The 71306-nt window shown below is 43.1% G+C and overlaps 1 protein-coding gene across 1 annotated transcript; it reads left to right on the top strand.

Moving 5' to 3' along the window:
• Window positions 1-11800: 11800 nt before the first annotated feature.
• On the top strand, window positions 11801-55318 carry LOC145404604 (prostaglandin E2 receptor EP4 subtype-like). Its single transcript, XM_080276122.1, has 11 exons — window positions 11801-11811; window positions 12000-12046; window positions 19893-20048; window positions 31415-31560; window positions 32232-32450; window positions 34014-34191; window positions 34890-35119; window positions 38400-38500; window positions 41269-41432; window positions 45185-45237; window positions 54752-55318. Exons 1-11 carry the CDS (start codon window positions 11801-11803, stop codon window positions 55316-55318), a joined length of 1872 nt encoding a protein of 623 aa, XP_080132248.1.
• Window positions 55319-71306: the final 15988 nt, after the last annotated feature.

Below are 71306 nucleotides of genomic sequence, written 5' to 3'. Positions count from 1 at the left end.
TACGAATTGCATACCGCAAGTAAGGTGTTACATCAGAAACAGGTAGTGAGTAGTCAGCTGGGGGCTGTTGAGAAGACGCAGCTTTAGCTAAAGTATCTGCCCTCTCATTGCCCACCACACCAACATGTGCAGGAACCCAACAGAAGTCTACACGGCGGCCACGGCGGCCAAGAAGAAAAAGCCACTCTAAAATTGATAAAACCAATGGATGGGATGCATTAAAAGACTCCAGTGCAGACAAAGCACTACGTGAGTCACTATAAATCACAAAAACGGATTGGCGGAGAGTAAAAATGATTTTAAGAGCGTACAAAATTGCAGTCAGTTCTGCTGTATACACTGAAGTAACGCCAGGAAAGCTACCGCCCCTACTAAAGGAAGGGAAGAAAACACCAAATCCTACTTCAGAATCAGTCTTAGACCCGTCAGTATAGACGGGGACAGAACCCTCATGAATGGAGGCATGTTCTAAAAAGAGAGAGAGGGACACCTGAGAGGGAAGCGAGCCCTTTTTTTCAACAACGGACCTACAGAATGTCACGCGAGGGAGTAGCCAAGGACCCACCCTTGGGATCCGATGTGGACAAATTGCCAGTCTCGGGAGAGAGAGGGCTAGCATAACAGACCGGACCCTGTAACCAAATGGCTTTGGGAAATTGGGACGGGTCTCAAAAACAGAAGATCGGGAATCCTGTGAGACAATGGCACAAGAAATTGAGTCTGGAATGCGGTGAAGACGATACCAACACCTCATCATTAGCAACTGGCGCCGCAAGTCCAAGGGGAGTACACCAGCATCTACCAACAAACTTGGAATTGGGGATGATCTGAATGCCCCGGTTGCCAGACGAACACCAGCAGGATGCACAAAATTTAACATCCGGAGGCGGGCATCTGTTGCAGAGGAGTAGATCTCACACCCATATTCAACTTTAGGAAGAATAAGAGACCTATGCAAGAGGAGGAGGGTCTGACGGTCAGCACCCCAAGAGGTATGAGCTAAAACCCTCAAAAGACTCAAAGCTTTAAGAAAAGCCACCTTAACAGAACGAATATGAGGAACCCAGGTTAATCTTCTATCAAACAGAAGACCCAGAAACCGCGTCTCTTCCACACAGGATATTCTTCTACCATAGAGATACAAGTCAGGGTCTGGGAGGACTCCTCGAAGACGACAAAAATGTATAGCCACTGTCTTTGCTGCAGAAAATTGGAAACCGCGTGCTTCTGCCCAGTCAGAAATTCTATGGAGAGCCAGCTGCAACTTCCTCTCTATCAGAGACATTCTAGACACAGTGAAAGAAATCGAGAGGTCATTGACATATAGTGATCCTCGTACACCATCAGGAAGTACACTGATGACGCTGTTAATGGCTACAGCGAACAGAGTAACACTAAGGATACTCCCCTGTGGTACTCCATCTTCTAGTGCTCGGGCATTAGAAAGCACTCCTCCCACTCGCACCCTTAAAATTCGGTTAGATAAAAACTGTTGAATAAAAACAGGTAAGCGCCCACGAAGACCAAACTCATGAAGAGAGAGTAAAATACCATGACGCCAGGCAGTGTCATATGCCTTTTCCAGATCAAAGAAGACCATGACCTGGTGTTGGTTAGTGGAAAAAGCCTCACAGACAGAAGATTCCAAGGACAGTAATGCATCAGAGGTAGATCGCATTTTTCAAAAACCATACTGGGCAGGGGATAAGAAGTTACCTCTCTCTAAAAACCACACAAGCCTAACATTGACCATCTTTTCCAAAACTTTACATATACAAGACGTCAAAGAAATAGGCCGATAATTCGTCGCCCGTAGGTGATCCTTACCTGGTTTGGGGATGGGGATAACTACAGCAACACCCCAACAAGCCAGAAACTCCCCAGAACACCAGATCTTATTAAAGAGTGAAAGCAAAAACAACAGGGACTCATCAGACAGGTGGCGTAAAAAGGCATAAGGAATATCATCAAAACCAGGAGAGGAATCATGGCACTGCGACAGAGCTGACTGGAGTTCAAAAATTGAAAATGGAACATTGTAAGGCTCTCCTCCAACAGAGGTAAAACTGAGACCACGAGATTCTAGGCGCCGACGGCGGCAAGCCAAAGGTGTATCTGCATCCTTCTTTGACACACTGGCAAAATGGTCAGCAAGCAATTCTGCAACAGCAAATGGATCAGCCACAGTTCCACCTGGTGCAGATAAAACAGGAGGGGATGGAACAGTAAATTTACCTGAAATTTTCTTTACCCGGTTCCACACCTGGGTGATGGAAGTCCTCGAATTGATGGAGGAAACATAACCCTTCCAGGATGAACGCCTGGCCTCCTTTAAGACCCGCCTCATATGAGCTCGTGCCCTCTGATACGCCACCAAATACTGAGGATCCCCACGGTGACGACGAAGTCGTGAGAAGGCGATTCGTTTGGCTCTCACTGCGGAACTACACTCCGAGTTCCACCAAGGAACTGGACGTTTAGGAAACTGACCCTTTGTTTTTGGAATAGATAATAGGGCTGCTGAATGCAGCACGGTATTGAAATATGACACAGCCTCCGTAAGACAGCCAAACTCATTGACAGAAAGGGAAATGGAACTTAATTCCCTGAAATATGGCCAGTCAGCCTTATCCAGAAGCCAGCGAGGAAGACGTGGCTGAGGTCCACCTGCACTAGCAGTTAAGAGTAACGGAAAATGGTCGCTGCCATACAGGTCTGGCAACACATCCCAGTTAAAATCTAAAAGAGCATCAGCTGAACATAAGGACAAATCAATGGCAGTAAAAGTTCCTGTCTAGCTATGGAAATAAGTCATTATATTGGAGTTTAAAATGCCTAACTCCTCATCTTCCACTAAAGAGGCCAGCATAACACCCCGAGAGTTGGCCTCACTGTTTCCCCATAGTGGATGGTGACCATTCATATCGCCTAGTAACAGAAAGGGAGAAGGAAGGCTATGAATAAGGCGTTCCAGATCCGCCCTTTCAACAGTTGCACTAGGAGGTAGATAAAGACTGCAAACTGTGTACTGCCGACGTAAAAACATCCGGACAGCAACTGCCTGCAAGGGACTGGAAATATCCAGATGACTAAATAGAATATCCTGGCGAAGGAAGATGGCAGCACCTCCATGACGACCTTGGCCCAGCACAGGATCAGAATAAAAAGCATTGTAGCCAGAAGGACCAGTAGGAGCAGTATCACCAACCATGGTCTCCTGGATACACATGCATATCGGAGTAAATTGAGAAACTAGATGACACAGTTCCTCATAGTTAGCATGTAAACCCCGACAATTCCACTGGATGATAGAACCCATAGTGGAGGGGAAAATTATTTAAGTGCATGACTGTACACCTCCTGACATGAGAGCGGGTTTGGAACGATGCTTAGGAAGGCCCTTGGTAAGAGACTGTCCAGCACCAGGAACCCGCGCTTTATGTTGAACATCCGCACTCTTCCTTTGAGGTAGAATAATCCGAGAATTGGACTTCCCAGTGTCAAAATTTTTGCGGGAATGTGGGGGCCCTGACGAGCCTCCAGAGAGGGGGACTGGCACTCGTGCTGAAAGGGGGACAGTCTTCTTTGGTATGCAGGTACGTCCACTAATGGGTTTGCCACGGGCAGCAGCATGGAGCCCAACAGGAGGGGAGGTGCTACTCTGGACCCTGCCCGGGGCCCCCAGTGAGCTGAGAGGTCGAGCAGGAGGGATTAGGGTCCTGGCCTCCGAACGTGGAGGGGAGAGGGCAGAATTGTCTGAGTTAACTGGAGGAGAAACAACCGGTACCACAGAGGAAGAAGTGACCGACTCACCTGACTTGTTGGAGGGACCGCAAGCTGCCTCAGTCAGATCAGAGCATGCTGTGCCATCAGAGGGACTGCAACCACTCGTGCATCCCTCAGGGCTGGGGTCCTGACAAGCAGGGGAGGGCTTATCCCCTGGCTTTAGAGAGGGTACCTTCATGTCTGAGGCCACAGCGAAACCATCCAACTCGGTATCAATGACCGGGACATCAGTATCTATGCCCAATACAATAGCACCGTCAGAGTGGCCACCCTGATCAGCATGGGAGGCTTTAGTTGGGGGAACATCTGTCAATGACTCAGTGGACTCACGAGTGCGTTTGTTGGAGGACCGTTTAGGGCTATGTACCTCAGCCTGTACAAGTTCGGATGGAATCACAGAGGTATTCTTGGGCATATTCTTGGAGGTACTAACTGAGGTGTCTTCTCCATCAGTAGTTTCCACCAAAGTTGCAAATTTATTGCTGACAGGCACCGAGAGAATCTGCATCCTATCAGACGTGTTGGAGGTTGACCGAGTACCCAGACTCTCACGTCGTTGAGAATTCTGTTCATCACCACCAGAATTGCGGCCTGACTGGACGGACCGTGATAGAACTGAAGCAAAGGAAACTCCAGGTCGTATATACATAGACATGACTCTGTGTTTAGCTTCCTTAAAGGTAATCCTTTCACGAGTCCGCAAAGACAAAACCTCACACTCAAATTTGTATTTGTCACAAGCTTTGGAGGTAGCTGCATGGCCACCTCCACAATTGACACAGGTCTCTGTACCAGAACAATCTATATCTTCATGGGAAATTCCACATGTAGCACATATCGCAGTAAGGCCCTGCAACAATCGTCGACAGTATTTGCTAACGTGGCCAAACTTTTGACAATGAAAACAGCGTCTTGGACTGGGTATATACAGCTTCACCTTTAAGGACAACCAGGCAACCTTAATGGAAGAGGGAAGCTGAGTGACCTCAAACGTTAACAAAATGGAGGGCGTGGGCAAAAGGACACCATCAATTTTCTTATGAAATCTTTCCACTTTGATGACTCCATGTACCTTCATTTCCTCAAGAAGCTTTGCTTCTGAGTACCTAAGCAGCTCTCTAGAGTAGATTACCCCACGAGATTGGTTGAATGTGGGATGCGGCAAGCATGTAACTGGAGCCCCAGATACCTCAGATAGAGAACAGAGTCTGTCTTTCTCCTCTGGGGAGGTAACCTCCACAAGCAGGCTCCCATCGTGCTGTCGCAAAATTTTTGGCTCCCTGCCACATGTCTTAACGATTGTTCTATGGACTTAAAAAATGTCCAGGTCTGCCACTTTGACACCCTCTACTGCCCGGATCACCAAATACCGAGCAAAGTGGGCTTGTTCATAAAAGCCTGGCAAGACCTCACGCGGGGATGTAATTGGGCCAGACTTTAAGTGGCCCAGATGTTCCTCATATTTATTGTTTATTTTGGTTTCCATTAAAAATTTAATAACTTCATTCCCCCACTCCTCCACCCACCACGGAGCCCAACAAGGGGAGGTCTTATGCCAGGGACAATGACACTGGCGACCCCAGAGGTAGCAGGGAAGTATACGCGGGTAACCACCGGGGAACCCGAACAAGGGTGACTCCAGGACGGTAGGAGCCACCAGGCCCCCCAGTGCCCACTTGACCCTAGCCAACGCATGACCAGCCGATTGACCTGGTCGGGCCCAACCAGGCCACCCGTCTTGCCAGAATAAGGGACCAAAGAGGTGTATTGCTAGCTGCAGGGCGCAGCATACACAGCGTCGCTCAACCTCCAGGACTCCCGTCTCCCAGCATTACGGGACGCCACGCACGGCAAACACGTGGGGAGGCAACTGTCCTGCCCTAGATGGCAAATGGGCATGGACTAACATCACCAGCAGGCCTCCTCCACCAGTGATGCAGGGGGCGCTTGGTCCACGTAGCTGACAAATACCGAACCCTACAAAGGTAGGCATGCCTCCAAAGTAGGTGGCACCGCCAACCATGCTTCAAGCCCCGCCACCACGTCAAGGTGACCCCCTGCAGCGGGGAAGGTGGTTATAAAATGCTTGTTTTCGAATGTTCAGTTGTATGAGCCATTCATCCTTGCGAGATTGAAATATTTGGTCATTCGCTAAATCATGACAATTGTTAAACACTTCCGAGGGATTTCCTTCCTTTAACACCTGGGAATATGGTTCACTCACATTTTGTTTAGTTATTGCTTCAATTGTTTCTATGTGATATTTTTCTTGTTGTTCCTTAATTTCCTCCAAAACAGTGTATATTTTTCTCAATATATGTATCATTTCAGACTCACGTGAACTTTCAAATTTAGTTATATCACTTGATCTGGAATCCATATTGAGAAAAAAGTAGTACACGTCTCCCCTTCACAAGAAAAAATAAACAGGCTTATAAGGTACGAAAATCTTCTTGTGGGGAAATATATGTATAAATATGTATGCACACTGATGCCTTTTATTAGAATATCGACAGCATGCACACAAACAGGAGACATGTACTAAAATTGTATATTGTGAACTAAAATCAAAGTTTAATTAAAATACATTCCTCTATTTTCATAGATTCTCAGTTAAAAATAGTGGCCCAGGAAGAGGTGTGCTTCCTACAAGTGACTGATAGCCACTGATATTTGGTATGAATTGTCCACTGTTGTTAGTTTCGTTTCGAGTTGTGTGAAGCTTCAGTTGCCCCATTTTCGTAATTCGGAAAAAGATTTGTTTTTTGAAGCTGTAATTGGGTCAGTGTCTCATAGATCTCTGTTCAGTAATGGTTTAAATTTGCTTATGGAATATTTTTCCTTTGATTTTCTTAATATAGGATCATCCTTTTTTACTTTATAGAAGGGCATAATATTGAAGTTTGGAGAACATTTTTTTGCACATTTAGCTATGTGGGTATTAACATATAAACCTTTATCGTGATTAATATGATCCCTATGTAGGTTAGTACGAAGCCTGAGATTTGAGGTCTCGCCTATATAAATCTCTTGGCATCCACCGCAGCGAATTACGTAAATGCAGTTTTGTGTCGAGCATCCCATGTTTTCGTTAATTTGGAATGTGTAGTTGACACTGGGAAAAGTGAATTGACTGCCTTCAATTATTTCCACGCAGAGTTTACATTTTTTGTCTTCACATTTCTTCACTTTGAAACTAGATATATTATTAAACCTAGCCCTTGTTAAAATTCTTTTTAGATTATTGGGTTGCCGCTTTGCTTTAATTAAGGAGACATCTTTATATATTTCATGTGTTTCAGGTGCTTTTTGAAGAACATTAATTGTACACGAGACTTCTTTCAAGTGATCATCATAATTTGGGTTATAGGTTGTTATATATGGTATTGTGTGTGTATCACTGGCTGTTTCTTTATTACTGGAGCTGCGAAGGTTGCCTATGGGTACTTGTTTAGATCTTTCTAGGCCATTTTTTATTATACTTTTGGGATATCCACGTTGTTGAAGAAAATCTTTCGGTTCACTTAATCTTATTTCTTTTAACTCAGGTTCTGAAACTATTGTGCATATCCTCCGTGCTAAATTAAATGGTATGTTATTTTTTATGTGTCTGAGGTGATTAGAACTATACTGTATAATAGATAATGTTTAGTATCAGTTTCCTTGTAATGAATGTCAGTAATTATTTTCTTATCTTGCTTAATGAGTTTTATGTCCAGGAAAGTGACTGTGTCTCCACTTGTGTCACATGTAAATTACGAAAATGGGGCAACTGAAGCTTCACACAACTCGAAATGAAACTAACAACAGTGGACAATTCATACCAAATATCAGTGGCTATCAATCACTTGTAGGAAGCACACCTCTTCCTGGGCCACTATTTTTAACTGAGGATCTATGAAAATAGAGAAATGCATCTTAATTAAACTTTGATTTTAGTTCACAATATTCAATTTTAGTACATGTCTCCTGTTTGTGTGCATGCTGTCGATACTCTAATAAAAGGCATCAGTGTGCATACATATATACCGGTATATATTCTGTAACCATAGTCCATTTCAAATTTGAAATATAGTATGGACAGGTGTAGAATGGTGAGTCACAGGTGTTGCTAAAGAAACCCCGCGAATGCCAAAATAAAGACGCCGAATTAGGGACAAAAGTTCGCCTACATATTGTTGGCTAATATTCCTAAGCTAACAAAGACTTGCTACGTTTCTCTGCCCAAAGATGATTTTTTCTGATGTGGTGCGTAAGGGAGGAAAGTGACAGACATGCCCTAAGCGTGAAGTAAACGTAGTAGAACAGCTGGTGAACTTTCTGCCCCTGATTATATCCTCAATATTGTAATGACAACTTTTTTCTTGTTTTCGAGAAGGGAAACACTTTTCGTCTGGTCTCTGTGAACCCGCTTTTTTCACTGGCTAATTTTAACTCGTTCCTAAAAATACCTTCAGAGTGACAAATATGAAACGTGCTATACGTGCAGTAAGAAAATATCAGTCATACTACTTGGCCTAAAACTGCCATCTCTCCCTCATCAATACTGAGTTGTAGCAAGAGTTTTATACTAGAATATGGTGCTAGTAACGAGGAAGTGCTATGGAAAGGATGTCGAGCTGTAGTACTGTCTCTTTCTGTCATCGAGTTACGTGGTATATGCTGCAAAAGCCCGAAATTCTGGGCCAAGTTAGTGTCAAAACAATACAGTGAACATGCTTTTTAACTTCTTGTAATATTAATTCCTGTTCCTGAAAGTACCTTGAGAATGGGAGATGAAAAATGTTTATGACAAAAATTATTGACTTTAGTTGTTTCACCTTAACTTGGCCTAGAGTTCTGTCCTTTTGCAGCTTGTGTCACGCAGCTCAGTGGCAGAAAACGACAGTATTACAACGCACCATCCTTTCCACAACGCTTCTTCGTGACTAGCACCAATTTCCACTGTTAATCTATTTTTACAACTCAGCTTTCAAGGTGTACAGATAGCAATTTTGATCCAAGTAAAAGTAGGAGCCTATAGTGATCTGTCATTATGGAGAGGGTAACAAGTCTCGCCTGAGCCATATCAGTGAACCTGCTTTTAACTCCTGCTTATTTTAACTCGTGCTGATAGAAAGACCTCTTAAGATGACAGATGGGGGAAAAAAATACCATGACAAAAATACGAACTAGTAATTTTCTTATTTTTAAAGCTGTGTTTATCTATTATTTATTGGTTGAGAGAGGAACCCTTTTCGTCTCATCCCCGTCAATGATTGTGCCTATACTCTAACTTGGCCTAAAACTGCCATATCTCCATCTTGAGTGCTGAGTTGTAAAAACATATTAACACTAGAATATGATTAGAGGCAGGAAGATGTGCAACACTGATGATGTAGCATTGTCCTTTCTTGCCCTTCAACTACGCGGAGAGGTTGCCACTAAACTAGAAAAAATTCAGAACAAAGCTGTTGGAATTTTTAATAACCCTGCAATTAAAAACAAACTACCTCCCCTACAGGTAAGAAGGAATGCTGCCTCCCTTGCATTATTTTACAGATACATTTACGGCAAATGCTCAGAAGCAGTTTCGTCCATTGTGCCACCTCTCCATGCCTTCCCTCGTGCCACATGGGCATCTGGTAGCGCTCATGACTGGAATGTCACACGGCCATATTGCAGAACTTCAGCCTATCAGAATTCTTTTATTCCCCGAACTGCATCTCTGGTGTATGGATTGTTTTTTTGTTTTTTTCATTTGTTTTTCCTTCCTCTGTTCTGTTATTTAAAAAAAAGTATGACAAATAAAGTTCCACTGATCACTATGAGACGCAATCTTTTCTCGCAATAGCAAGGTAGTGCTCCGCCGGAGAAGCATATGTTTTATCTAAACAATAATTACGTCGCATCATCGTGACACCCGTAGTCCTTTAGGCTTAGAGGGTTCCCAAACAATTTTTTACTTATCAACATTTTTCTCCATATGACACGTTCATGTTTTCTTGCAGTCTGTACGCCATGTCGATTGCAAAGATATGAACACCATGCAAGGGAACATCTAGGCACACTTTGTAATCATACATCACTAAGGAAAATGCACTAGGCCTCACAAAACCGGCAAAAATACTGCCAAATATCACAGCCCACCCCGACTTACATTCGTGTAGGGAAGTGTTAATGTCATCAGGGTTAAGATGAATTGTACCACATTATTTTGGGGTGGGATTCATAGGGTTGGGATTTACGGCCTGTTTTATGTCCCTATTGATGATGATGATGATGATTGATGGTAAGGAGACGAGATGAAACATAGAGACACCCGAGTTTTTATTTATATTTATTTTCAGACACTTTTTTTTTTTTTTTTTCGAAAGCTGGTGAAAACACTGGATTTTTTACAGTGCATACAACATGGGAGAGGGAGATTATGAGGAGCAATAGTGAGTTTTATTAACTTAAACATTACTGTATTATCCTCGTTGTTTTGTTACGGGGAGAGATGCTGACGAAGAACACACACACACACACACACACACACACACACACACACACACACACACACACACACACCTGCTCACTTTCACTTAAGTAAACACAGACATACTCTCACTACCTCTTTTTTCTCACGTACTGTACACACGCACTTACATACATAGCTTTCTTCGGTAATCACAAATTCATACATACATAAATACATACATACCTATTTATTTATTCATTCATTCATACATACTCGTACATACATTCACTCATTTACATACATACATACATACTTATTTATTCCTGCATACATAAATATTCATTCCTACATACATATACATACATATTCATTCCTACATACATACATTCATATATACTGTACATATTCATTCCTACATACATACATATTCATTCCTTCATACATACATACATACACACATATTCATTCCTACATACATACATGCTCGTACATACACACACACATGCACATATACACATACATATTCATTCCCGCATACATACATACATATGCTGTTTTCTTAGCACAAAAACAAAATTTCTCTCTCCCTCTCTCTCTCTCCCTCTCTCTAACAATGCCGACCAACAAAGAGAGTGAATTACTGTAGAGACAGCATGCAACCATCCACCATGCAACTGCTACTTCTGCATGACTATCCTTCAATGGTGTGTCAGGCAGTGTGGTGTAGTAATTATCAAATCCCACGAACAGTACCTTCTATTACTATCACTACCACTATCGCCGCCAGTACTATTACCACTCTCCCTAAACCTACCAGTACTATTACCACTACCCTAAACCCAATACCACTACCACTATTACTACCACTAACCCTATCGGTATCATTACCACTGCCACTACTTCTACCACTGCCACTGTCCCCGCCATTACCACTACTTACCACCACCGTTACTACCACTACCCCTACTCGTCGACGTTCACGAAGCCAGCCATCGACCTGACGTGCACCATCAAAGCCTCACACCCCAGCACCATCATACCGTACCGCGCCATTAACCCCTTCACCACCAGGACATTTTTTAACATTTCATTTTCTTACTACATCCAGATGATTTTTACACAATTTGGAGGAGACGCTTTGAGCTGGGGGGGGTGGGGGGGTTCGATACAGCCTTGGTTAATCCCTTCACTACGAGGGGGTTGGTTCTCTTGAGCAAAATAAAACAGTCTGACATTAGCTAAAGCAAGATAAAAAAACGGGTCCTCGGGATGAAGGGCTTTCTTCAATATGGTTTCGCTTCTTATATTTTACTCTTGCCTCCTCCAGACGATTTTATTCAGCTTTGGAGTAGATGGGTTAGCGTCTCCATCAAGGCCTTCGGCAAGATTGTGTACTTTTTCCCTATATTTCATTCTTGCTGCCGCCAGACGATTTTATTCAGCTCAGGAGAGAGACGCACCGCAGTGAGGAGGTTAATATCCCTCTAACTGTTGTGGGAGTACGTCTAACAAAACTGAGGTATGAAGCAGGTGTAGAATGAGACGGTGTAGTTGCGGAGTGGGTGTGAGGGCATGCCAGCTGTGTAAGTGTGTGTGACAGGTATGAAAATGGGCAGATATGGAGGTGTAGGGTGAGGCGGTGTAGCTTCGACGTGGGTAGGAAGAAGTGCCAGTGCAGGTGTGGAAAAGGTGTATGTAGACAGGATAGGTGTGGAGCAGGGGAAGGCTGAACATGTGTTGTACTGAAGTAGATGTAACTTTCCCAGTGCAGGTGTGGGAACAGGTATGGTGTGAAGCGAGAGGAACAAGTCAGCGCAAGTAAGTAAGTGTGTGTGTGTGTGTGTGTGTGTGTGTGTGTGTGTGTGTGTGTGTGTGTGTGTGTGTGTGTGTGTGTGTGTGTGTGTGTGTGTGTGTGTGTGTGTGTGTGTGTGTGTGTGTGTGTGTGTGTGTGTGTGTGTGTGTGTGTGTCTTCGCAAGCACAGGTTTGGAAAAACAGAGTTTTAACCCCTACAGATGTGTGACTGGTGTGGAAAATGCGTAACAGAGCTTTACAGGGTAGCAGGTGTGGAGGTGTGGGGGGACAGGTGTGAGGTGTGCAGTAGGTAGAGATTTAGCAAGTGTAGGTGTGGAAAAGGTGCAAATTATAGGGACTGCAGGTGTGGCAGATATGGAATTTTAGCTACAGCAAGTGTGGGGTGGGGTTTGGTTGAGTAAGTGTAGTGTGGTGTAGTGCGGGGTGGGGTTTGGTTGAGGTGTGGTGTGGGGTGCGGTAGAGTAGTTGTAATGTGTGGTGGGCAGGTGTGGTGAGGGATGGGGTGGGGCAGGTGTGAGGAAGGGTGAGGTAGGCATGATGGGGAAGGAGTGGGGTGTGATGATGTAAGAGTGGGGTGCGAAGGGGCAGGTGTGGGGTGGTGAGGAGGCGCAGGTGTGGGGTGTGGTAAGGCAAATGTGGGGTGTGATGAGGCAGGTGCGTGGTGGGTCAGGCGTAGGGGTGTGGGGCGTAGGTGTAAGGTGTATCGGCAGTAATGGAAGGGTTAGGGGGGTCGGGTGTCGAGAGGAAGCGACGCCCTAGGGACACCACAGCACCTGGTTACCGTAGAAATATGCAGACACTCTCTCTCTGTGGACACCGTGGAGAGAGAGAGAGAGAGAGTAATGGAGGAAGATTGCAGACCAAAAGACAGGATGTGGAAAACAACAAAGTAACTGATAATATGGCTCCAGTTTTACATGAACAAAATCAGCTCTGCATTATCTCACCCACGAATTTCTTATCAACATTTCCCACCACCTTTTTCTTCAATTAATAATGTGGGTTTTCTAGATGAAAAACTCTTCTAGAAATATTAAATTCGATATGGCACTGACCTTCTCAACTTCTGTGCTGCATACATTATCATATTATTTATTTACATGGAGTACAGTCCTTCATTTGACTGTATCCTTATCATTCAGTCCGATGACGTAAGTTAAAGCGTATTCTTGCTACTACCAGACGATTTCATTCAGCTTAGGGGATATTTTTGGAACTTCAGGGGTTAGATAATGCCTCAGTGCATCTCAAATATACAAGGGGCCTTTCCTAAAATCAATAAAAACCGTCTGCAAGTAGTAACTTAGAAAAAAAGTGTCACTGAATCCAAAGGGTTAAATGTCACACTGTTATAAACTGTTAAGACGGAAAAATATATACAGTCAGAAATGTCCCTTACATAGAAGTTTCAACAGTTTTTGCCCGACTTGGATCCACTCGAGGATCGCGCGTATTCAGATTATTTCCTGTTCTCGTTGCAGTTGAGACTCCAAAAGAATTTCATATGAGGCAAAGCTGCGAACACTGCTCATCGATAATCCATACTTGATAATCCCATTTCCGGCATGTCAGGGCACGCACCGACGTCACACACACACACACACACACACACACACACACACACACACACACACACACACACACACACACACAAAACGCGTTTATGTAGTTTTTATTTCATTCTTGCAATGTCCACACGATTCTAGTCAACTCTAGAAGGATGTCTTATAGTGAAGGGGTTCATGAAGGCTGCATCTAACGCCTCAAGGTCGAAAAGTCTCTCCTCAGTTAAGTATAAGACCCCGAATTTATGAAGAATTAGATCATATTAATTCGCCACAGGAACAAAAGCGTTAATGACGTCACCTGGTTTAATGACGTCACACGGCCACCACGGATTGTGTATGTGCTGGGTATGATGGAGTGTAGCGTGTCATTGGTATATCAGCTGAGTATGTCTGTGTATTCCGTAGCGCTTCATGGTCATATGTCGAAAGGTTGGCCAGAGTTCAGAAGCTAATCAAGGTTTCTGTGAACACTCAGGCTAATTCTAAAATGCTTGCACGCACTCAGTTTTATCTTACGAGGCTCTCAACCACTTACGCTGATTATTCACTGTCTAGACCTACTCTGAATTACTGCAATATGCTGGCAAGAAGAGAGTGAGACTAAATTCAGAAGGGGAAACTTTCGAAAATCATCAACCTAAGAATTTTTCAAACGGAATGAGGAGAGTCTGAGTAAAGCTCCTTTCTCTCTCTCTCTCTCTCTCTCTCTCTGCACCCAGTTTACTGTAAGTGCCAGGACACATGCAAGTCTAGAAATAGTAACACACACACACACACACACACACACACACACACACGTAACGCTACTGAAAGTGTTTAAAAAAATTGGCGATTTATAACCCCTGATAAATTGTCTTTCATGAAGTTTTAGTTTTAGATATAACTGCAAACCTCTCTCTCTCTCTCTCTCTCTCTCAATTCAACATCCTCTCACGATGCCACAAATTATAGGCTATGGTTCCGGGTAACTCCCCCCCCCCTCCCCTCTCTCTTTCTCTCTCTCTCTAAAATTAGGTGCACTGATAACCCCCTCCCCTAACTCGAAGCCACAACCATCCCCCTTGGAACCACACAGTCTCCCCCCCTACGGAAACCCTCGGACTTATATGTCCTTCCCCCCCAAGGAGCCACATAGGCCTAATCCCCCTACGGAGCCACATACTCCCTACGGAGCCACAAACCCCCCTACGGAGCCACAAACTCCCCTACGGAGCCACCTACCCACCCTCGGAGCCACGCACCCTTCCCCCTCAGGAGCCCCACACACCCCTCCCGAGCCATGATCCCCTCCCCTCCCCATTCGATCCACGACTCCCCCCTCCCTTCCACGAATCCCCCTCACCACCCCTCTTCCAAAGCAGCCTGGCCACTCTCCCACACTATCTGTACTGTGACCTCGCTTGTGCTTGTTTCATAACCTGGTGTGTGTGTGTGTGTGTGTGTGTGTGTGTGTGTGTGTGTGTGTGTGTGTGTGTGTGTGTGTGTGTGTGTGTGTGTGTTTAGGGGGTGTGGGGCACTGTAATGGGGTCGGAGGGGGAGAGTGCTGGAGGGAAAATAGAGTGTGGAGGGAATGGGTGTTGGGGAGAGGACAGGATGGGGAGTGTTGGCTGGGAGAGAGGGATGGACGGAGAGAATGTAGTGGGGAGTGTAGGGCTGAGAGGGAAGAAGAGCAGGTAAGGGAGCGAGAGGGGTAGAAGGGAAGAGGGTGGATGTGGATGAGGCGGGGGGAGGGGGAGTTGTAGTGGAAACAGGAAGGGGAGTGTTAAGGTGAAGAGAGGGATAGATGGGATGTGTGGGGGAAGAAAGGCGGTAAGGAGTGTGTGTGGGGGAGGGAGGAAGTAGGGAAATGTGGGTGGGAATGAGCGTAGCAGAGTAAGGAACAGGTTAGGAGCAGAGGAGGAGTGAAGATTTGAGAGAGGAGAGAGAGAGGGGGGTAGGAAGGAGAGTGTTGGAACAAGAGGGGAGTGGGTGGGGGAGAGGGAAGGAGAGGGTGCGTATGGGCGTTGCTGGGAGAGGGTGGAATGTTACGCTCAAACTACGCCACACATCCTCTTTGGTAACGCAGCTGGTGGCATCAAACCGCCCCTCCCCATCCTCTCTCTCTCTCTCTCTCTCTCTGTATATATATATAAATATATATAGATAGATAGACAAACAGATAGACAGATAGGTAGACAGATAGAGACAGACAGATAGATTGATAGATTGATTTAGACACAGATAGACAGACAGAGAGATAGACAGATAGATTCACAGATACAGTACATAGACAGATACAGAAACTAAGGAAATAAGTTAAGTTCTCTGGATTTATAGCTAGCGCCGGTGTAATAGTTAACGCATCCAGCCCGTACACGCAAAGGTAAATGAATAACTAAATACAAATGAATAAATAAACAATAAAAAAATCGACCTCCGGACCGACAAGACTCATGGAAGTTTGTTTTGTCTAGATGTAAATTTGACTGTTGCGTGGCGTATACTGGGGGAAGAGTGTGACTTAGAAAAAACTGATTGTCCGCCTGAATGACCACCGTGCATTCGACAGGCAATCATGCATCTTTTTCTTCTTCTTCTGGTTCATTCGCTTTAACGTGGCCCAGAGTTTCATCCTTTTGCAGCTTATATCACGTAGCTCTGTGGCAGAAAAAGACAATTCTATGGCTCTGCATTCTCTCTGTGGCCCGTCTTCGCGACTAGCATCATACTCTAGCGTTAATCTATCGTTATAATTCAGCATTCAAGACGGAGGGATGACAGTGGTAGGCCAGGGTAAAGTGCACAGAGTATACCTTCAGGCGATGTCATTCAGCTTCGGACACCCCCTCTGGTAGTGAAGAAGTGGTTAAGTCTGTATCTAACTGCTCCAGTTCGAAACATCCATTTCTTAAGGTAAATTAAAGCGCCCAAATTGTAAGAATAAAGGAAAAAAAGGAAAGAAACAAGAAAAAGAAAAATAGAAAAAAAATAATGAGGTTAAGGAAATGATGGCTCACATTCTCGTCGGATAAGGAGACTCCCTAACACCTGTTCCTAGGCGATTTATTTTGTTCATTACACCTTGTAGTTCTGTGTTACTTAAATAATTCTAATCTCACCATAATCTGCATAAATAACGTACAACACGGCATTAACCAGTCGTATCCAAAAATAAATCGCTAAGGAAGAGGTGTTAGGGAGCCTCCTTACGCGACGAGATTACGGACCCAAGCCAAATAAGATGCCTAACCCCTCTCAGGTCAGTGGATGGCGGGGTGTGGTCGGATTTGAGGCCTGATTTGACTAGTAACCAAGGAGACTCATTCATACCTCGTAACTACGGCTCGGTGAATGTCATGCAACCTGGACCAGTTCCATTAGATGAAAAACAACCCAACTACAATTGTACGTTATTCTAATGGAAGATATTAATAAATTGATCGGTTATACAAACGTCCCTCAACTCCTTCCCAGTCCCTCGAAATATGGATGGGGGAGAGCAGGAGGAGAGTAACTTAAGCCTGCTGTTAGTTGGGTCCACATTTCAGTAACAACAAAAGCAACAGCAACTTCTACTACTACTACTACTACTAAGGAGAGGTTATCAGTCTGCAGAAAAGCAATAAGAAAAGTTATTAATCATCGGATACTCCCAGTTATCGACCTTCTTGATTATCGTAGGTGTTCTGTATCCACGCACAAGGTATCTACGTACAGGTGTAATTGCGTGCGTGAGTGCATGCGTACGGGGTGAGTGTGCCGCCATTAGCATATTCGATCACAGGTGCGGACGGATGCATAATTATGAGTGCACGTACACATGTACATAAAGACTGGTGTACTGGATAGCTTAAGTAAACACATGCACACGCACATAGGTGATTTAGACGAAAGTTCACACACACACACACACACACACACACACACACACACACACACACACTCACACTTACATAACATTTTTGTAACCTCCACGCTCAAGCAAACAAACACTTACATAAGAGATATCTTCACACACACACACACACACACACACACACACACACACACACACACACACAAGCAAACAGACATTTACATCAGATAGTTTTATAAACACACACACACACACACACACACACACACACACACACACACACACACACACACACACACTGCACAAGCCACAGGTCAAATAAGCTTCACACCCACACAAACAAGTAACAGTCTTAGACATTCACATTCTCTCTCTCTCTCTCTCTCTCTCTCTCTCTCTCTCTCTCTCTCTCTCTCTCATATCAGCGTATTCTATTTACGCTTCGGTCTCTGACCCTCACCAAGCCCAGACCACGGGCGAGAGGGATGGGGAAGGGGAAGAGGAGGAGTGGAAGTGGGGGAGGGGACGGTGAGGTGGAGGCAGAGGGGAAGAGGAGGACTGGGCAAAGGGGAGGAGGGAACGGGGTTAGTTAGGAAGTGGAGGAGCTTAAGGGGAGAGAGAAGTGGAGGAAAGGGCTGACGTTAGGGGGAAAGGGAGGAGGGGAAGGGATGGGGGAAGGAGAGGAGGGGAATGGGTAGGAGAAGGGTGGGGGGAAGCAGCAGGTGTATATGAGGGGGGTAGGAAATGGGACAACTGGAATCTGTGTTTGTGTTTACTGCTTTTATTTACTTGTTTACTTGTGTTAAGTGTCCACATTAACGTATGGGTAAGACTTTGATATGAAAGCCAAAAGTCAGGAGTTAACAGAAGTGGATTCCGATTACTGGGGAATATGTGTAAATTGAATACAGAGAAGAAATATAATGTGATTCACAAATAAAAAAAACTGATGCCTTTACTATTTTTCTACATTATGGCAGTTTATTTAAGTATATGCTTTTTTATCATTATCATTCTGCGTGTTTATGTCTATTTTTTACGATTTACCACTTTGTTCTCATTTGCTTTTTTCATCTCTTACACATTCATCACTTTTGTTACATACACCTAGATTGTAAACAAAGACCCGAGCATAGCCATTGCATTGCAGTATAAGATCTTCACTTCTGATTTAAATGTAATTGTTCTTCTATATTTTTTTAGGTATATCGTAGTCACAAGCGGATAGCTCTCTCTCTCTCTCTCTCTCTCTCTCTCTCTCTCTCTCTCACACACACACACACACACTCACAGAGCGGCATTCTTGTGGCGGGTGTACAGAGACGGATCCCTTGGTTCCTCTGGCCCGTATCATGATGTCGCGTCGCCATGTTTGGGGCCGAGTGATGTGCAGCTGGTACGGGGTTCGTCATCATCATCATCATCATCATCATAGCTTTGGAAGGAGATAGCCAGATAGAACCACCTCAAGGCTACTTCGTTCGTACCTACCTCTCACTCTCTCACACACTCCTCTTCCTCTCCTTCTTCCCTTTCTCTGATCCACTCTCGGCAGCAGGCAATTTTTCTGACAACCTGACCACGACCTCCTCCTCAACCCCCCCCCCTTTTTTTTTGTAACATCCAACTCATTCTCTTCCTCCACTCCCCCAATCTCTGCTCCAATTACTTATCTACAAACCAGAATCACTCCCAAACTTGCTCCCATTCTTCCCTCCAACATACGAATCTGTCATTTTTCTGATCTTTTACTAGCTATTCGTCTCCCAAACTCATTCCAAATTCTCCTTTTTATTTCTGCAGTCTTATCTCTACTAATTCCCAACTCACGCGTTTAGTCTTGTAGTGCAGTATTCTTTGTACTGTAGTGTTGTAATGTAATATTCTGTGTAGCACGTTCAATTAGTAGGCCTACAGTTGCATAATGTACCCTTCGAGATAAGATGCCTGTTGTAGTGTAAGCCAACCAGCCTAATGCATTTATCATTTTGTCTTAGGTTCAGATGTTCTTTCTCCAAATTCCTTTAGCCCGTCTTCTCGTTCGGTTAGGGGTCCTTCTAATGCTTTTTTCTTAGTAATTTATCTCGAATATTACACCCAAGTATTCTCTTTCATGCTGTCTATACGTCTGCAACATCGACTTACTGTAGATTACATACGACACATACAGGAAAACTTCATTGCTAAGGGGAAGATGTTGAAAACCCCCCTAGAGCTGTCGAGAAAGTGTCCTTATATTTCCCCTCACCTAACTTGGCTCAAATTTTCGTCTTCCCTCTGTGGCTTATTCACATTATTCACTGGCAGGAAAAAATGATGCTGCATCTCTACGTCCTTTCCATAGTATTTCGTCGTGACAAGCACCATATTCTAGTGTTAATCCATTGCTACAACTCAGCACTCAGGATGGAGTACAGTATCTAATTTCCACAATCTCTTCCTCCGCAGCAATTATGGGCGAGGTGGAGGTGGGAGTAGGTGAGGGTGAGGGCGAGGGCGGGGGGCTGGCGGTGGTGGCGTCGACGGTGCAGGAGGCGGCACGGGCACTGGCCTTGGAGCTCCACCACCAGCTTAATGACACCGCACCAGCTAACATGTCCACAGGTGAGTGCGCGAGGTGACGCTCATTAAGACAAATGCGAAGGATATATGAGAGGTGAGCGGGTCAGTTTAGGGTCATGTATGGTTAGGAAAGATGTGGTTAATACAGGAGTGGTTAGGACAGGTGTAGTTAGGGCAGGTTTTTTTTTTTTTTTTTTTTTTTAATGCGAGAAAGAAGGAACCAAAGGCCATGAGCCCGCAGTAACAGTTCCCTCCAAGAGAAAAACAAAATACAATATAGAGCCAAATTCAAGATCCGATCATTTTGAGATGCCTGGACACACTGCGTTTGAAAGACTGGAGATCATAGGCAGCAGGAAATACAGACAGAGGGAGACAGTTCCAGAGCTGACCTGTTGCATAAATGAAAGACTGGGAGTAACGGTTAACTCTTGCATTAGAGAGTTGGACAGAAAAAGGATGAGAGTTTGCTGCCAGACGGGTGCTACGCGCCCGTCGTAGAGGTGGAGGAATGCAAGCAGACAGTTCAGAGGAGCAGTGACCATTAAAGTAGCGATAGAAAAAGAGATAAAGATGCAACAGTGCGGCGAAGAGACAGAGGTTGAAGAGAGTCAGTAAGAGGAGGAGAGTTAATGAGACGAAAAGCCTTTGACTCCACCCTATTGAGAAGAGCTGTATGTGGGGAGCCTCCCCACACATGAGAGTTGTACTCCACACAGGGGCGGATAAAACCCCTGTATAGAGTCAACAATTGCGCAGGGGTAAAGAAAGAGCGGAGTCGGCTAAGCACACCCAATCTCTTGGAAGCAGAATTTACAAGAGATGTAATATGATCTTTCCAAGATAAGTCACGAGTAAATGAAACCCCAAGCATGTTCAAGGATGATGCAGGATTAAGCTGAATATTATTAAACATTAGTGGGTATACCTGTGGAAGATTTTGTCGGGTTGATAGGTGTAAGAACTGAGTCTTAGATGCATTAAAGACAACCATTTTATTTTTACCCCAGTCAGAGATACGAGCCAAGTCAGACATTAGGTGTGCCATAGCCTCATCCCTTGTTTGTTGAAGTAACTGTTGGGATGGGCGTTGCGGGAATCGAATGGAAAGGTGAAGGGTGGAGTCATCAGCGTATGAGTGGATAGGGTTAGATGTACAGCTTAGAAGATCATTGATGAATAAAAGGAAGAGAGTTGGTGATAGGACAGAGCCCTGAGGAACACCACTGTTGATAGATCTAGGAGAAGAACGATGGCCGTCTACAACAGCGGCTATAGAACGACCAGAAAGGAAGCTAGCGAAGAAGGCACAGATAGAAGGATAGAAACCGTAGGAGGGCAGTTTGGAAATTAAAGATTTATGCCAGACTCGATCGAAAGCCTTTGAGATGTCAAGTGCAATGGCAAAGCTTTCGCCAAAGTCCCGAAAGGAGGATGACCAGGAGTCTGAAAGGTAGGTGAGAAGATCGCCAGTGGAGCGTCCCTGACGGAACCCATACTGACGATCGGAAAGAAGGTTGTGATAGGAAAGATGCCTTAAAATTTTTCTATTAAGAATTGACTCGAAAACTTTTGAAATACAGGACGTTAAAGCAATTGGACGATAGTTGGAGGGTTGGGAGTGGTCACCCTTCTTTGGGACTGGCTGAATGAGAGCAAACTTCCAGCAAGAAGGAAAGGTACAAGTTGACAGACAAAGACGAAAGAGTTTGCCTAGGGAGGGTGTAAGCACAGAAGCACAGTTCTTGAGAACAACAGGAGGGACCCCATCAGGTGTGGGTTAGGACAGGTGTGGGTTAGACATTGAGTGGTTGGGACAAGTTTGGTTAGAATACGTGGAGTTAGGACAGTTGAGGTGTCGTTGGGACAGTTGTGGTTCGAAGGGTCAGTGGGGTAGGTGAGGTTGACAGGTAAAGCTAATTAGAACAGGTGTGAAGGGCAGGTGCGGTGAGAAGGATAGGTGTGTTATTCCCGTTAACGCCAGACGATTTTATTAAGCACAGCAATGTCAGAAAGGGTTAAAATGTATCTCAGAAGAACAGGAGGATAGGACATGTGGGTAGGACAGGTTGTTGTTGTTGTGGCCTCATGCTCATCTGGAAGTGAACACGGTGGGCTGCAGGCTGAAGTAACTGTCCCACTGTAGACCACCATCACCCTCTTGGGGAATGGGAAGGAAGCAGGAGGACGTTTCCGAAGCTAGATAACTATTCCGTCCGGTTATATGGATGCGACTGCGAAAAGGCGTCTCTCTCCACCACTCCATTACAATTAAGAATGTACAGTAATATTAACACCCTGTTTTACTCAGTTATTATTCACTTGGCATGCAATATTAATACTAAAAAGAGAAAACTAAGATAAATAACAGACTTACGCAGCTTATTACACCCTGCCTTACTCAAGTTTTTTCCCCATGCGTTAGGCAGACGGTAATTACTAGCAGGAAACAATTCATTTTATCAGCAGGGAACAATTAGTTTTATCATCGCCATCACACACACACACACACACACACACACACACACACAATACCGTACAGTCAGGGACAAATGTTCGCCTCCATTTTCACTGCAACTGCGTCACAAGTAGGGCAAGTCGTCAGTTACCTCCCTCACGCATCACATCAGAGAAATTCATCTATGGACAGAGAAACATAACAAGCCTATCTCTGTTAAGGAATATCAGACAGCAGTGCAAGGTGAGAACTACCGTACGTGAAGTAAAATACTGACCAAGTTTTTCCTCCCACTGTATCTTATAGCCTACATTCGGAACCTGAGAACGTCATTTTGATATGAAAGAAGCTTTACATTCATCCCTTAGGAGGTACTGGAGACAGACGTCTTCACGTGGTGGCACCGATATGACGGTGGTGGAGCTACTTGGCTATATGAATGTCCCTCAATTCTTTTCCTGTCTCCTGAATGGTGGACTGCGGGCGGAGAGCAACTTCGGCCTGCAGTCCACTGATTTCACGTATCAGATGAACCTGGGGCTACCACTACTACCACGGCCTTGTGAAATCAACACGCAAAACTTTAGTACTTTAACAGCAGCGTCTCTCCTGAGCTTGATTAATTCGTTTGTTAGTGGTAAGATTATAATGAAAGAGATGTCTGAGCATGTCTTCTGAAATGGATAAAATCCTCTGTCATAGTCAGTACTACGAGTATAACCTAAATAAAAAGTTTGAGGTATTTCATCTGAGTTGTCTGTAGCAAGTACCGTATATGATTGTATTTGCTCGCTGCGCTCGTAATCAGCTCCGCTGGCGTGTCATTTACCTGCAACGGTGAAGAGGAGCATGAAAGTGACCAACACACCTCCCCAAAGAACATCATTCTAGTCACAAACACACACACACACACACACACGTATATCAACCAAAGTGAGTGTGTTTGGAAATCTCTGTACACCCTGCTACTCACATTTCACAAATGAAGTCGCCGCAGGAGCAAAAAATATACCCTCAGAAGACATCAGTCTGGCTCAGACTCGGCATATCAAGCTTGCGTATGCAAAACATCGTTAGAAACGTTTGTCAAGGTTCAAAGCTTTGTTACATACATACATACGTACAAACTCGTCAATAGTGTACAGTAGTTTGTAAAATGAAAAGGATATCATTGTACCGAAGAGGTTAGCACTGAACCCCCCTTTCTATATCAGTATTGAGGAGGCGTCACTGTGGTCGGAGCTAGTAATTGTTGCAGGTTAAGGTGAGCCCAATGTACTGCGGCTTTAAAATTCCTTCCTCCTGCAGTCCGCTCTCCCCTTTTTGGAAGAAAGGGTAGCTGAATGATGTTAGTATAACCAGGCAGATGAACCGTCCAATCACATCAGTGCCACCACATGAAGGCGTCCCTCTCCAGCCTCCGTCACTGGTGAGAGTTAAGCTGCAAACTGACGCAAGACTCATCATTATGCAACTTCTTCCTGCAGCTCCTGTTTTTGCGAGAGTGCATGCTTTCACCCTCCCCGTCACTTCCACGCCAAATATGCATCCCTGTTAAGAGAGGGGCGCCCTAGGGAGACGACGGAAGAAGAGGGAGAGACTTTGATCTGACTTACGAGGCGATGGGGCCGTGGGATGAAGAAAGGGGAAATATTATGAGATTAGTGAATGACGTGGAAAAACGCAAAGATAAGGTTGGTGATTACTGAGAGGGATGGGGAAATATTAGCTTAGTGAAAAAAAAAAAATGCAGAAGGGCATTTGTGATACACGGGGGAGATTAAGAATAAGTCTTAAAAAGTGTCTATGGCTGTAAGGCGAGAATAACAGCACAGTCATTAGAGAAAAAACAGAATGCATAGTTAAAAGTGCAGGGCGTTAGGACAGTACTTTCGTAGCTAAGAGGATAGAATTAGTCTCCATTAACCCGTTCACCATGATAGCGTCTTTATTATTATATTTGTACTATCCGTAAGGCGTTTTTGTTGTCAAGAAATACCACTCGTAGTGAAGGAATTGAGGGAATACCAGAACACGTCAGATATAAGATAAATCATGGTTGTGACTGGAGGATAGATAAAGAGAAAAAACATGAGCATGGTGACTAATGGGAAAGCGGTAACACAAGCAGAGTAAAATGACTTGGAAGTGTGCAGGATGAATAAGAGATTAAGCAGTATCAGAATACCGGTACGTCAGATCAGATGTGAAAAAATTCCTGGTGGTGGCAGGGTGAAAGACGGAGAATATTCGCACAAAGTCAGAGGGAGAAAGAAAGACTTGTATATATGCAAATTAAAAAGCTTCGAGCGAACAGAGAATTTTTTTTATTATAGGCGGGAGATTTAGTGAACTGATTCGTAATCGTGGATAATTAAAAAGAAAAAGACGACGAATAGCACAGTGGCTAAACGAAATGAAAATATACGCTAAATAAAGGGATACGAATGATCAAATAATGAATTTTATTACTGGCTGCTGGGAAGACTGAAAACATTAGCAAAGTGAGTGAAGGAAAGTGAAAATATGAGCAGATACTGTACAGAAGCGCGGGGGATGAATTTTGGGATTGCCGCGAGGTTTGGAGAATACTGAATGTTCTATGTGAGAATGGCGTGATTGTGGCTGCAGTAGAGAGAGAGAGAGAGAGAGAGAGAGAGAGAGAGAGCGAGAGAGAGTTAACATAATGACTGGAGGAAAATGCTAACATAAGGAGGGCAAAACGATGCAAAAGAACGTAGAATGAAAGAATATAGAATGAATTTTGTGACTCATGGGAGAGACAGTGATAATGGTAAGGATGAAAGGTCATACACAAAATAAATATAAACCGAAGTATGCATGAAATATTATGACAACTGAATAATAATATCAAAATACATAACGTTATCGCAGTTCAAAGGAAGACAGAATATATTAGCTTAGTGAAAGAAAACTAAGGTATACATGGATTTTTTTTAAACATGATTTTTGAAACTATGAAATATCGGAAAACGCCAAATGTGAAAAAGATCCTGCAGGTCTATTGAGAAAAGGAGAGAACAGAGAGAGGTATGGAGGAACAGTGGGATTACTGTAATGTTGTGACTGGCGAGAACTTTATACAATATCTGAATATGCAAGACATGATTTTTTAATAAATGGTTAAGCATGGGGAAAAGGGAAATAATTTGTACAGTCAAAAATTAAAGATAATGGAAGTTTACATAGATGAATTTTATTACTTCTAGATTAAGGGGACTATCAGAATGCGTCAATTTCGAGACAAACTAGTTAAGGTTGTAGGTTAAGAAAGATGGAGAATATTATCATAGTTAAAAATACTGGAAGACACATGACTGAACTGTATTACTGACAGAGGGCTAGGGAACATCAAAATGCATCACTCATTACATGGTTGTGGATGAAGAACGGGGGAGAAGAATAACAATGTAAGCCAGCAGAAAAACATGCACGAATTCTGTGACTGCTGGGAGTTGAACAGAAAAGAAAAACACCAGCTTCGATTAATCTTATTGATAAAAAAAGAAAAACAAAGAGGAATAATACAGGGTAAATCGTGAAGGCTTGGCTGATTGCTATGACTGCTTGGAGACATAGGGAGTATCACAACACGTTCGCGTACCCTTGTCCTTTTTATCTTTCCTCGGGCACATTTCTCGCTTTAGCATCAGTGAAATAACAAAAGTACCGACGATATCCAAATTATTAAACTTCTTACATTATCATTTTGCTATCCTGGTCAAGCTCAGGTCCTTTATTTACGCTGATAATAGACGATCTTCTTCAGGTAAGGAAAAATAACTACTATTATCTCTCAACCTCTGGACATATTTAGGCATTTTGTTCAGGATAATATCACACGTAACTGATTAGCTTTTCAGCCGTTCATTTGAAGGGCCAGGCAGGATGGATGAACGAGCTAGACTACGCTACAGGAACGACCCAACCATATATACACACAGACTCTATATAAACACACACTATACGCACCAGAAAGCAGCATCCATCACCATGCAACACATCATATCACACTGTTATATATACACGCCTATTTGACAACAACAAACTAATCTCCGGTCTTAAGATCCACCACCTCCACTTCCATTCCACCTCCACCTCACCTTCACACCTCCATATTCACTACTACTTCCACCCCACCTCCACCACCACCACCACCACCACCCGCCACCTGATCCCTCCACCTCATTACCTCCGGCTAACATCAGGGTTATTCCATCTTGCTCTTTTTTCACCCTTACTTCCTACTTTGCCGATAATTGGATTCCTACCTCATTTTTCTTACGATAGAGAGAGAGAGAGAGAGAGAGAGAGAGAGAGAGAGAGAGAGAGAGGCCCTAATAACAAAACTTCTAATTATCCCTATCTATTGCTAAACGCCTCATCTCAAAACCTTGATCCACGGTGACGGCGAATTATATAAATAAATAGGAAGAATGTTAGATACATATAGATAGATGAGACCAGCTATGTAGGCATTTATATTCATAAATAGATAAACAGACATACAAATATGGAGGCAGATGGACAGAAAAACAGATAGAGATAATTAAAAGGTTTCCAGGTTATATCTCTGTCATCCTTCTCCGTTTCCTCCTGCCAATTCAAGCCGCCCTGCCTCATGCACTCTTCCACTTTATCCAACCACCCTATCCACCCATTCCACCCACCTCGTTCACAGGGTTGTGTTGTAGGTCGGATCAGAAGCTTCATAGCACATTTTCCTTAGCGATTTTGCATAATACGCCCTGACATTCTCTAGCACGCTCTCTATGTAGCTTTAATATAGACGCAGTTCGTACCAATAATATGCAGCTATAAAGCCATTCAGAATACTCCTAAAGTCACAACATAGCCATTAGCCTCCACCCGACCACGCCTGTGCAGTTCTCTTCACTGTAATCGCACTAAGCGCTATATCTTGTACTTTTCTCACTATACACACGTACACTATACACCGTAAGCCACGTCAACACCTACCTGAACAATGCAGTATATGCCAGATGTCGAATAACTCCAGAAATTCATCGTCCCGTTCACTACACAACACACGGACCAATCAAACACTCATCAACAAAACACTTTTGCCAGACTCGATGCTAATCCCCTCATATATTACACAACGTTTTATTATTTTTTCTGAGTGTATGTCGCAACAGTAAATGAACTATTTTAATCTAAATGCTCAGGTACTAATGGTTACGGGATACAAAAATAAATAAATAAATAAATAAATCAGATGCATCACGCAGTTCAGTTCACTGTATTACAAACTTCATAAAAAAAAATCAAAATAAGTTTTCTCACAACTTTAATAGTCACCAAATTTATGCACACATACTGTATATACGCGACAAATAATTTCTATCTATCTATCTATCTATTGCCAGACGCCTCAATCACGTTTGGGGTGGCCACAAACAATTCGCCTCCAAGTCGCCCTGTCCCCCGCCATTTCACTGCCCTGCTCCCAACTCACACCCCCCTCTCTCATATACCTCTCCACCCCATCCCTCCATCTCATCTTCGGCCTCCCCCTCCCTCTTCCCCCCTCCACCTCACTCACATACACTCTCTTCGTCAGTCTTTCACCCTCCATCCTCTCCACATGGCCAAACCACCTCAGTGTGTTCTCATAACGCTTCCTATCACACCCACATCCACACCACAACGCTCCTTTATATCCTCATTCGTCAGCCTGTCTCTCCATGTGACTCCACAGGCTCCTCTTAAATAACTCATATCCATTGCTCTCACTCTCGACTTGTGTCCTTCCAACAACGTCCAAGCTTCACTTCCATACGTTAGAGTTGGTATCACAATACTGTTATGTAGTAACTTTTTCACTTCAATGCTCACTTCCCTGTTTCTTATCACTGCTATAACTTTCCACTCGACATTATCAAAGACGCTGCATCTACTGTATTTATATTTTGCCAAGATGAGAATATATAATGCATTCTAAAAGCTGCTCTTATACAAATTTGACTACTGTCGCAGAAGCATGGAAAGTGTCGGTACATGAGAAAGGGCGAAATCTGTGGGAGTGTCTTTGGTCTGGCTATACTGCAGAGGTGGTGGGCACAGAGAGAGAGAGAGAGAGAGAGAGAGAGAGAGAGAGAGAGAGAGAGAGAGGTGGGCATTGAGTCGAGGTCAAGGGAATATCTAAACAAGGGGTCGTATTCTAAGTGGCTTTAAAGATATCGTAACATATAATCTCTGGCGATTTATCCTCCACCTCATTTTCCTCTTGTTATTGCATTTTACTGTAGGCTACATTATTTTTTTCCTGCATGTTATTTTACGTTATTTAGCCATACAATCAGGGGTGCAGGAGTAAATTCTGAGGTGCAGGACTCCGAGAAAATTATTGACCAATATTATTCTTAATCAGTTTATCATGAAATATATTGAGAGTTGGAGCCCCGGATAACGAATGATAAGACAAATACACACAATAAAATATTGCTGACTTATAAGCGTAAACAGGTACCAGGTCTGAAGACTATCTGCCAGTCTATCTATCTATCTATTTCTCTGACTATCTATTTATCCATCTATCTTCCTACCTGCTGATCTATCTATCTATCCATCTATATGTCTACCTATCTATAGTCAGACTCCATAATCCCCAATGGAATGGCCACAAACAAATCACCTCCATGTCACCTTGTCTTCGTCCATTTGGCTACCTTCCCTCCGGCTTAAACCAACCCCCCATCTCGGATATCTCTCTATCCCTAAATATTAATGTGACCAATTATTTCAGAGGGTTTAAGTGAAATACGTCTGCCCTGATAGGTAATGGATTTGAAATAATCTCAAATACTAGGAAGTCATCTGTACGTATAGATAATTATAGAGCATTATTTTTTTTCTTTCTGGATTCTGCATATATATATATATATATACATATCATCATCAGCCGTTTGAGTATCCACTGCAGGCCTATCCCGACCGAAGTCGGGACGATACAGCCAATGTATCTCTACCAAGTGGCTTAGGCTGTCTGGTAGAGATTGTATGTAGGGTGAGAAGTGCTTGTTAGTGTAATTGTAGTGTTGGAGTGGCTTTGGATGTGTGTGTAGTCTGTGAACCAAGTGTAATCAGCCCGCGCAAGCCGACTGGGTGCAAGCATACTTTATAGTAAGCGACACTGGTTCAACCACAGCATCCCTGGTGTCCGCCAATGCAGTACGTGTCCGGGTGAACACTCCCAAAGTTTATTACCCTGGCGGGGCGCGAACCCTGGCTCACCCGTGTACGAAACGCGCACTCTACCACTGTACCACAGACGCTCCATATATATATATATATATATATATATATATAAAGTATGCTTACGTAAATGATGGTTCTCTCTCTCTCTTTCTTTCTCTCTCATAGCGCACTTATATTTTAAAATTCCGACAGTATTAGGCTAATTGTTGATAGGTCTCCTTCAAATATGTGATTTTTAAGAACCGTCTTGGGTCGAAGGAGGTGGGGGAGCGTCGACATAAAAGAGGATACCTGGGCATCATATGGGGGAATAAATCGCTAAGAAGGAGATGATGCGAAATTTACAAAAGCACTTCGAGTACTGCCCCGAGCTGCGCCTCAAACCACTCATTCTGGACTACGAAAATGTCTCCTTAAATTTATTGTTGCTACTGAGAGGGAGAGAGAGAGAGAGAGAGAGAGTACTGCAGGAGTTGATGAAATCGCCATCTAATCCCTCCATTCGTCACCAGGCTCTCGTAAGATGAATAAAACTGTCCTCGGGTTCAAAGGGTTATGCTCTCTTCACCCCCTGCGAGCCACATGTACACAACCCACCTCTCTCTCTCTCTCTCTCTCTCTCTCTCTCTCTCTCTCTCTTCAAATCACCCCAGTACATTCCTCATATATTCATGCTACCTCTCTCTCTCTCTCTCTCTCTCTCTCTCTCTCTCTCTCTCTCTTCAAACCATCCCAGTACATTCCTCATACTTTCATGCTACCTCTCTCTCTCTCTCTCTCTCTCTCTCTCTCTCTCTCTCTCTCTCTCTCTCTCATTATCGTAACCCAACTGCGTCGCTACGAATGAGTAACGACGCACATTATCTTAGTTGTGGGTGGAACAGAGAGAGGAAGGTCACGGGGAGGCTTGTTTGTGGTGACATTTGTTTGTTACCGATTGTGGTATGGAGGTAATAAACAAGGAACATAACATCATCATCATCGCCACCACCACCACCATCATCATCATCACCGCAACCACCTCCACCATAATCATCATCACCACCATCATTGTCATCACCACCACCATCATCATTATCATCATCACCATTACTCTTTTCCACTGAGAAGTAAACATGAAGACGCCTCGTACTGAAGGGGCTAAATAATCGACTGCTAATTACACAACACAGGTATCAATGTGAGTGTATTAATCTGAATAAAATCGTCTGGCGGTAACAAGAATAAGACTATTAAGAATATCCAAGTCCTAGAAGGGTTTAAGGTTAGAGGGACGCCTTGCAGAAGCATTTATCACTTCTGGGAATAAGACCAGCTTAGCTAAAAGTTGGTGGGAATTCTCGTGGATGGGTTTTCAAGGTCTGCTTCTCTGGATTTTTCGTTATCGTCCCCACACATTAACACCAAAAACGCTGTTGCTTCTGTGATTCCCTGATTACGCAATGTCCGTGATTTTCTGTATGATTCTGTCTTTCCCTATCTCTCTCACCCCCCCCCCGTCTCTCTCTCTCTCTCTCTCTCTCTCTCTCTCTCTCTCTCTCTCACTAACTCTCGCGATAATGCCAACTCCGTAATTTCTCTCTGTCACTTTCTCCTAACTGTCCCATACTCTCTTTCCAACTCGACCCTTACTCTTTACTCTCTCCACAGCTCCCAACTCACTCCCCACAGTCTCTCCTAACTCCCCCATTTCTTTCTCCCCAACTAGATGGCGGGGCGGGGAGAGACACTGCGCGACATCTGAACGTGTACTGGCAGATACTGATCACTGTGCTCTACGCTCTAGGCATCCTGGGCAACGCTGCGGCTCTATACATCATCACCAAGAGCGAGACACAGCGCTACAGGAAGCAGGTATGGAGATGTGGAATTACCTGTATGTTCAGTCCCTGGTAACCTCGTGGCTATATCATCATGAGAGAGACAGCGCTATAGAAAGCATCTCTCTCTCTCTCTCTCATTAACGACTTCCCTACGATGACGCACTGTGTATATTTTTCTTGCTGCGACTAGACGACTCTACTCAGCTTAGGAGTCCCCCGCAGTGTAGTGGCTAATGAATATCTAACCACTCCAGGTCGATAATCTATCTTAGGCTGAATAAAATCGCCTGGAAGTAGAAAGAAATGTGTGATCTGACTGATGTGCATGACCTTTACTCCCACCCAACTGGTGTTGCAGAGGGACGCCTTCACGTGGTGGCACCGATATTACCAGCCGGCGGAGCTACCCGGGTATACAAACGCCCCGCAGATCCTTTCCTATCCCCCGAAATGAAGATGGTGGATTCCAAAAGATCATTTTTAGCCTGCAGTCTAACGGTTTCACGTTCGGATGAGCCTGGGATTGCAACTACTACTACTACTACTACTACTACTACTACAAATTTTTTTTTATACTACTACTATTATTACCACCACCACCACCACCACTACTACTCCTTCAACCTACACTCTCATTTCCCTAAACACTCATCCCTCTACCCACACCTCCGTCCTCAAAGCAACCTAACCTGACCACCACAGACGTTCATGCTACGCTGCCTGACCGGGAACGACCTGATGGCGCTGCTGGGGTCCCTGGTGCTGATGAACGTGCGAATCTACTTTCCCAACCCCTCCAAGAAGTGGCTGTGTGTGGCGCGGGTGGTCTTACGGGGCTTCGGGCTGGGGTCGGGCTGTGTGGCATTGGTGATGGCTCTCGAAAGGTGGCTCGCACTCACTCAGCCGTTCGTCTATACCAAGGTTAGTTCTGGTCCACACTGATACATACATAGGCATATATATTTACTTAAAATATACATGCATGCATATACAGTTATTGATATACGCAGCCTTCGTCTACACCAATTTCCATCACACACACACACACACACACACACACACACACACACACACACACACACACAAAGGTCATGGAACTGAAGGAAGGGTTGGCACTCAGATATTTCTCTATAACAAGGTCCGTCTCCACACATTACTACATACTCGTAGTAACTAAATAAATAATTGAGTGAACAAATTATTAAACAAATGCGATGCATAGATAGATATACAAATAAGGAGATAGGTAAACACACAGGTGTGTATGTGTATATATATATATATATATATATATATATGTATAATGATAGAGAGAGAGAGAGAGAGAGAGAGAGAGAGAGAGAGAGAGAGAGAGAGAGAGAGAGAGAGAGAACTGCATGTATGAACGCATGTCTGCATGCATACCTGTAACTACTCCGTCATCGCATATCACTTCTATGAACGTCATAACACAGTAAAGACGGGCATTCCAGGAAGAGTAATAGCTGCTCCATTCGGCATAAGAACACCTGAATAGCATAACCCTTGCCTCTTCTTCGTTATTATCTCTACCTGACACAACTCTTTCTATTGTATCCTGGACCTGTGTCTCGGTTATCATGTTGTTATTCGTATATTTCTTCGCCCATTCACTTTTTTTCGTTCATTCTTCTCTACCTTCATGAAATCACCCATTCATCTACGCGATCTTTTATTTTACTCATTTCCCCAAACACACATTCGTTTGTCCAATCAGCCATTCAGTTGATCATTCCTCATTCATCCATGCAACCACTCCTTCTTCCGTTCAGTACTTTAACTGTTACCTCACTAATTCATTCATCCATTCATTATACACAAATCTCAGTCCACTAACCTCTATCCACACATCTCATCTCTATTCATTTTCCTTCTACTCCTCCTTTATCACGTAACCCATGTAGTAATCTGACGTACCGTATTGCATCTGTGGCTACTCACGCACCCTCTCTTTTCCTGTACCCTTAGTCACATACCCTCTCCTCTTAATATAACCCTTCCTCATTATTCTTTTTATATTTCCTTCCAGCACGTGATTCCCTCTTTATTTCTGACTATTACTCCCCTTCTAAAACTCTATCACTCTTTTTATCTTTCCCCTCAGGACGTGACCCAGCTCTCAATCTCTCTCTATTACTCTTTATCTTTCCCCCCCAACACGTGACCCTCCTCTTATCGTGCCCTTCCTCTATCACTCTTTATCATTCCCCGCACCACGTGATCACCCTCCTAACATAACACCTCTTCATCATTCAGTTAATATTTCACCTTAGCACATGACCCTCCTCTTAAAACAACCTCTCTCGCTTACTGCCTTTATATTTCCCCCGCAACACTTGATCCCCCTTTTAACTCCTCTCTGTTACTCTTTTTATCTTTCTCTGCAGCACATGACTCCCTTTTTAAATTCCCGGAGCACGTGACCACCTCTTTGCCTCTCTCTATCACTCTTGTTATCTTTCCCAGCACGTGACTCATGCAGTAATCCGTCGCACCATCCTGGGCCTGTGGCTACTGACCCTGCTGCTGGTGTGCGCCCCCTTCGCTGGGTTTGGCCTCTGGTACGAGAACGACACCTGCATCCGATACCGCTACGGCACCAAACCCCTCGACCGGATCTACGCCTACCTCATCTTCGCCTACGGTCAGCACACTATCCTGAGATTCTATATTATGCTCCACCACCTCGTGCATCTGGGTCACTGAGTTTGCCGTGATTACAGGTCTACGTTATACTGTCTTAAGAAGTAGTCACATTTGTTTACGATGATACCAATTGGACACCTCGAACAATATAAGTTAACCACCAGCATAGGCTCAATAATCTCGTGGCATGACACTGGTAGTATGGATAAAGGCAGCAAGTAGTGCAGCATATCATTAGGCAAACACTGGTGAAAGCAATCATCAGGAAATTTGATGAGTGAAATGTTATCCACTTACATGCATTTCTTCGTACGTGCTAATAACGCCCGCAGTACAGCACTTTCACGTAGCTGAATAAAATATCTTAGACCTAACCAAAATAATATACCTAAGTAATGCAGGGTACCCAGACGATTAAACATGAATAATTTTGTTTAAATGAAAGCTGAACTGTCACAATAAAACACCACAGGCCTATCAGAGTATGAATATAATTCTGAATAAACACCAGCATGAAACAAGACGCGGTATTAACTGTACTTTATCACTCTCCTCATCGCATCTTTTCGAGTATTTTATTCCAGTCAACACCAGACGATTTTATTCAGCTGAGAGAGCTGTAGGAACGTGAAAGTATTAAATAAGAGCTTACAGTACCTTCACTCTGTCCAAGCTCACTATTTTTCCTTGGTGCAGGGATGGTGATGTGCTCGGTGATCGTGGGGTGCAACTTGATGGTGATCCGCGTGCTGTGCCGCATGAGGGAGCGATTGATGCCGCGGCGCCACTCACGATCCTCCTGCCGCAGCGCCTCCTCCAGCAGCGGCGACCACGGCTACAACCACGCCACGCCCGAGGAACTGTCCTTCGCCTGGCTCATGGCTGTGCTCTCCATCACCTTCGTCGTGTGCTGGGTACCGCAGCTGGTGAGACAGAGGGCATGGTATTATACTTTAGAATCTCTCTCCCTCTCTCTCCTGTCTCTTTCTCTGTCTGTCTGTCTCTGTCTGTCTCTTTCTCTGTCTGTCTCTTTCTCTGTCTGTCTGTCTGTCTCTTTGTCTGTCTGTCTGTCTGTCTGTCTGTCTGTCTCTCTGATCGATTCCAGGGTTGATGAGTTTCCTTTTTCATCCTTTGCCTCTCCTCCCACTCCCTTTTTTCTCCCAATTCCCTCTCCTTCTCACTTCTTCCTCTTCACTTTCCCTTTCCTCTCTCCCCTCTTTTGTCTCTCTACTCACCTTTTTCCTTCTCCCATCTTCTTCCTCTCCCTTTTTCCTTTTAACACTTGAACTACGCTTGCCTCATTTTTCTCACGATTCTTCCATATCTTCCACTCTCCTACCTCTCTGTCGGTCTTCCCTTTCACCTATCCCCTTCCTCTCCCCTCTCACCCTGTCTCTCATCCTCTCTTCCCTCCAACCTCCCCTCCCCCCCCGTGATGTGGATTAGAGAAAAGAAAAACTCACAGCTTTGTATCGTCCGAAAGTAAATGTGTGAATGTGTTTAAATGAGAATTATATATGTACAATATGTACTGTAAAGGCTGGCTTACACACACCTAACATGGGCAGGCAGCTCGTAAAAGGTACATACAGTGCTTATTCAAATGATTTTAACCCTTTCAATCCGGTGGCGTTTTTGGTATCGAATTTTGGCCATCTCCAGACGATTTAATTTGCCTAAGAACAAGCTTTACGAATTGGAAGCATTTGATAGTCTCCATCAACGTCTGCACCAACAGTACATAGGTCCTTCCAAAACTGATAAAATCGACAGTTGGGAGCAAGACTATAATATAAAAAAATCAGTTATCGAATTGAAGGTGTTAAGATTTTAGCACTGCATTACAGTGTGCCATGCTGCAAGATAATCGGTTCCATGTGTTTTCAGTTCAGATGAAGAAATCCATTGCTTTAATTAAATGATAAAGTTTGCCAATGATTTTATAGCCAATACGCTGAACGGCGACTAAAATTACTCACGTCACTAGTCAAACTGAAAGCACTCGAAGAGCGCATACCTCCGCCAATGCCGGTTCCGGATCCGGATCCGCCCCCAAATTTAATCAATTCTTCCTTGACCCATGGCCCACCCTTCCACAAAATTTTACTGAAATTCATTGAGAACTTACAGTATATTGTGCAGAGTAATAGGATCCGGATCCGGATCTGGAACCTTCCCCAAATTTAATCAATTCTTTCTTGGCCCATTGCCCACTTTTCCACAAAACTTCACTGAAAATCACTGGCAACCTTTGGAGATATCGTGTGGACAAACAAACAAACAAGCAGACAAACATAGGTGAATGCATAGCCTCCTCCAATATCGTTGGCGGAGATAATGAAACAAAGCATTTTTTTTTGGCAGAACTACAAACTTACGGAACAAACTGCATTATACTGTGTTATACCGTGATCAAGTACTAACAATTAAAAGTCGCCTGCATAATTCTCTTACTTTAATCCCCGGCTAAACACATTCACGGTGGATTAAAGGAAAAAAAAAATCCAATATATTTATCGATACAGATTACGCAGGATACAGTCAGTGTCCAATGCCGTTGTGCAGTTAATGTCAGCTTAATACTGTTTTTCCTTAATAGCTGAAGTAGTACACACATACATTCCATTCATCCTTGCCTAAGAACTTCCCACGAGAATTTTACTGCAATTCGCTACGATCCTTCGCACTTCTTCATGTAGGGTTTGGCTGCAGATATTAGGGGGGTGGAGCCTCCCTGCTTTGCTATATTTATCGAGACAAAAAAATAGCCCCTAAAAAACAAAAATAAATAAATAAATCAGCTGCAATTTCCTTTATTTTGTATTTCTTTGTATTCCCTGCTCCCCCCTCTCATCTCTCCCTTCTCTCCCATTCCTTTAACCTCTCCTCCCCCTATCCTCTCCACCCTCTCCCCTCTCCTGCCTGTCACGCTTGCTCCCTCTCCAATCTCCTCCCCCTATCCTCTCCTCCCCCTCTCATCTTCTGCCAATCGCGTCCCCTCCCTCTCCTCCTTTTCCCCTCACCTCGTTACGTGAGGAGAAATGTCCATATTTTTCATGTCCTCTCTCCCCGTGTCTCGTTTCCTATTTCACTCTCTCTTTTTACCCTCTTTTATCCTACTCTTCTTTCAGTCGTTTGTCATTCTCTCTCTCTCTCTCTCTCTCTCTCTCTCTCTCTCTCTCTCTCTCACACACACACACACACACACACACACACACACACACACACCTTCCACCCTCTTTTCACTTTTACTTCTTATCACTGTTCCTCTTTCTTGTCTCCTTTTTCTTCCTTCTTCTCCCTCTGGTTATTCTCCCTCTTTCCCTCTGCCTCTCTCCGAACCACTCTTTTTTCCCCCCTCCCTTTTCCTCTCTCTCACCAGTCTCTCTCTCTTTACCTCTTACCTCCCTTTTTCTATCCACCCTCCTTTCCTTTCTCTCTTCTCCCCCTCCTATCCTTGACTCCATCAAGAATCCTTCACACACCCGCCCCTTCGTCTTCCCCCTCCTCCCTAACAAACTTACATGTCCTGTCCCTTTTCCCTCCTCGTCCCTCCCCTCGCATCCTCTTCTTCCCCTCTTCCCTTTCCCCTCTAACACCATTATTTCATTATCATCATCCTCCTCTTCCCTCCTCCTCCTCCCATCATCCACTCTAACCCTATCCTTGCCCTCTCCTCCCTCCTCATCCATCTTCATCCCTCTATCCTCTTCCCTTGCATCAATCCTTCTAACCATCCCCATATCCCCACCTCCCTGCTCTCCCCCCCCCTGCCTACAGTTCACCTAACCCTGTTCCCTCCCTCTTTGCCCCCTCATCCCTGTCCCCTTTCCCGTCTAACAATCCCTGTAACAACCTCTAACAACCCCTCTATCAACATCATGTCCCTGACTTTTCCTTCTAACAAGTAGCCTATCCCCGATCCCCTCCCTCCTCGCCCCCCTCCACCCCCTCCTCTCCCCACCTCCCTTCAAACCGTCGCTCCAGTCTCCCCTCTAATACCCTTTTAACCACCCCTCTAACCATCCCTCTAATGTCTCCTCGATGAAACCCTCTGACCAAAACTCCTCTTCTTCCCTCTAATCACCCCTCTCTCCATCCTCAAACCTTTTTTTAATCACCTCTCTATCCACCCTCAAACCTTCCTCTAACCACGCCTCTAACTCTGCTTTAACCTTCCTCTAACCACCCCTCTAATCTCCCCAGATGACGATCCTGGTGGGGCAGACGGTGGGGCCGGACAAACGCTTCACCTTCATGTCCAGGATCTGCGACATATTCATCCTACTCAACTTTCTCCTCGACCCGTGAGTCATATTATACTCTGTCCATTTTAACTTGGCCTAAAACTGCCATCTCTCTACCTCAAATGCTGTGTTGTAATAAGAAAATTGCACCAGATTATCATGTTGTAGTAGGTTCTCTTTAACCTGACCTAAAATTGTCATCCATCCAGTTTAAATTTTCGGTTTTACAAGATACTAGCACTTCAGGATCATGCTTATCCAGATGTATTTATAAAAGATGTAAGGGTAAAGCCATACTACTGCTTTATTCTGCCAGTGGCCTGCGAAAAAAAACCTGCAAAAGGACGATAATCGCCAATATAAAGTGGACGAATTATACCTATTTTTCTCCAACATTTTAATGCTCTGTGTTGTACCTGTACATTTCTAACTGCTTACGTTTTTTTGTACCTTGATATGATTCTTATTAAAGGTTTCGTAACCTCTTCAACCCGACTATGTCTTTCCTAAAATAAATACAAACGTATTACGTTAACCAAAACAATTAAAAGACGTCCTTGGGTCGAAGGGGTAACTCAGCTCAAAGTTCATTTTCGTAATACTATTTAAACAAGTATATAATAAGTTTTGCATACAGTTTAATTATATAGAGCCATCCATAGGAATGGGAAAAATACAGTGTAAACTGTACAGTACCTATACCAGACCTTACGAGGTCCACTGAAAGAACAAGACCTTCACAGAGAAAGAGCGATAGCTAGAATTAAATTTACCTGTGCTGGCAAAGTCTGAATGAAGAAGGTGTGCCTGTAGAGAAAAGCATGCATGGAAAAGTTGACGTGGTCTAATGGATGTGCTAGAATTTGTCAAAGTGGACATGTGGAGAGAATGGAGAATGAAAGACTGACTAAGAGGGTGTGTGTAGGTGAGGTGGAGGGAGGGAGAGGGAGGGGTAGACCGAGGATGAGGTGGAGGGATGGAGTTGAGAGATATATGAGGGAGGGGGGGGTGAGTTGGGGCGAGGGGAGTCAAATGGTGGGTGACAGTGACTTGGAGGCGTTTTGTCTGCGGCCACCCTTTGCGGGATTAGGGCGTCGGGCTATAGATAGATAGATAGATAGTATATGTCAATGGTATGAATCGAAAGAGTACAAACATATGAATGTACAGAACACACTTACGGCACCCACTGCATGCCTGAAATGGACACCTATAACAAGCTGAAGTGGGAAGGCAGAAGGCCTTCCTCATTGTCCTGAGGTAAGGATGTAGTGACGTTATCGCTCAACACCTGGGCTGCAAGCATCCCCGTACCTCCTTTCGGTACAGGAAGTGGGGGTGGATCGTAAAGTTTCCCTAGTTCCGTATTTACGAGCAGGCATCAAGTTTGAGCAAAGTGGCAGCGCTGTGTTTGTGTATTTATAACTACATGGACCTCTACATACGGGACATACAGTACTAGAGAATCGAGGTAATTAGGAGATTAGTAAAGAAACTCCCTAGATGTACAGATAATATACGAAACTTGAAGCCTGCCCTGAAACGCCAAGTTAGAGGAGGGGAGGGGACGATACCCTGAGCTTCCTGTCTGGCCTGAGTCGCGTCCCTAGTGGAATAAACGAGACGTGTTCTGAATGTCCTCACTCTAGATACATGTGCGATATTGGGTCAGGATGTACAGGGTAAAAATGCTTCAGAGGTGATCGAGTAATATGAGGTTTTCGTACAGGTGTGGTGAGAGGGGTGAGTGTGCAGTAAGAGGGACGAGGGGTGTAGTGAGATTAATGAGTGTAGTGAGAGGGGTGAGTGCAGTGAGAGGGATGAGGGTGTAGTGACAGGGGTGAGAATGTAATGAGAGGCGTAAGAAAAATGACGAGAGGGGTGAGTGTGGTGAAAGAGGTGAGTGCAGTGAGAGGGATGAGGGTGTAGTGAGATTAGTGAGAGTGTAGTGAGACGGGTGAATGTGTAGTGAGAGTGATGAAGGTGAGTGAGAGGGGTGAGAGTGTAGTGAGAGGCGTGAGAGTGTAGTGAGAGGGGTGAGAGTGCAGTGAGAGAGGTGAGGGTGTAGTGAGAGGGGTGAAGGTGTAGTGAGTAGGATGCAGGTGCAGTGAGAGGAGTGAAGGTGAGTGAGAGGGGTGAGAGTGTAGTGAGACGGGTGACAGTGTAGTGAGAGGGGTGAGGGTGTTGTCAGAGGGCTGAGGGAGCAGTGAGATTGGTGAGAGTGCAGTGAGAGGGAAGTGTGTGTAGGGAGAGGGATGAGGGTGCAAAGAGATTGGCGAGTGTGTGGTGAGAGAGGTGAGTTTGTGGCGAGAGGGGTGAGTGTGTGGTGAGAGGGTGAGTGTCGTGAGAGGGATGAGAGTGTAGTGTGAGGAGTGAGGGTGTTGTGAGAGGGGTGAGGGTCCAGTGTGAGGGTGGATGGGGCAGGGTAGTGGATGGAGATGAAAACGTGTATGAACGGTATATCGATATGGCAGTTAAGGCAAAGATATGAGACGAACGCTTTCATATCGCATGTACCTCTCTTTTCATGACGATTCTAACGACAGAGAGAGAGAGAGAGAGAGAGAGAGAGAGAGACAGACAGACAGACAGACAGAGGGGGGGGCTTACTCATATGCATAAAATCTTACATTGTCGGTCAGAATATAATCATGGATGATCCTGGATCTGTGGCCAAGGCGTTTTCAATCATCTCTCTCTCTCTCTCTCTCTGTCAGTTCTCACCTTCTGTCCTCTTCTCTTTCCTCACACCTCTTAAAATTATTTCACACCTTCTCTCTCGTCTCCTCCCCCTCCCCCTCCTCTAACTTTATTTTCTCACTCCCCAGGTTCATGTACGTGCTCTTCCGGCGCCACCAGCGGTACGGCAGTAGGCACGTGAGGAAGCTGCTCGTACACCTGTGTCCGCTTCGCTTCCAGGAGCCGCCTCGAAGAACACTTGCTTCGGATTCACTCAGATCGTCCTCGAACGTCTCGCACAACAACACGAATGGTGAGGGAGAGAGGGAGAAAGGGAGGGAGGGAGGGAAGAAAGGAAAGAGAGGGAAAGAGGGAGGGAGAGAGATACGAGCATAGAGAAGAGAAAGAAACTCCTAGCATTCGACTCACTCATGTCCTAAGACGTCTCACAATATAACAGGAATGGTGATAAACAAACAGACAGACAGATAGAGAGATAGATAGGTAGATAGGTAGGTAGGTAGGTACAGACAGACACACAGACAGTTATACAGACAGAGAGGGGAGAGACAGATCACTTCCCTTAGGATTCATTTAGGCACTAAAACTTCTCCCCCAAAACAACACGAATGGCGAGAGATATAGATACACTGAAAGAGGGACAGATAGATTGATGGATAGATAGACAAACAGAGAAAGAGAGAGAGAGAGAGAGAGAGAGAGATAGCCTTTGTACGCTGACGTCTTTTATACATCTCACACTCGCTACCACCAGACGATTTTATTCAGCTAAGGAGAGACGCCTTGTACCGAGAGGGTTAATGAAGTTGGTTAATGGAGTTAATGAATGGGGTTTCAGGAAGGGGTTAATGAATGGGGTTCATGGAGGGAGTTAATGAATGGGGTTAATGGAGGGGTTTAATGAATGGGGTTTAAGGAGGGGGTTAATGAAAACGGGTTAATGAAGGTGATTATAACCTCTACACTAGAAAAGTCTCTTCTATGTTGAATATGATCGTCCGGAGGTAGCTAGTATAAAAGATAAAAGCTTCATCGTAGTGGAGAGGGTAACAGTAGTAGTAGTAGTAGTAGTAGGAGGAGGAGGAGGAGGAGGAGGAGAAAGTAGTGGTAGTTGTAGCAGTAGTAGTAGTAATGACATCGGAACACCGTCGTGGAAGAATCAAGGTGTATAAGGTAACTATACTCTGTCCACTTTAACTTGGCCTAGAACTGCAATCTCTCAGGCTTTCATGCAGAGCTGCAATACGATAGGAACATTAACATACGGCGCTAGTCACGAAGAAGTGTAGCGGAATGGGTATAGAGCCGTAGTTCCGCCTATTCTGCACTTAACTTGGGGAAAATGGGGTACAAAGGGACGAAAATCTCAGCCAAGTTAAGGTGGACGAACTATAACATTTTCTACAGTGTATTCTAAGGAACATATATTAAGGCCCTATTCTCGTGGACTTAGATGGCTCCCTGACACTTGTTCCTTACCATTTTTTTTCTGCATATGACACACCGGTATTTTCTTGCATGTTACTTACGCAAACTGTGTCCATGTCGGGTACGTATCATACAAGAGAGTCATACTGAGGTGTTATGTGCAAACTGAATCTTTGAGGAACAGGTGCTATACTCTTTTTTACTCTAACTTAACCTAAATTTGCCATTTCTCCACCTTGAAGGCTGAGTTGTAACTATAGATTAGCACTAGACTATGGTGCTGGTCACAAAGATGTGCTATGGATATAGAGTCGTTTTATTGCCTTTTTCTGATACTGAAAAAAAAAAAACGAAAATTTGGGCCAAGTCCAGGTAAAAAGCGTATAGTGAGCCTCATAAGATCACGAGAATAACATCCCATTGACTCATGAAATGCTGTAATTATTATAAACCAATACATAAACGTTATCTATAAATATGTATAATCTTTTGCTTGTGTTTTCCAGTTATCTTTCTGTCAAACTTTCTAACGCTTGCAAAACATGTGCCTCTGCTGTATTTGTCGCTATACTGACAATAAGAGTAGTCGCTGCAAGCAGTAATAAGTGATATGTGACATTAATGTGTCAAGATCTCTTATCATTACTAATTTGTTATGTATGATTCTTTACTAGAACAAAGCAAGTCTCTATTATTATTTATTTTCTCTCTCTTTTATCTTTTTTTTTACATTGTTGTCTTTGTACACTCGTGAGCCACAGATTCGTAATAATAAAACTGACCCTAACTGATGAAGGTCAATTTTCATAAATAATTAACACCGAGGTAGAAGCGCCAAACTTTTCTTTCTCCGTCATGTGTTTTAATACTGATGTGAAAAAAAAAAAAAAGGGTCTTTGCCTTACCCACCACTTTCTCGGTTCTCATATCAAGTCTGATAGTCTCTCTTCACCCACTGCCCCATCCCTGGCTATATATACTGTATATTAAAAAAAAAAAATAAAAATAAAAGTCATAGCCAGGGATTCACACTGAACTAGGACCTTTCATCAGCTCTTCTAGAATCCACGAGTAAAACTTTCACCATGAATTGTCCCTCGTGATGTTTTCCGTAATTTCGGATCACCACCTTAATATCTGACAAGTCTTTGGTGTGTGTGCCCCCTTGCCCGTGTGCACTCAGATTTTTGACCTTGGGATAACTTTATATTGTTGTGTAACGTATTCCAAATTTGGGACTGAGTAAATTCAACCATGCCTTAATAACCCTCATGCAGTCTACAGGCCTTCTTCTTTCCATTTTGATCCCCTAACAATGCAAGAAATTAATGCTACTGGATTCTAATGATTGATCGATGAGGGTGGTTTTCAAAGGATTAACACTTGACAAGATGCCTTCACTCGGTGTTGATATCCTGACTACGTCTTCCTCCAGCCAGGGGTGGGAAAACAGAGCGAAAAGAAGATATGGCTCACGAGTTTACCATCATTCTGCAGCATCTGTTATGTTTTCCACCAGCACACTTGCCTCTAGCTAAAATTCACTAGTTCGTTCAAGCTCATTCTCATTTTTCTTTTTTTTTTTTTGCACAGACGGAATTATAAATAAAACTTGCTTGAACGGAGCGTTGTGGCCAAAGAGCTCAGTGTTGAGTTATTGTGTAAGTTTACAGTATATCCAATTACATACACAGGTTTAAGACAGCCTTTTGTTGTATGTCTTATTCTTTCATTCTTTGTCTCTTCTCTCCTTCATTCTTTGTATGTCCCTATATAATGCAATATAAATTTAGGAGCCTTTTGTTGTCTTCTCCTACGTCCCCCCTTTATGTCTTGTTTGGCTCTTCTTCTTTCTTCTCTCTAATCACCTTCACGCTCTTCAATTTTCCATTCAGGCTCATGTGATATACCATTTTGTATCGAGTTAAAAGCACCCTCCTGCCCCTTCCCAACCCCTTTCCCTACTTCAGTTATTGGGTATAAGCTATAAAAATGTAAAAAAGTTCACTATAATCACCTTGAGGAACCGGTGTACAGCCACAGTCGAAAGTGTCTCACCTGTAATACGTAACTACATGCACAGATTTGGAATTGTTTGTCACAGCTCATTCACTACCCGGATACGAATCTGAACCTTTGATCTTTAGTCCACTGCAGGCTTAAGCTTAGCGTTATGCTCTGAATGGTACAGGAGGTTATATAGCACCTCTTCCTTGGTGTTTATTTTGCATATCGTAACGTAACTTTGTACTGTATGTTACTGATGTCGTTTTAATATTGATATAGTTTACATCGATGACATGCAAGAGGATGTTGAGTTGTAATGCAAAATACTTCGCTAAGGATAAGGTGCTACGAAATGCTAAAGCGAATCAGAATGCAATCCAATATCTGCAAGTAGGTATCACAGGCATGACGTTGCACTGGTCAAGCTGACAAAATTCAAACCCAATGAACCACCTGGCCACAACGCACCCCAGGCAGCTTTGCGTTATATTCTGCCACTGTGTGTAATCATCTCTGTATTTTGCCCATATAATCAATAATGTTGTTTTCGTGCTGAGCTGCCCCGTTGAGTGTGTGTGTATTATGACATTATTGTTTTGTTTACTGCAGGCACAGCCAAGTGTAGAGGCCCCGCTCGCCGTGATATCCCTTTAGTTCAAAAGGTATAGAACACCTGTTACTTCACCTCAAATATTTTCAGTGCTTCCCACCTTATGTTGTGAGTGATTATTATGATTCTGTTGTGTATTTGATTCACTATAAGTATGGCCCACCTGTTCTTATGTTGCATTACACTGAAGAGTCAATGTTGAAAATCCTTAATGATCTGCTTCTTCACCTAAAATATTATTGATGCTTCCCACCCCGTGCTGAGTGATTTTTTTTTTTTTTTTTTTTTTTGTCGTAGATTTGATTCACGAAAACCACATCCCACCATCCCTTACACTGCACTTACTGAGCAACCAAAACTGAAGACCCAGAAAGATCTGCTTTACAAACCCCAATGATTATCCATGTTCTTCCTTCATTCTCAGTTGCTTGTGTGTCGTGTAATACATTCCGTTGTTAGAGGATTTTATTGTCACGTACTCGATTCATGTTAAGCATGTCTCAGCATCACTTAAGTTGCCTTCACTAAAGAGTTACAATTGAAATCCAAAATGTTATATTCCTACAGGACTAAAGTTGGTAGCCATGTTCTTGCTTCACTATCCGCTGCCTATCTGCTGGGCGATATTCTTATGTGTCTGAGTCATGATAAGCTTGCCCCCCTCACTGAAAAACCTGAATTGAAATACTAAATGATCTGCTTCACAAACGTATAAGACTGCTATTGGTAGTCATTTCTTTTGCTTCACCATCAGCCTGCTTTGTGTGTGTGTGTGTGTGTGTGTGTGTGTGTGTGTGTGTGTGTGTGTGTGTGTGTGTGTGTGTGTGTGTGTGTGTGTGTGTGTGTGTGTGTGTGTGTGTGTGTGTGTGTGTGTGTGTGTGTGATGCTATTCATCCTTTGTCTCAGGAACATCGGCTTTACTGTAAGTACTGTTTTCTCGACGGTCTTGGAGGCTCCCTGACACCCCTGCTTGACTACTTTCCTTTGCATAGTGTAGAGCGTTAACTCTTTCTGTGCCACGACGCCTTGTGTACTCTAACTTCCTTTCATTACCGCCAGATGTTTTGATTTCTAGCTCTGGGGATACATTTTGCAGTGACGGGGTTAATGAAGGTTAAATCTAAACTAATCACCTTCGGAAAGAAAAAAAAAAACTTCGAAAAAAAAAAGGCTTCCTAAGTTGAATAAAACAGTGTGTCAGCAGCGAGACCAAACTAATACGTCCTAGTACGGTAGAGATTAATAGTCTTGTTAATGATAATAAGACGCCTGGTGGTCTAGTGGCTAAAGGCATGAATTGGAGTGATGGACGTGCTTTGTGCGCATTGGTTAAGAAGTCCAAGATGCGGTCGGAGGTGTTCCGATAATGCAATGCCACCAGGAGGGTAAGCTGGTCATCTACCCTTCGTTGTTCTAGTCTGGGGTAACTTAGTCCAAGACCCATCTGTGGGCCTTGACCTAGCCATGGACCACCACCCCTCGACGTGGTTTGGGTGGGGTAATATGGGACTGACAGTTGCTGTTTTATGTACAGCCACGAGTAAAAGTCGGCCGACACTTCTCTGCCAGCTGTGGCACTAGAAGGTCTGCATGAATTATTTTTGTGATAGCAATATGAAGTACACAGCAAAAGAGTAGCAGACGGAAGGATACTTTCTGTCTTTTGAGGGTAGAATGAGACCTAAAACAGCCACACTATTTACTGCTGGACCCTCGGAGCTCTTCGCCCGAAAAGGGCAAAAGAAGGCTTTAAAAGACTAATCAGGTCACTTTATTAACATATCATTATAATAATAAATGATCTTTATGTACCAAGTATTTATAAAATTTCAACTTAAGAATCTTTTTAAATATAACTCGTCACAGAGAATCATCTAAGGAAGTCCTGGGACGGTATCGTTAACTGTCGTGAGGGCTCTGGCCGGGGGGAGGGGGAGCTGTAGTGGGCTTATTTCCAATCGGTTCGTGGGAGAGTCCGGCAAATATGGCGACACGACGCAGTACTGGCAGGGGATTGTCGGCGAATGTTTGCTCTTGGCGGTACAAGTGATCAAAACGTATCTTTACAAGCATCAGTCGTTGCATTTTTTTAAACGATGAATGTAACATCTGAAAATTTTCTCCATTAATTTTTCATGGATGGATGTATATATATTTCTTTTTAATCAGTGTAACCTACAGAATGAATTTCATAGAACAAACAAAATACACTATCCAATCAGAAATATTTGTCATAAAATACACACACACACACACACACACACACACACACACACACACACACACACACAATCACCAACGCTCATTGTGAAACTGAGCACCTGGTGTAAGGTACTTTTTGATCGAAAGCACATGTTACAGAAAAGAAAGATACTTACACACAAGAGAATACGGCGGTGCAATAGGCAAAGTAAATCGCTAAGGAAAAGGTGCCAGGGAGCCTTCAAAGTCCACGAAACCCAAGACCCAAGTCCCACAGATCAGCCAACGTAACATTTTCCCATGCATACTCTGCTTTCATCGACACAAACGCTTTTCCTTAGATTTTTCTTTCTTTTTTTTTTTAATGGGCATGGCGTTAGTTTCATCAGTTTTATTCATCCATATGAGGCTGTGCCAAAGCCGAATGAAATCGTCTGGTAATAGCATAAACAAAACACGGGGGATTATGTGGTGAAAGGGTTAATGATGACTGTTGACTCCTTCACTACAAGGCTTCTCCCCACACCTGAATAAAACAGTTTGGCGAAAGCACGGAGAAATAAGACATCATTGTATTTAAAAGGTTAATTAAGTCGCAAAAACAAGTATCACATGCATAAATAAGACACTGTACGTTAAGGGTTAGTCAGGTCACACAAAACACACATTAAGGACGCATATGGCTATTACGTTTATGCTCACAGACTCCAGACGATTTCATTCAGCTGAGGGAAATCGTAGCAGCCAAAGGGTAAACGCTTGCGGCCTTCATCATCCGCTTTCACTATCTCTAAGTACTGAAAGCTGTATACTTTAGCTAACACGGGCGGTTACTTTCATCTAGAGCCACCACAGCCGTAGAGTTTGAGTAGCTGGTATTCTAGTCAGCACAGTAGGCTCTATAACTAGCACTTCTTCGTTACCAGTAGAGCTGCTCCTAAACATCACACTTTAACCCCTTCTGTGACGCCTCTTTCATGCTTGTCAGACGATTTTATTAAGCTTTAAGGACACTATCTGTTGTACAAACAGTGTCCATTAACTCTTTCAATGCTTGCTGCCTCTTCCTATGCTGAATAAATACTGTCTGGAAGTAGCAGGAATAAAATCACTGGAATGAAAAGAGATAGATAGATAGATAAATAGATAGATAGATAGATAGATAGAGAGAGAGAGAGAGAGAGAGAGAGAGAGAGAGAGAGAGAGAGAGAGAGAGAAAGAGAGAGAATAACAAGGTACAATGTGCTAAAGAGATCGCTAAGAAGGAGGTGCCACAAGCCCCCCTTGAACCCATGAGAACACGGCCCATCCTTGCCTGGCCCTTCCCTGGTTACTGCTTTGCCCTGTAGACTATAACTTGCCAGTCCTTCAACCTCTCCAATACGGGCACGTCCTTTTAGTGCTATTCTTGCTGCCACCAGACGATCATGTTCAGAAGAGATGTCCCCTTTAGTGAATGGATTGTAGTCTCAACAAGGAGTACGCACGATGCAACACCCACCCCCTATGACTTTGATTGTTTTCTTGTTCAAAAAATCAAATCACTTCATCCTTCCCAGACCCTCAACTCTTCCACCAACTTTGGACCAAATTGGATCAAGCTGTACTGAATTGCACTGTTCACACACTAACAAACAGATACACTAAGTAAAACAATACACCCACCGCCCTACTGCGCTAGTGTGCAATCATTCCCATTTCTATCACTCTTTTTCCTAAAGTTGAATAAATCGTCTGGCAATCGCAAGAATAAATCCTAAAAGACGTCATCGTCGTGAAATGCTGCTTGTTTGTGTTGAGGGAGGGGGAAAGTGCGTCGGGTCCCGTCTCTTAAATTTAAACTTAAAACTCTGTGCAGATAAAAATCAATATTCCTAATTACGCCTTTTAGGGAGACTGCATGAATAAACCTTAATTACTCGGAATAAACAAAGCACGGGTAACTGCACCTAAATTAACTGCCCTAAACTTAGGAAGAATCAGTGACGTTATTTGGGACAAGATGACTACATATACGTAAAATAGAACTGTTCAATTTTTACTCTTCTGGTACATTTAAGGCACCCATCATTTAATTATTCACTGAGTAGCAAATATGGTGTGTGTGTGTGTGTGTGTGTGTGTGTGTGTGTGTGTGTGTGTGTGTGTGTGTGTGTGTGTGTGTGTGTGTGTGTGTGTGTGTGTGTGTGTGTGTTTGCAGGACCAGGAGATTCTCCATACAGACGGCAAATCACCACGCCAAGATGGAGCGATGTAATATATTCATATTTAAAGCTGTATTCCCTTCAGCTTAGCATGTTTACTAACCCCATGCCCTTACCGTTACTAAGCTTATTTATGTATATGATACGCTAATATTATCCTGTAGAATATCTATGTAGTCTATGTTGATGTGATTATAATATGTTCATAAAAGACAAATAATATATCTGTTAAAACAGAATATAATCGTACCATTTGTATAAACTGGTATAACAAAGGTGCGATGGAGCCTATTCTCAGTTCGTATTTTTATCGAGGCGAAGATGCACTTGGCAGGTCGGTGATGAGTGGCTGAATGCAACGTTACTTCTTGTTAACATTATTAATTAACAACATATACCTGAGGGGGAAATTTGGGTTAGTAAATGTTATTCGGACATGTTGCATTCAGCCAATCTTCACCAACCTGTCAAGTGCATCTTCGCCTCTATTTAAAGAAAAAAAAAGGTGAGTTGTAACCACATGAGAATACGATTATTATTATTATTATTATATTAAGCGTGATTGCAGCATACTCTCACCCCTTTTCTGTCCAACTCTCTAATGCAAGAGTTAACCGTTACTCCCAGTCCTTCATTTATGCAACAGGTCAACTCTGGAACTGTCTCCCTCTGTCTGTATTTCCTGCTTCCTATGATCTCCAGTCTTTCAAACGCAGTGTGTCAAGGCATCTCGAAATGAATGGATCTTGAATTTGGCTCTCTCTTGTATATTGTTTTTCTCTTGGAAGGAACAGTTTTGCGGGCTCATTGCCTTTGGTTCCTTCTTCCCCACATAAAAAAAAAAGAAAAAAAAATCATCACGTAACTTTTTTGCAATGCTTTCTGGCTGCCTGATGGTTCGTTTTGCTTTGCCCTGAAACATAGCGATGATTTCTCCGTAGGCGGTCATGTTCTCGGTTCTCGTGGCGTCATCTATGTTGTAGTTGTTTTACTGCGGAATCTGGAATTTTGGCTCTCCAGAACCTTCATCAGCGAAGGGAAGATCTTACTTGGGTTGTAGTCCTGGTAGGAATTAGGAATGGTCAGCAGTGGTTGTTGTTATTGTTGTTGTTGGATATTTCCCCACACTTGGTGGGGCACGGGCAGCAGTGGTCGGTAAGGAATCTTATATACCTACCTGAGTGGCGAATCAGAGGTGAGGCTTAAATTACAGCACTCTGATTGGCTATTGGGTTACGGTGGCTGCTGACGTTATCAGTCGGGCGTGTGTTCTGGCCTGCTGCAGATCTCCTCATGCTTGGCAGTGTTTGCAGATCTTGGGCTTGGTTGGAGGATTAATCTCCTTGATATACAATGCCTCAAGTACAGGGAGCCGGCGGTTGTCGCTACAGGCCAGAACTTCAGTGTTCATTTTAGGGTCTTCCTTGGTGATGTTGGCACGGTGCTCCTGCTGCAAGTGGTTCCTAGGGGCTCCTGCATATCTGTGGCTGGTCAGCCGACTGACTAGCTTCATCGTCGTCATACATATAGAGGTGGATGGGAGGGCTGCGCAGTTACCTCTTTTACAGGTGTGCCTATATGCAACATGTGAACGCTGAAGGGCGCCCTCCTCCTGACGAGGCTGTTCCTTAGAAGTAGTTGGCAAGTCTTCTTACTTTTGTGGTAGATGATTAGCTTGACTTGCACTGGGATCGGTTGGCTTAATATTCCGTTTGATAACATGCTTCATGATTCTTTCGTCCTCTTTATAAGTGCGGGAAAATATAGATCAGTAGTACAGACTGATGTCCTTTGGTGGTGATCTATTATTCTTGGCGTCTGTGTACCACTTTTCCATAATTCTTTTTGTGACTCGTTGAATGTCCCTGTTGGCAAATCCATTAATGGACAAAACTTACAAAGCTCACTCAATTTCTTGAATGACTTGTTTCCAGCTGCTACAGTAGGTAAGTGCCCTACGTATAACAGGACCTATAATGGAGTCTTTGTATCTTTGGGGGCACTCACTGTCGCCACTGAAGCAGTGTCCCAGGCTGCCAGCTTTCATACGAACAGTGGTACTGAATGATGCTTCTTCTTCTTCTTCTTTTAAAAGAAGAACAGAGGAAGGAAAAACAAATGAATAAAAAAAATAATCCATACACCAGATACGTGTCCTTCATTCATAAAAAATCCGTAACACTTTGATTTGAACAGCCGTAGGTTGAAATTTGGGGGGGAACTACTCTGGGGAAGCGAGTTCCAAAGAGATGCAGTTCGGGGAATAAAAGAATTCTGATAGGCAGAAGTTCTGCAATATGGCAGTGTGACAGTCCAGTCATGAGCGTTACGAGATGCCATTGTAGCGCGGAGGAAAGCTCGGAGAGGTGGCACAATGGATGTAACTTCGTCTGAGCATTTGCAATAAAAGTATCTGTAAAATTATGCAAAGAAGGTTAACTAATACGTCGAGGAAGGACATAGTCCCGTTGTTGATTTTCACCACTGTGAAACGTAGTCCAGTCAACTCCTGAAGGCGACATCGATGGGCTTCTACCTATTCTCCTCTTTCGCCTTGATGAAGATACCATCGATGTCTCTGCAGTACACACTAGGTTTCTCCACCTCAGCAAATATCTGGTCCTCGATGCTCCCCATCAAGAAGTTGGCAAAAAGGACCCCCAAAGGCGACCCCATTGCAACTCCATCCACTTCGTAGTAACGAATAGCTCTCGGATAGATGAAAAGAGCTTCCAGTAGTTGTCGCAGTATATTTTCAGGTATGTTCAAGGTCTGGGTGTCGTCATTTCTGTACACTCTGTCAAGGATGTACTTAGTAGTTCGGTCGACTGGTACATTCGTGAAAAGTAACTCCACATCAAAGGAAACCATAATTCCATGTGTGTCGCTGGTCTTGAGTATATCCAGAGAACCAATGGCATGGCCGCCTAGGGAGAAATTATCACTAAGCTTCAGGGAGAAGCAAAACGAGCCATCAAACAACAAGAAAGCATTGCAAAAAAGTTATGTGATGCCGAACTTGCAATCACGTTTAATAAAGTATCACTGAGAGAAAATCTGCCTGTATAAACTTTCATTATAATAATAATAATAAAAATCATCATCATCATCATCATCATCATCATCATCATTATTATCATTATTATTATTATTATTATTATTATTATTATTATTATTATTTATCCGTCTATTTATTTAGTTAGGAATGTCCAGTTTTATACCCGTTTCCCTCGCCCTACCAATACCAGAAAGTCTAAAATTCTTATAGGAATATTGCATGCTTGAGGTGGAAGTTGAACCACCACCACTGTTCGTATGATATAAGATTTGCTTCGTGGGTAACACTCCCTCTCAAGGCATCACATTGTTCGTAAAATACTAGTAAATTGCTTAGCGTCCCTGGTTCCGAGTCAGCACCCACGTAGAGTCGTGACGGCTTCTTTATACTCTCGAAACTCTCGCAAAGTGTTATGATATCTTACCGAACTATCATGTAATAACCAGCTGAATGCGAGCCTCGTTTCATGAATTCAGAATCCGAGAGTTGTACAGGAGCCATTGACTAAAACTGGACCTGGACATTACTCATTATACAGGGGAACGGCCCACTCATAGCCAAGGAAAAATGGTCTTGGAATCGCCAGTACTTGAGCAATTTGGAATGGCTTCGATAGTGCTTGTAATACTCGTGTGTGGGTATGAAAAGCAATATATCCCTTTATGGATAAGATGCTTTAGAATTACCGTACATACAAAGTTACACAATTTTCTTTTTGTTTGTGATTTCCTGTTCCTGTTTTTAGATCTCTTGCTGTCATAAAAGGCGATTAAATTGGGAAGGAGTGAAAGGACTAGAAACTCTCCATTCCCTGCAGCGAATGTTTTCAAAAAGACAGAAAGCAGAAGAATGAATCGATAGGGATATCCTTGGGGGTTAGACTGGAATACCCGGGTGTGCCTAGATCTGGGAAGAAGTGTACGATAGGTTAGATGTTTTACCAGAGGAAGCTGAAATGAAAAACAGAAGGCCCAAGGTGTGCAAGGAGTAAGAACATCGGAAAGGGTTGTAACACTGATGAGAGACGAGTTTTGAGGTTGTCTGAGCGAGTGCAAAGTAGTGAGAGTGTGACTCATGTGAGTTGGCGTGAAAAAATAAAAAAATAAAACTATGTAGCACGGAGAGGTGGATAGTGCTCAAGGAGCACGAAAACTAGTCGATAGTCTATTGAGCCCGACGTCTACCACTGAATCGCCAGGGGTGTACTAAGCACTGAGATCGGGACCTAGGGGTTAGAACAGCACGTACTAGTGAAACGAATGGGTAGATTGAAAAGATTGAGAAAAAGTGGGAGATTAGTGAAAAGGAAGAATTGAATGAGAAGGCTTCTGTTAAAGGGAGAAATGACCATCCAAGTTGGAAAGAACTATACATGGAATAGAGAAGGGAGTAGGAGAGATGATGCGTAGTAAATGATCTGTAAACAGGTGAGTAGTAGAGTGATCAGGTAAACCACAGAGTAATCAGAAAAGGTTGATTGTGGATATTTAAATCTGCCTTAGTGTAACCCAAGATATACAACTGGTGAATGAGTGAATGTGGGTGAATGGGGCTGTTTTCTCCTGCTTGCATGCACTGCCTCACTAAAGATGGGAACTGGGCATGTGAGGAATATACTGTTTTAACAATATATGGATCCTACCCACCCCAGTGTCTTAGCCAGATACTGGACTGGACTGATGATGATGATGATGATGATGATTATCATTATTATAATTACTTTATAATAATAATAATAATAATAATAATAATAATAATCTAATCCTGTGTTGCCCCATGAAAAGCGTAGGAGCCCGGGGCTAGGCAAGTTGGTCCTGACATTTAAGATGAGAGTGGCCAGCCTCACTCATCCCTGAGAGGCATTACGTGAGCAATAAACTCCAATAATAATAATAATAATAATAATAGTAGTAGTAGTGGTAGAAGTAGCAGCAGTAGTAGTAGTAGTAGTAGTAGTAGTAGTTGCAGTAGCAGAAGCAACAGCAGTAGTGGTAGTTGTAGTAGTTGTAGTACAAGCTACAGTAGTAATGGTTAGTAGCATTAGTACTCCTATAATTACCACTATCAACACTAACTGGTGTGTGGGTCTGTCTTGACTGCAGGAGAGATCAGTGGCCGGCTCACGATATCCACCAACGCAGGCGGGAGTGAGAAAGAGTATGTCCCCCTCCAACTCCTGCTGCCCGCCTCAGAGCTGTCACCTGCTGACCCACCGCCACCACCCCGACCAACCAGGACCTCCGTCACCTTCGCCCCAACCACCCACGACCTCCAGTCCGCCGCTTTATCCGAGTGAAGAACCAACCAGTACGCCCGCTGAGGAGATACACCAGGATTCGGAAGCAGGGCCACCCAAGGACGACACAGTCCGATTGGTCAGAAATAACACGAGTCACTCCTGGACTGATTTGCATAAAGACGAGTATCTGGAACTGGAGCCGTGTGAAGTTAGCGACAGGGCGAAGACTTACTCGCCGAAATACTTCAAGCGCTGGTCATTCTGCTACGGCGAGGTGGAAAGGCTGGAATTTCTACCTAATGAGTCGCGTAAATGTGATTCGCAGTTTAAGTCAGCCATTCCCCCCTCACAGTTCAGGTGGAAATTGTCCCTCTGGCGGAGTCACGGGGAACTCCTATCCAAGAAAATCAAGGCATTATTACAGTCATAATATTACAGTCATAATATCTGGACAACGCAGTTTATGATTGTACAGTGGAACGCTCACAAACTAAGGCAAATCTGAAAGGCAATTCTGTAAAACAACATTAAAACAAGCAGATCAGATTTAATGAGTAACGTGTTACTGTGGATGCGCTGGTAAATACAGCCACATTTTGTGAAAAATATAAAGTCAACATTTCTCAGCCGCAACCAACAGATGGCACTGAAACCCAAGACTGCTCCTCATGAACCTTAAAAAATGTCGTGTTCACTTACTATCACGGCAGATATCCGTTTGTTAAAAAAAAGAAAAAAATTGTAAGTACAGGATTACTTGTATTTTTTATAATTCAGTCATGTTGACAAAATATCAACTTCATGGTACTTGGACAAGGTCCAAAATTACTTTCAAAGATCACACTCAAGTCGGATGGATTCATTATCACACACTCATAGTACAATGAACGAACCTTTTCCATATTTGATCATCTGGCTAAGGAGAATCTGGCGAATACTTTTTTTTCACATCAACATGGCCTGAACTTATCATTTCTACATCTTGAATGCTCTGTCGTAACAACAGACTAGCACTAGAATACTATATGGTGGAAGTATGTAAAGATGCAGTATTATCTTATTCTGTTACTGATCTATGTAAAATAAACTGCAAAAGGAAGAAAATGTGGACCAGGTTAAGATGCATGAACTCTAGTCGATTTTGTACCAATAAAGCCACACAAACAAATTGGCTGAGAAACGCTGACTGTATTTACGTCACAAAAAAAAAAAAAAAAAAAAAAAAGTATAATTTGATATTTGCCCTGTTTTAAGGAGGCAGTCTTATGTATAAATTAAGTGATTATGATTATTTGGCATTTTTCGTAATCCGAGTCCAATGCCTGTGTATGGATGTGCTGAGTGGCCAAATTGCATACTCGCTCCTTTGAGATAGCGGTGGCATATGTTGAGAAGGTGACGTTGTGTTGGTAGTGACGGTGAAAGACATGACGGTACAGATATGATAGTGGCGGTGATATTGGCACTGAAAATAGTGGTAGTTGTTAGCAGTAGCGAATATGGTGTCGGGGACGAAAATGGTACTGGTAGAGGTGGTAGTGTGGGTCATGGCAATGGCAGTGTTCGTGACTATGGTGTTAAGAGTTGGTATTGGTAGTCCCAACGACTGTCTTGGTAATAGCATGGGTGTTGGTAGCGGCAAGGGAGCGAGTAGTAATGGAGTATCAATAGAGGCATTGATGTTGTTGGTAGCGTTGGTGTTGGTAGTGATGGAAGTGGCAGTGTTGGTGGGAGATGGCGTTAGAGGGACTGGTATCCAGAAACAAGTACCCTATTTACTCATTCGTTCCTTGATGTTTTAATGTTTCCAGCTGTCAGGCTTGTCAAGGCATTCCAGGTGTAGTAGAGTAGCTTAAATGTGGATTTATATGGAGTAGCCCTGTTATAGAAGCCGTCGACACCAAGACAGCCAATGAGTATCCATTTTATGTCTCGTACTCTCAAAAAAAAAAAAAAAAAATACTAATTATAACTCACAAGTATCCCTTTTCTGTCTCACAGTCAAAGAAGAAAAAAAACTACTATAGCTCACAAGTATCTATTTTGTGTCCAGTAATCTCCCCCCCAAAAGAAGCTACTCATTTCGTCACACAGTCCCTCAAAAAGAATTGTCTATTTTGTGTCTCGTTGTGTCAAAAAAGAATCTAATCATTTTCTGTGTCGTAGTCTCTCAAAAATAGATATTTGTTAGCGCCCATGAGTATCTATTTACAGTAGTGTTTCCTAATCTCAGAAAAGAAAATATCCATTTGTGTCTCTACTCGCAAAGAACATACACAGTATAGCTCAAGAGGTTCAGATGTCTCGTTCTCTCGAAGAAGAAAGTGTTTTATATGCTGTAAAAAAAAAAAAAAAAATACTGTAACCCACGAATAGTCAATATTTTTTTTTTTTTCATACTGTCACCAAAGAAAAGAGACAAGTATTACTTCCGTTTCCCATACTCTCGAAGATGACGGTTAATATAGTACAATCGTTTCTATTTCGAGACTTATAATACCTCCCCCCCCCAAAGAAATATGGTTTGGATCACTTATTTAGAACATGTAAAGAGATTACCATGCCTTTTAATTTCTTCATTTTTCTTGTACAGTTGCAGCCAGAAACCCCGTTACACTGTCTAGAAACTGTGTCGAAACCAAGTAACATCTTGTAAACGATCCGGTAAAATTTAAGCAGTTCAGAAGGGTTGGGGTCTTGCTTCATTAATTAGAATATTGCTTCCTTATTTCGAATATGACTTTATCAACTGGGAAACCTAATGAAATCTTATAAATCAACCTGCAAAATTAAAGAAGATTCGAAACTTGCTTCATCACTTTGGAAAGGTAGTGAGATCTTTTAAACTTACCAGAAGTCTACTACTGAAATGGGTAGGACGGGTTCGAATCTTGTTTCATTTCCGACCCCTAGTATGTAAATATTGACAATGATTTTACAGCTAAAGGTAAATGGTTCCTTTACACTGTCTTGAAACTATCAGAATCTATTGGTATCTTATTAAAACAGCCGGCGAAATTGAAGCAGGTCATAGGGATTCAAATCATGCTTCATCAGTCTGAGAAAACTTATGACTGGTAAAGGAATACTTGGCAACTGTACTGTACATGGTAAGATTAAGTTACACAGAGGAGACAAGTTGATTCCATTATATCTTTTGTATTTCTTGGATGCTGGTTAGGAAGGATGCGCATTTTCCGATTGTCAGGAAAAAATGTACCGTACCACCTACTTTTCTTTACATTCAGGAACATTGGTGCTAACATGTGAACGTACCTGGTAATAAGTAATTTAGTTTCTACATATTTTTGTATAAAGGAAATACTACTACAGGTTTAGATATATTTTTACATTAGTACCCCCCCAAGTCCCCAAACATAGGGAAAGATAGTTATTCCAGATACACTAGTAATCGATGCTTTTGCTTGTTGCTGATATAAGGCTAGTAGGATGAGGGCATTACCAAAAGAGATCTGACTACTCTTTAATGTAGTTCGGAACCAAGAAAAGGTCAAGACTGACTCACAGTACAGTTTACGATGAGCTTGTAAATTATGGTTTCTAAATCAAGGTGAACATCGGATTTAAGTAACTATCGGATTTACCGAACTTTCATATTTAACGACCCACAGCTCCCCACAATTACTTCTCTATATACTGTAGAGGGTTTGCTCATTAGTTATGGCACGAAGAAAAGACACTGGGAAATCCTATACTCTCCTTTCCCTGTTCCTTTCACAAAAGGGAACTAATTGTAAGTTGTTAGTGAATTAATGTTCTGTTCCATAGGCATAAACCCTTCAGTCCAATGACGTATCCTTTAAATTTCATTCCTCTTACTACCTGATGAATATGTAACAAAGATAGAGCATTAGAAGTGAAGAGGTTCATGAAGACCATAAGCAGCTGTTCCAGTTCGAAACAAACTGAATAACATAATATGCTGATAAATACAACAAAATCGTTATAATACGTTAACAAAGAGAGGTGGTTAACTCTTGCGTTTCGATGACACATGCTTAGCTTATTCTTGCAACCTTCAGGCAATTTTGTTCAGTTCAGAAGACATCTTTCTTCCTGGGGGGGGGGAGGGGTTGATACAGCCTTCATTAACTCTTTGATTTTGACAAGCCTCCCCAGAGCTGAATAAAATCGTCTGTCGGAGCAAGAAAAGTCCATCAAGAATCTAAATATACATAGTAAGCCAAATGGTCACTCGAGGACGTGATAGGAGGGACTTCAGTGCTTCATTAATCCTCAAAAATCTGTCTTGGCATCACTTTGCAGTGAATCGTTCAAACAGAGGAATTATGAAAACGCTTGAAAAAGTCGTTTATGGAGGAGACTGGAAAAAAAAAGAGAGAGAGAGAGAGAGAGAGAGAGAGAGAGAGAGAGAGAGAGAGAGAGAGAGAGAGAGAGAGAGAGACTGGAGTTACTGGGCTGAAAAGATGTGTTCATGGTGATGCTTGATAGTTTTTTTTTTTTTTTTTTTTTTTTTAGGTGATATTCATGAATCGAGGCTGATTTGTTGGAAAAATTTAATCCCTTCACTATGATGAGTTCCTAGATTCGTGTTTATATCCAGATTATTGAATTCAGTCCAGGGAGGTTTCGAGCCATAGGGTTAGATGTACCCTTCATTAACCCCTTTTCTACGAGGATCTCTACAAAACTAACTATAATAATCTGGTAGTAAAATATAAGACATCATCTTTACTGAAGAGATTAAAAAAAAAAAGTTCCCCCTCCCAAATCAAACTGTAGTTTTGAATGCTCTATCTGAAAATCCAAAAGGGCCAACCATTTCTGAAAGATCCGAATCCAGTGCCAAGGCGTATTATATAAATTGAAACCCACATGCAGTAACAAGAAAAGGTCGATATATTTATAACGGCGAATTCCAAAGTCTAGAAAGTTCTGTACATAATTTTTGAAGATAATGACCAAATAAAAAGAAGTGTACAATTTCTTAGTATAATTTTTTTTGTGACTGAATTATGTATATAGAAAAGCTTGTAGAGTTTTTTCAACAGTATTCCCTCGTATTCTTTTGATGGCTGCATAATACATTTCGAGAAAATGTATATATTATTGTTAGTCAGAGAGAAGATAATTTATCGTTGTGGACATTTCCCCCATCTGGCTCTCCCCTCGCCCTCTTATCCGCCTGAGGTGTACAGTGTGGATCGAGTGTGGATAGAGGTTTTGAGTGTGGATCGAGTGCTGGCTGGAAAGAGGTGTTTGGGTCGTGCTACGGTGCTAAAAGGTTCTTGGTGGTGTTATTGTACTGAAGTGTGGCAGGCGGTGTTGTTGTTCTAGTGTTACTGGAGGTGCTACGATGCTGAAAAGGAATGCTCTTAGAAGTGTTGAAGTGCTGAATAGAAGTGTCATTGATGGTGTTATTGCTTATGGCTCAGGTGTTACAAAAGAGGTGTTATGGTGGTGCTAAGGTGCTGAAGAGGAATGGTCTTAGAGGTGATATTGTGCTAAAATGAGATGTAATTTGTGGTGGTATCGTGCTGAAAAAATGTATTATAAGTATAATGGTGCTGAGAGGTGTTAACGGTGGTGTTAGATGCAGAAAGAGGTGTTGGTAGCCGTGTTAGATACGGGAAGAGGTGTTAATAACGGTGTTGGATACTAAAAGAGGTGTTAATGTGGTGTTAGGTACTGAAAGAGGTGTTAATGGTGGTGTTGGATACTGAAAGAGGTGTTAATGTGGTGTTAGGAACTGAAAGAGGTGTTAATAGCTGTGTTACCATACTAAATATTACAAGGGCATTGACAAGGATAACGTTGTCCTATCAAAAACCAGGTGATATGCGCTGATGGAGTACGGAAAAGTGCTACAGTACTGAAAAAAGCAGCTGTCTGTGGCGTTATGGTGCTGATAAGAGTGCTGTGTTACCAATAAAAGTCTATAGTGTTAACAAAAGTGCCACTGAACTGATAAGGATAGTGTTTCATTGATAAGAATGCTTTATTAATGATATAAGTGCCATGAGGCTGAAAAGTGTGCCATATAGTGGGGGTGAAAGAAATGCAAGAGACTGACAGACGGGACTGAATCGATAAGAACATCCTGATACTGATGAAACTAGTTGATGGTGGTCTTATCATTACTGGTAGCGCCATGGTACTGATAAGAATGATGTGTTGATGCAGGTACCACTCACCTGATAAGGGTCTATGACTATGGTACTGATGAATGATGCTGAAGGTGGTGTTATCGTTACTGGTACTGATAAGAATGCTGTTGGGTTTAGGTACGTGCCACTGAGTTGATAAAAGGTTGTACGACACTGTTAAGAATGATGTATCAAATACCGTGAGGGTGATAGAAGAGATAGGGCACAGGCATTTAATAAGTCCTCTTTATAAACAGCTTTGTTTGATGATCATCTGCGATTAACCCCGCCAGTCCGATGCCGTATTTTGTAACTTATTATTCCTGCTCCTGACGATACTGTCCAAAATAAAAAATGGATCTGCAGTAGTGACGGGATTAATAATTTTAAGACTATATCCTAAACCCCTCCAGTTCCAAAACTCCAAGGTGAATAAAACGTCTCTAGATAGCATGAAATAGATAAGTTAAAAAAAAATACAACATCGGAGTGTGGGGTGAAGTATTGGAGTTACACTGCTACCCATGAAGCTGGTCTGACGCTTCCACAAATTTACGGAACCAGTTGTGTGAAAAAAGGTGTGGTATTTTGCCACACATCCTGACTTGGAATGAGGAATGCCTGTAGGGTTTATTTCGGTACCATGGCAGTGATATAAGTTGATGGTGGTGGTATTGTGGAGCTGGTAACAATGGTGAAGAGCTGACATCGAAGTCATTAATGCTAAAAGGGCATCATAGCACTGATAAAAGCTGGCGATGGTGGTGATATGGTGCTGATAAGAAGGGTGAAAAGTTGATATCGGAGCCATTAAGGTGCTGAAAGGGGTACCATGGCACTGATAAAAGCTGGTGGTGGTGGAGTTATGTTACTAATAAGAAGGGTGAAGATTTGACGTAGGTGTCACTGTAAGTTGATACAGGCTACCATAACATTGAATAAAGATAGTGATGGTGGCGTTATCATTAATCATAGTGCCATGGTGCTGATAACAATGAAGTAGGTGTCATTCAATTATGTTAGGGTACCATGGCGCCGATAACAGATAAGGTGGTGTTATCATTACTAGTAGTGCCATGGTACTGATAAGAATTATAGTGTTGATGTACGTGCCATACGATTACGATAACACTGATAAAAGACATTGATGGTGGTGATACGGTACTGATAAGAGAACACTGGTACTGATAAGAGGCTGCTAGCGGTGACCATGATGTTGATGAGACTGATAAGGAGATGGTATGGGGGCTGTGATGATGTTGTGTTGTTGAAAATGATGCCTTGTGTGTGTGTGTGTGTGTGTGTGTGTGTGTGTGTGTGTGTGTGTGTGTGTGTGTGTGTGTGTGTGTGTGTGTGTGTGTGTGTCGGAAATGACGATGTGGGTTGTAAAGATGTTGATGGCGATGGTGACGCGATGGAATGTAATCGTTCATGTGATGATGATGATGATGATGATGATGATGATGATGATGATATGATGATGATGTGGTGTAGGTACTGATGATGATGATGATGATAGTGGTGGTGGTGGTGGTGGTGATACGGCGTAAGTACTGATGATGATTATGATGATGATGAGGTGATGATGGTGACAGAATGATGATGATGATGATGATAATGAGGAAGTGATAGTGATGTGTACGAGTAAGTAGGCCTACTGATGATGATGATGATGATGATGATGATGATGATGACGATGACGATACTGTAAACTCCTTTCAGGCCGGGGACGTCTTTGGCAGTTTATTGCATCTCTCAGACTATTTCATTCAGCTTTAGGAGGGACCTGTTGTTGCGAGGGATTTCGTGAAGGCTTTGTCAAACCCCTCTGACTCGAGAAATCTATCCTAGGCTGAATAAAATCGTCTGAAAATAGCAAGAATAAAATCAAGAGTATGCCATCGGACGGAAGGGGTTAAGGACTGTGTTCTAGGTGGCGTGGGAGGCTTCGTAACACCTTTTCCGTAGCGATTTATTCTTTACATGACACCTCAACATCCCTTGGTATGTTACAGATACAAACTATTCAAATCTTAACTTTCTCAGGCTCCCATGACACTCTCTCAGCGAAATAAAATCGTCTGGCGTGTCTGGAAAGAATAACAGAGTTGTTCCGACCACGAGCGAGTTAAGACGATATAAATAACATCAAAGAGAATGCTAAAGTAAGCTAAGCAAACAAAATCGCTGAAGAAGAGGTGCTACGAAAACTCCACTGCCACTTCGAGCCCCCAGTCAGACCTTCAAATGCTCTCTCGGTCACCTCAGTTCATGACGGTGTGCTTAACTACCTAATTTCTTCTTTTTTTTTTTTTTTTTACTATTAAGTGTATCAGATATTATATGAATTTATATTATATATGTGTTTATGTACAACCAGTATTTTATTTACAACATGTTTATATTAGGTCGAGCTATGAGTCTCATTTGACGGCCTCACATCAGCATCTCGCCCCCCCTCTCTCTCTATCTATCTGTGTTAATATCTATCTCCCTGAGTGTACAGTGCTGGCCAGGACAGCCTCAATATCCCACATCTCAATTAATTAATCATGCAGTAAATTCCTACCCAACTGCCCAACACTACCAACACTATCTATCTACATACCTAGGCTGCTTCCCCCAAGGAAAGGGAGGTAGCCGAGACGGGACGACACACTCCCAATAAACTCATCCACTCAAACACATTCATTCGCATCTTAGCCCCAAAGGGGAGAAGGGACAGATCCTCATCACACCACACCGCAGGAGGGTCAACTGCGCAGTGCAATAAGTGACATCCGCTGCAGGGCCCGACAACAGAGCTGGTTTACCCCTGCCACTTCATAACAGACCCATCCCCTTACCAGCACATGACCTGATTAGCTGATCAGACCAAATGCGGAAGAATATCCCCTCAGGGCTGCGTCATCATTTATTCATTCACAATTTCTCTCCATTTACTTCTGTCATGCACAGCTACTCTTCCTTGCTCAACAGACATCCCTCTCGCATCCAACGCTCTCTTCACGCTGTCCATCCATCCTATTTGTGGTCTCCCTCTCAGCCTTACACCTCTCACATCAGATCTAGTCTTTTTCACCAATCGCTCATTATCCATTCTCTCCATATGCCCAAACCATCGCAACACCCTCTGCTCAACTCGATCAGCCATCTCCCGAACAACTCGTCACACAAAATTTCACCGAGAAAGTGCGGTATGTATCAGACACCCTACGAGATGGGACAACCTTCCTCCTTGTAATGCTTCTCATATCTACCCAGCCACTGTTTACACCGATAACTCCTGTGGTTGCATTCACTTATCTATCCCATGCACAACTAGGACAGCCATGTGCTTTAAACCATACTCCATAACAGCAATGGGTATTGGTTCAAGCCTGTGTACCAGTAACTTGTAAGCTCAACTGTACATCAGGAGTTTTACTATGAAACAAAAAATGAAGAATTTTGTAACATACTAGACTTCCGCCAAGATTCATGAATTTTATTGACAGTCAACAACACCGACAACCAACAACAATAACAACATTTTATATATATATATATATATATATATATATATATATATATATATATATATATATATATAAGACATCCTAAGAACCTTGAAGAAGACTGCACAGGTTTTGCTTCACGGAAACTATGATTAATGATACTCTACCGCTCGAAGGATCCTGCGACGCAGCCAAAAAAATCGTTTGGCGTCAGCTGCAAGCGCATATCAGGGTTGTGCTAACTGAACGAGGGTTTGGCGTCAGCTGCAATCGCACATCAGAGGTATTCTAACTGAACGAGGGAGAGATCCCAAGTTTTATAACACCATAACAAAATAATAAAAACTGAATAATTCTCGCGTTCAGTCTCTTGGTCAGGGAGCTGATATGGATTAAGAATTTTGTGGCCGCCAGTTCAATCCCGGCTACGGCTGAGAAATGTCTACCTTCCTTTAAGCCCTTATCATATGAAAAATCATTAAGGATATCAGTATTATCAGTGCCCATGTGGTGTCGTATGAAGGCTGCTGGAGACGGCTTTCTGTTGGTGTGTGGCGAGTGAATTATCGACCCTGGAGATAAACTCTGGTATAATACACAGCGACAGAGAGAACAGTGACTCATAATTCAGTAATGCCATTTGCAGAACACGGCGCAAGACTTTTATTATTGTCTGAGTTAGAAGTGGAGCGATATTCTTGTCTGCAACTGTACAAATAAATACAGGGTGGTCCATAAGCAACACTCCACTAGACACGAACCTGCCTGTATCTTATGTATTGCGGGGACAACTCAGTTTCTTGTGCGGGCGTGGGTAACGAATAAATGATGCAGGATAATGCTGACTGGTCGGTCCCCGCAACACAAAAGAAAGCGCCCTGCCGAATTGAAGAGGAGGGTTATCAATGGATCACCGTGTATAGTCATAAAATAAAAACGGCTTTGAAATCGTGGCAAGATGAAGTCGAATGTAAATGATTTCTATTCTGACGATAATTTTGTGCAGCCTCTCACCACCACCACCTACAGCCACACCATTTATAACAACAACAACAACAACAACAACAACAACAACAACACACACACACACACACACACACACACACACACACACACGGCCCTGGCTCCCATATCTCGTGATCTCTGTGAACACACACTGGGCATTAGCGTTCAGGGCGCGTCATTATGTTATGTGTGTGTGTGTGTGTGTGTGTGTGTGCTGAAAAGAACTGTGAAGCTGGTTTATGAAATGAGACTCCCTCTCTCTCTCTCTCTCTCTCTCTCTCTCTCTCTCTCTCTCTCACACACACACACACACACACACACACACACACACACAATTCCCCCTTCCCACACACTCCAACTACCACACATTCCATCACCTCCAGCACTCAGACCCTTCCATCATCACGTATACAACTCTTGCAGGGGTCCACAGAGAGGAATTGAAGGGAGTTTCTTGGTGGTGACGGGTTATTTCTGACGATGCGTGGCTGACGAAAAGCTGGCCTTTCGTCGGACTGGGAGGCTTTCTGACCATTACCACATATATTACAATCATCAGAACTCACACAGTTATCCCAAATTATTACCCAAAATTATTACCACGCATCCCAGTCATCACAACCCTCCCACATTAATCCAGATAATTACCACACGACACAGTAATAGCCTTCACGCAATAACCAAAACAACAACTCACACATCACAATCATCACTACCCTCACACAGCTACACAAATCACTACCACACACACCACATTCACCACAGTCCTCTAAGTCGTATTCTCATTAGCGCTAGAAGACCTCGTAACACCTCCTCCTCAGCGATTTTGTTATATCACACTTTAACATTCTTGTATATGCCACTGAAGCAAATTAGGTCGGCATTAAAAGATACATATGGCATCCAGGGGAATATAAACGTGTGCTATGCAAAATTAATCGCTAAGGAAGAAGTGTTACACTCTGTTCACAGTAACTTGGCATAAAATTGCCATGTCCCCATACTGAATGCTGAGTTTCAGCTGCAGCAGTAGATTAACAGGAAATTATGAATCTAATCATGAATACCTATGGAAAAGATGTACTGTAGGGCCAAAGTTTTGCCTCATTCTGTGACTAACCTACGATAATTATGCTGCAAAAGTACATACAATCTCGACCAGGCTAAGATGAACATAATATAGTCTCCTGTGCTTACGAGTGTGCGACCTTCACTCCAGCGACGAGGCTCCATCCCCACACTCCGTACCGCACTTCCTCCTCCATAGGGACCTTCCTGATGCGTGAGGTTGTCAGGGTGAGCCAGGTGTGAGGGCAAGAGTCACACCTGATGGAGAGACAAACGTGACTGCTTTAGGTATCAGGGTTGTGTGTGTGTGTGTGTGTGTGTGTGTGTGTGTGTGTGTGTGTGTGTGTGTGTGTGTGTGTGTGTGTGTGTGTGTGTGTGTGTGTGTGTGTGTGTGTGTAGAAACAAAGAACCAAATGCTATAAACCTGCAGAAGTCGAAGAAAATAAGACAAAAAAAATAATAATAATATATCAAGTCTGATACCTAGATATACACAGCTTAATCGAGACAGCTTCTTAACCCTTATACGTTACTTCGAGAGTTTTCCCAGTGGTAAAAAACACCGTTTGGTGTTGAAGGAAAGAAATAGGTGTCAGTAAAGTCGTCAGCCGAGGTTTAAGTGTAAAAAGACAGATCACAAGTAGAGGGAAAGACAAACTGAGCAAAGCTAATCAAGAGTTGACTTGCTCAGTATTATCACAGTCAGAAGTTATCCGACACTTCCCTGCTGGCTGTGGCGGTGGAAGTCGTTACATGAATGATGTTTTTTATGTGATAGCAATATGATGCACACCAAAAAAGGTTATCAAAATGAAGCATATACTCGGACGTTCGGGGAGGAATGAAAAATGTAGCCTGCGGGACTCAGTGCTGACAAGGGGACTGTCCGCCAACTTTCGCCCGTGACAATGCATGAAGGGCTGAGAATACCCACTAACTTTTGCGAGAGTTAGAAATAGAACATGTGACAGTGTGTGTGGCGAAACATGTGCTGTCTGTCGGTCTCTCCCCGTCTGCGGAATAGTAGTGAAATCTACTGGGTCTGTATGGACTGTGAATATAATGGGTAACGCTTAATCATGCCTAAATACGTTACAGCGCCTAGTGGCTTAATGGATCTATACCCCATTTCATCTAGTCTGGCACCATCAGTGATGTCGTGAACACATGTAGTTTCCTCTTCCTACACACTCTCCCAAATTCATTCACCAAACCTTGCAACTCCCATTCATCTTCACTCAATACTGTATCATCAGCAAACAGCAACACTTGAATCTTCCACATCTCACCCTCGTTCATTAGAGCCACCCCCACATCCACTGCCCTATCTCTTGCAACTCCTTTACAACCACATCCATGTATATATTAAACAGCCATGGAGACATCACACAACCCTGTTTCAGTCCCACACTGAGATCAAAGAACTCACTCAGTTCACCATCCACTCGCACCGTAGCCCTAGCTCCTTCGTACATACTCTTCACAGCACTCAACAATTTCCCCTCCACTCCATATATTCTTAATACCTTCCACAAACCTTGCCTATCTATTCTGTCATAAGCTTTCTCCAAGTCCATGAAGGCAGCATACACTTTCTTTCCCTTCTCTAAATACTTCTCCGCCAAACATCTTAGAACAAATATCTGATCTACACACCCTCTTCCCTTCCTAAATCCCCCTTGTTCTTCTCCAACTAGCTCCTCCGTTATATGCCAAACCCTATCAATGAGTATTCTACCATATATTTTTCCGGTCACACTAAGAAGGCAAATACCCCTGTGGTTCCCACATACTTCTCACTCCCCTTTTCCTTTGTATAAAGGAACTATTATACCTGATTTCCAGTCCTCTGCAACCCTTTCCTCTTCCCAAGCCAATCTACACAACTTCCATATCCACTTCACTACAATCTCACCCTCATACTTCAGCATTTCACCACACACTCCATCAATTCCTGGGGCCCTTCCCATCTTGACCTTCAATGCTTCCACTACTTCCGCCCTACTGATCTCTTTCTCTCTTCTCACACTCTTCTTCTCCCAGCCATTCCCCAACCACTTATACTCGCACTGCTCTCACTCTCTACATTCAACAAATCCTCAAAGTGCTCCTTTCATATCCTCAATTTCTCCCACTTCTCCACCAACAATCTGTTATTCCTATCTTTCACTCCCCTACTATTTTCCCTTTCACACTGCCTTACTTTCTTTACCTCCTTCCAAAACAATTTCTTTCCATTTCCCTCTCACGATTCCTCCCAAACTCTTCATCCACTTTCTTCTTACTCTTATTCACCGATCTCTTCACCTCCCTTCTCCTGCTCACATATACCTCTCTCTCATCTTCTCCCCTACCTCTGCTCGCTAGCCATTCACTATATGCTTCCTTCTTTTGCTCCACAGCTCGTTTCACGTCATCATTCCACTATGCTGTCCCTTGCATCTCCTTTTAAAAAATCCGGATTCACAGCGAAAACGCGCTAAAGTTAGCGGAAATGTTTCTCCTTTAGCTCAACAGTTTGCCTTGGCAGACTTCTGCTTTGTATAAATATTAATTTAACATACAAATGCACTTATTTGGACTTTAAATCTGTATCTGTGCAAAATAGAAGTCTAAAGGCGTGTTGGCGATTTAGAAATACACGCTAACCTTCGCACGTTTTCGCTCTGACTCCTAATATTCTATTTATAGTTAAATTAAGCACAGTTTTCTGACAGAATTTCAGATAATTAGATGTGTATGAACCTATATGGTGAAGAATATAATATTTTCACAACAGTAAAGACTGCATTCCAGCACTGGGAACTTCCGATGAGAAGCCAGCCACCACTGCTTTCGTTTATTCTTATTGGCTGGTATACAGAGGATACAGAGGAATAATTTCCCTACAGTGCTTTTGTCAGTGCACTTACACATTGGAACGAAACATTATCAATTATTCCTCTTGTCACTGGACATTCTTAGAGGTCAGAACTAAGCACAGTGTATGCTGTCTAAACGTAAACAAAGCAGACTCAGTGTTTGTAGTGACGTCACGACCAATCACAGGCCATTTCAGAGTCACGTGATTTTTCGGCTACTTTATTATTTTTTTATGTTATGTTTCTGCACTTTTTTTTTTTTTAAATAATGGTTGACAGCTATTTTCTGCGTATTTTTTACCCATACAAGTATCTAACTTCAATTTTTTTTTGACCGAAAACTCGTCTAATAACCTAAATTGCGTGTTCAGATGAGCTATTACAACCGAAATAACCAAAGCTTTTTATAATGGCGTGCCTGTTCGTTTAAGGTTTGCACTTTATCGGGCAATAAGACTCAAATTTAGCCAAAAGACTTCAGCGCATTACAAGTTTTATCTAAACTCTTTATTACAAGATCCCTCACCATCATCACCTCACTGATTTCAATATAAAGATGGGGTGAGGCAGAATCAAGAAAGAAGGAAAGTGGAAGAACAATGAATGAAAAATGTGTGGCGATTACCAAAATGCAACCATCTAAACCTTGGCTGATGGTGCTGGAGAGGGATATCTTCACACAGTAACAACGATAAAGCTAAGCAGCAGTCGATTAGGCAAACATCTCTTTACTCCTTAAGTATTACCCGAAAGAAGAATCAACGACTACAGGAGAAGGGTAATTTCATCCTCTAGTCCATGGTGTCCAAGTGTAGATGAGCTAGCAACAACAATAACAGCTACGAGAACCGTAACAATGAATCGGTTGATGAGGGAGGCTGTGGCCAACTTGAAAAGTGGTCAAGTGGCTGATATTTGTGGCATCCCTATGTGGGTGATGCAAACGGAACAAAACCATGACCTAGGGTTTATAATTATGCAGTCATATAAGACATTTGGTTGACTGATATGATTCCTCATGATCTAATAATTCATCCCTGTCTGAAAAAGGAAAGGAGACCAACTTGACTGACATACTTGCCAGGGTGCTACAGTGCTTAGTGTGTCATGTAACGTTCTTATTCACATGCTTTTGATACAAGTCCGGGTCCAGTTGCTAAAGTTTCAGAAGTTTACATCTAAGAAGTCTAAGGTAGGCTGTATCCTACCACTTCAAGCTCTCATAGGATGTTAATATGCGTTTCAGGATGGACTGCTAGCAGTCTCTATCAACCTCAAGAGGGTGTTTAAAATATTAAACCAGGAGGCACAATAGGAACTCCTGTAATATTATGAGATCCCCGTATGGATTATCCAGCTCACAGGTAGCCTGTCCCTCAAAAAAGATTGTCAAGTGTGGAGGGGAAACATCTAAAATCTCTCCAAAAATTTCTAAAGTACGATAGGGAGGAGTCCCTGTTCTCCTACTTTTTAATCTGTGCATCAATTAGGTGCTGGGCTGGATTGTGGGTCAGTCGCTGTTGAGTAGCAACTTGTGATTTTGTGGTTACTGATCTTGACTTTGATGATAAAGATGCAGGTATCCTAGCTGAGTTGCTGGAGGTTGCCCAGAGTGTTCTCAAAGCATTTTTTGGGCAAGGTCACAAAGACTAAAGGTCTCTATGACCAAGACCAAGAGCCAGGTATTTGGTGGCTGGTAGGATGAAGCAATATACAGTAGTATGTCTAGACATGTGGTTGAGGACAAAAAGGTCTTGGAGAGATTCACTTAATCCTGCCAATATGGTCCATAACAACTGTGAGTCGAGTGATGAGATTACCCTTCACACTGGTCTGGCTTAAGGTGTTTTGGACTCACT

Source organism: Coenobita brevimanus, chromosome 64 (assembly GCF_032717465.1).
Source record: "Coenobita brevimanus isolate Jiangsu-jjx chromosome 64, ASM3271746v2, whole genome shotgun sequence".
NCBI classification, from domain to species: Eukaryota; Metazoa; Arthropoda; class Malacostraca; order Decapoda; family Coenobitidae; genus Coenobita; species Coenobita brevimanus.
The sequence above is the reverse complement of the archived record's forward strand: the minus strand, read 5'-3'. Positions and strand labels throughout refer to the sequence as shown.

What these genes read in the sequence shown, in the direction of transcription:
- LOC145404604 (XM_080276122.1), top strand. An exon ending in AGAGGAACAAGTCAGCGCAA is followed by an intron (nt 12,047 to 19,892) that starts GTAAGTAAGTGT and finishes CTTCCTCCGCAG; the next exon opens with CAATTATGGGCGAGGTGGAG. An exon ending in ATATCCCTTTAGTTCAAAAG is followed by an intron (nt 45,238 to 54,751) that starts GTATAGAACACC and finishes TCTTGACTGCAG; the next exon opens with GAGAGATCAGTGGCCGGCTC.